Raw genomic sequence first — 72,089 nt, forward strand, 5'->3', positions numbered from 1 at the left:
ACATTTGTTGTATCTCCATCTCAGGGCTTCACTCACTGTGAAACACATGTTCAGGAGATCATTACCGCCAATGCACCAAAGCTCTGAAACGAATGAATTGAATTCTGCAGCAGCAGAGGCAAGCCATAGTTTTATTGAGATAATCTGCTCTGCGTTGCAAAGCCAGGGGCAGAAACTCACACCATTTCACCACAGGAAACATGGGATGAAAGACAGATCCATAAAACAATAAATACCCCTCATTACAGAAGGCCCTCAGACCAGAAAAATCAATTAGAGTTTTATGTAGGGATAAAACGGGAACTGGCCTATTTGCATTTAAACAAACACTAATGCAAAATTGTGTTAAGTTTAATCCAATCTCACTCAATCACACACACACCTATCACCCACAACACATTCCATAGTTACACTTTTGAATATTGAGTCCACTATCTCAAAGGTCCAAACCAATCATGGTTCATAGCAGCACAGAAACAGCCAGTCACTGAGGCTACTTGACTTTCCTACAACAGCTGGTCACGTTCTCAGGCCTCACTGCTGTCTTTGACAAATAAGATTTTCCTATCTGTGCTGGAATTGGGTTTCAACAAGGCAATGTCTTCAATCCTTCATCATTTGTTGCTTATGACAAATGATGTGGAAAGGAAGACCCAGCACAGCCTCCTTCCTTTCCTTCCTGCACACCAGATCTCTTGGTGATCTAATGCTGTCACATGCTTTTCCATACCACCCATATGTTGATGACACTCTGCAGTTTTCTCTGAGACTTAGATGGCATCCCAAGTTTTTGTAAAGCAAGCAGATTGATCCAAAGAAAGGATTCTTTTTTCATCAATCTCTCCATTTCAGTGGAGGAAATCTCGACTTTGTTCTCCAAAGTCGATTAGCAGCATTGATAGGTTAACTGAGTGACTGATTGGCTTCACATAAGTAGAGTGAGAGTGAGTGTCTTGGCAGGACCAGTAGAGTGAGAATAAACTCTTTCAGTCCTTTGCACACTGTGAATGAATGATTTAGTGTTTCACAGCAATTCAGAAAGGAACTTTTTATTTTTTCTTCACCTAATTTGGATCATCATCTTCATCTCACTGAACCAGCACGAGTTCTGAATTGTTCAGGAGATAGTTCAAGAGCGTCTGTTGGCACTGAGGATATTGACCTTTGTTCACTCTATGAACACTGCCCCCAATGTTGTTCATCTGTTGAGCCACCAACTGGTAAACCAAAATATATTTATATATATATTGATCAGAAAGAAAAGCAAAAGAAAATGAGGAGGAAGGGAGCAGAAAAAAAGCTAGACCGTTAATAGATGGTGTGCAGGAGAGAGGCTGACAGGATGAGAGTTGAAGAGAAGAAATGGGTGAAGAGTGCCTTCTGTCTTTTACAGTTGCCATGGACACCAAGAAAGCTGACTTACTGCTGTGTGAACATTTTTTTTTGAATGGAAAACACACACATACGCACAATGACAGCACATTACTGCCATCATAGGTATCATCATCTACTTGTCTCTCCACTTGCAACACTCCAACCTCTTTAACTGTTCAAAGGAGACCGATGTGTTTTACATAAATCGCATGCTAACCACATTCAAATGTTCAGCTGGGTGGAGGTAAAGTCTTTTTGGATGCCTGCTAGGCTCTCATTATTACAAGGTAGGAGAATACAACACAGCATTTGTAAAACAGCAGAGCAAGGAGATAAACGCACACAGGGCACAGCTCATTAGAAGTTGTGTTTATCTTTGATGGGAGATGACTGCTGGGCTCTTTGTTCTTGGTAGCACAAGAATGAAAATCACCAGCACAGCAAGCCCATTTATCTGTCATCTCTTTCTCTTAGTATCTCTTGTTCTGTTTGTCCCTTCTGAAGTATATATATTGATAAAAAGTATTTACATGAGGAAATTCTGTTACACTGTGCCCTCCTTTGGCATCCTCTTTGAACTTACTTTTTTACCCCAGTAACCTCATTAATGATTTCTATACATCCCCATTACATCAAAGGAATGTTTTATATCTTACAAGAGATTATTTCTCAGTTATATAGTTTAGCCTACAGCATGTCTTTATATGATGCATGCCACAAACTGGTTTCACTTATGGTGTGATACACACACTCAGGCTATTACTTTTTCCACTCAAGTGTAATGATACACCCTGAAACCACATAGAATCTATGGCATAATTACTGGGCTTGTCAGTCACTGAAATGAACTCAGTAAAGGTGAAATTGACTGTGTTCTTTCAGAAAGACTACTTAATAAAAGGAATAACAGCACAACAACGCACACTCTTTGAAATATTGACATTGATTGTCCCAAGAGAAATATAGGGAGCCGTTGATTATAATTATGCCCTGAGCTACTCCACAAACGATTAGGAACAATATAAAAATAAAGACAGGAAGATAGCTAAATAAACACCCTCTCTCTGCGTGCATGGGCGTGCTCCTGATTTCTAATTAGTTCAGTGCTCAGTGGCGAAAGAAATCATGGATGTCACTGCAGATGAATCCATAGCTGCGGCTAATGTCTTGGCAGGACCACGACGTAAAGAGCTCACAGAAAAATAAATAAATAAATAAATAAATAAATAAATAAATAAATCTCTCAGCTGGGGATTGACACTGCTCTGGTTTTAATGGTGCAGCTCCTTTTAAGTTAATTTACACTAAACTTACATATGTAACATTGTATGAGAGTACTGTTGTAAAGAAAAAAAGAAGAAGCAGAAAAGAAACTGATTTCACACAACGGAAAAAAAAAAATGCTATCCTCTGATTGGCCACGTGCAGGCACGTAAAACCACACCAGTTCGCCTCATCAGATCGGCCTCTGCCACAGGGAGCACTGCTGTCACAGTTATTTCTCCATATAGTAAAACGCTGCTCAACTTTTCCTGAGCTTGTTGCCGCTTGAAGGCGTAAAGACATTAGACGACACCCACCTGGTGCAAACATTCACTGTAGCGAGAGTCCGGCTCTAAAGCGCGCGAGCGCGCACACATCTCAGCACCTTGGACAGCGCGCGGCGCCGCAGTGGCGATGCGTGGATTCAACCGGTGGCTTTCAACCGGAGCAGCAGTGTGATGTGGACCGTTTGACTGAACGTTGAATCGTGAAAACTCTTTGTTTTCCGCATGTGGGGAAGGCAGCTTGCTTTCTGGATAACTTGGACTAGTGTTTTTTCGTTCTTACCAACACAGAGCGTCTCCGACGATTCCATCGTGCGGGTAGGCGTGTCGCTGGATCAGTGGTTGACTCTAGAAACCGTGCTGAGCAGCGTGGAATAGGTGACTGTCAGGCGGGCGGAGCGGTGTGGTGGTGCCTAAGAGACCCTCCATTTATAAGGATGCTGGTGGGAAATGCCTGGAGACAGAGATGACGAGATTTGTCAAAAGGCACTTGAACTCCTGTCAGACCTTTGTTCGAAGGGGGAAGTGCAGAACGAGAACTGCCTGGATTTTATCTACTATTTCCGAGACCTTGCCAGGCCACGCTATACGGATTCAGGTGAGGTGATCATTTGCACGCTTGATCCAAGGGTCGCATTGGATTTGAACTGAAGTGAACGCGCATGTGACTTTTTTTTTTTCATTGAACATCCTGCGCCTAAAACTCAATGGGTGTTCTGAGCTGTTGGTTTGAGCGCTTTCACAAACTGTCATTTTTTTTCTCCTGAAAATTCGATCTGAACCACCCCCCCTCACAGTAATTAGCTCACTAATTATCCTGTTTAATTATGTAATATTTCATGCAGCGGAAATGTACTTATTCGGCGACAGCCTGTTCTTTTTACTGACAGACAAATTCACTGTCTTGACATTTTAAATTCTATATCCGCGATCTGCAAGATTCAGAATGTCTGGTTTTAATCCAGTTCATCATTGACACCCGTGCACAGATGCCAGCAGTGATATCGTGTAGTCAGAGAATGACACATCATATAAAACTGGATGTGTCGGCTGTTCTTCCCTTCCCATAAGTTGCTCCTGTACCTGCGCTCGCCGGTAACAGTTACTATCGTGGCACACTTACTGCATTCTACTTCTTTGAAAGTTTACCCTAAAGCCTGCGCAGGTTGCATGAAACATCTACTAAATGCATGTACTAAACTTTATAAACATAACTGTATTGCAGAAAATTACCTATTTTTAAGATACCATTCGGTCAACATGTGAAGAATTAATGTCACGACAGTCACTTTTAATCAGCACTACCACGGAGGCTTAGCATCTTCATCTGAATGGCGTGTGTGTGAGTGAGTGAATGAGTGAGCGTGTGTGTGTGTGTGTGTGTGTGTGTGTGTGTGTCTGTGTGTGAGTGCATGCGTGCGTGTGTGCGCGCACGGGCACCAGAGAAAAAGCGAGGCAGATGATTTGAAGGATCGAGAAAGCAGGGTAACTGCAATCCTCCACATACCTACTCAATTCACTCTCCTTCCATTAGTTTGCATTACTGTTAATAATCGGTATTCACCACATGAAAGCCCTTTGTAAATTGCCACTCCTTCGCTCTACAACATTTTATTTCCTCGTGATTTCCTCTGTTCCCTAATCTCGCAGCTCTCTCCTCTCTCGCTCATCCATCATATAGGACCATCACGTCTTGTCTTTTCCATTGCACTTTGTCAGTCTCAAAAGTGGAATTGCTTCTGTGCAGCAGTGAGGAGTGCTATCAGTGTGGCTTGCCTGTAAGGTGTAATTTCAATTGTAGCTCACATGTAGGCTATCGCCCAGCCTTATGGCTACACCCATGACAGAATGACAAAGGAAGAAGATAAAAGTGAGAGAGAGCAGGTCCAACACCATGTGACCATGAGTTCATGATGGGCTGGGTTGGATTCAGTGTCTTTCTTAAGGGCACAGCTCATGAACATTTATGTGTTTTTCACAGGCATGCTGGACATAAAACCTAAAGTCCACATGGAAACTGAGCCCATACTGTTGAAAGTTATTTTTAATGGAGATATATTTGTAAGCATCTTCTCAGATATGTCTGTCAGATGAAAAATAATCAGTCATCATTTAAGTCAAGTAACTGCAACACAGTGTAAAGATGAATCATTATATTCCTCCCTTCTTCACATGGTGATCAAACTCAATGTGTCTGTATAACCTTTAAAGGAATGGCTCTTAATGAGAGTCAGATGAGACAATCAATGCCTCTCTTACTTCTGTCTGTTAAGTATAAGGCCACGGCCAGTTAGCAGCCAGTTAACAGTGGGGAGCGGCTAGCCTGGCTCTGTCCAAGGTGAGAAAATGATAAGTCGTGGTTTTACTGGGGGTAATGTGCTGGACTATTTCTTGGCCAGACTTTCTGGAATCTGTGCATTTTGCCTGGCAACCTCACAGTGACAACAAGACTCCTGGAAGTCACTGCTCCCTGCCAAGATTTATGCTGCATTCATGTTATACTGGCATCCCTGTAATTACCAATTTCCGAGCTGTAAATGGCAGGCAGTGCAACATCCAAGTCGTAATTACGACTTGGTAACTGATTTTTCTGACAGCTCCATTATTCCCAACTTAACACTTAATAACATGGAACTGCCTGAAAACCAAGCAAACATGGATTCCTTACATCAGTCAGAATCTGACGTCCAAGATAATTAAAACCACATTAAAGGACTATGCTATATTGTCACTGTGCGGTATTTTGAATCCTCACACAACCAACTCTGAGGGGGGTATCGATTGTCTCATCTAAGCCTTGGCAAGAAAGCGAATAGGTGTATTTCCCTAAATGTGGAATTGTACTTTGAAGGGTGTGCAGCATGTGCACAACATTTAATAGTGGTTCCTAAAGCAGGAACCAGGTCAATGCATCCCGTGAGGATAGAAACCAGCAGGCCCCTGAGGACCACCAATCAGAACCATCATGAGTAACATACTAATTGTATGAATACAGTTCACACTTGCAGAGGTAGATTTAAGGCGAATAACAATATCTCAGTAGGTAGAAGTTCCATGTATCGCTTTTTCAGAACCTGCTTGCCTCCTACACTACTGCACCTTTGAAGGTCCTGTGCTCTAAATTTGGTCCAGCCTATTTGTTGTGATGCAGTCTCTGAATCCTTCCAGATGTCTATAGATTCCTCTCCACCAGGCAGCACTCACGCGGCCTGCCAAGCTGAGTGTGGGCTCAGTGTCCTCAGATGGCGAGTCCCTCAATTTCTTCACATTATTCTCCCAAATCACACATACACTGGTACTCACAGAATCGGAGCGCGGAAAGGACAGTTTGTCTGAGTTACTGGTCTTATGACAGCGCCCACACACACACACACACACACACACACACACACACACACACAGAGAGAGAGAGAGAGAGAGAGAGAGAGAGAGAGAGAGAGAGAGAGAGAGAGAGAGAGAGAGAGAGAGAGAGAGAGAGAGCCAGTCCAGTATTAGACAGCACTGCTGGATTTGGAGGATGGATTACTTTACTTATATAATGATAAGCATGTTAATGGCCAAACTAAAAAAAAAAAGCCTAACAAAGTTTTACAGCATTCCCTAGTAAATGTTTCAGTTTTTAGATTTTAGTTACTCTTATAAACATGTGTTTTTTCTCTTGATGAGAAATCCTGTGTCCTTCATATCAATTAGCAGTGAAGTATCATCAAAGACTCTGCCACTGATATTGCACACAGCTCAGGAATGTTTTAAAAATGTGTAAATACTAAACTTCAATAATAAAACAAATAATAACAAAGATGAAATAATTAAATGCGATTATTAGAGGAAATTATTCATTTCACTTCACTAATTCATCTTGCACTATACTACTGTCACCTGTAACCCAGGACGGGAATATTGTGCAGCTTTATTTTACTCATAATTCAAGTAAGTAAAATAATGTCACACATTTTGAATCTGACAAGCAAAAACAATGCAACAGTGAGATCATCACATCAAACTGTTTCTACTTACTACTTGTTATTATATACACCATATCACTGTTACAAATTAATGTACCCTTATATACAATATTTTTGGTCCAGTAAATTAAAATTACTGTCCAAATACAAAATATTGGCCACTGCTACTGCATCTTTTGAAGTCACTGGTTGTTTCCCTTATTTGTCCAAGCTCTTCATAAAGTCAGTGAGTCACTGAAAAGCTACATGGCAAGTTTGTCACCTCATTCAAAAAAAACATTATTGTTATTATCTATAAAAATAATTCTCTGTTCTGGTAATCATGAGGAGAATATTTACTTGTTATGATGCTCATTATGATCATTATGATTATTATCTTTTTTTTTTAACCATATCAGCATCCATTTCTTTTGAAATTGTAGAGTTTTCTTTCAAGCTAATAAAGCAACACGCTGTGCTAAACAATGACAGGACAGTCACTCAGGAAAAGCTGAAACTGAAATGGCATCATTTTACTCATTACTACAATTAAAGTAATTACATTAATTATTTTTCTTTGGATTTTTTTTTAAATCCACATAAATCTTGTCAGCACCTAAACCAGCTACAATATCACTGCAGTCAGACAGAACAAGGCACAGCCAAAAAGTTGACATGATCAGAGGGATACATCAGACTGATACTGTTAAAAACACTGTGCAGAAGCCTGGACTTTGTCAAAAAGTAGATTTACCTCAAAGACTAAAGATATTTCAAAACAAAGTGAAAGTACACATTACAGCAGCTGGATGGAAGTTAATTAACATAATATTAGACACAGAAAAGTAAGCAGAGGAGTGTAGTGCAATATACAGAATCATTAACTAACATGTACCATAATAAAAGAGGTGGTTCAGTAGATGCATAATCCATCACTGAGCAGGTTTTTCTAGAAATAAAATAGGATAATCTTCACCTACATTGTCTGTCCTCCCACTTTCAAACCATCTTCTCCAACAACAGTCGTTGCTGGGCAACAGTTCACAGCACATGCATATTAACATTATAGTAAAACACTTTCTCAATTTCCCCAGATTAGGCAAATTTTTAATTTGGATTTGTTAGTGTTAGTTGGCACCATAGGAAAATATACAATCAATATACAATCAATATGTAACACAAGTGACAGCATTTTCATGAAAGGTAAATTATGTGATTATAGAATATTGTATCGAATATGAATTTGCGAGGTAGTGGAAATCGGGCTATTAACGGAATACCCCTCCCTCATCCCTCCCTTTACAAGTGTGCATGAGAACGTACGGTGGCCTTAAGGTGATGGAAAAATGCTAAAGGTCCTCTCTAGAGCCAGTGTTTGGCTTGCCCTTTCTGGGCCTCTGTAGAACATGGTGGGCTCCTTGGAAGAGGACCTGCTGACTTTGCAGATATGAAAGGCTCATCCTAAGCTAACAAAAAAACAATTTTTAGTTTCAGAGGGTTATACACTAATGAAAACATAATCATGAATATTACATTCCATTTTTGCCAACAGATTCCCCTAAATCCTGTACACTAGTTCTTTACTTTACCATCATAAATAAGTCTGATGTAAAAAAACAAAATAAAGTGGTAAAAGACAGTGAGAGGATTGATAGGATATGAAGTCTGTCTTCAAACAGTACTCGCATGCCCTTGTGCACATTAAAAATAAAATGAGTTAATGGCCATTGTGATTATTCCTCACTCCTCCTGCCCATACTAATTGTGATGTAATTGCAACTCTGCTCTCCTCCTCCATAAAAACTGAATTACATAGTTCAGACAAAGCTAATATGATGCTTCACTGATCTGAGTTAGCCACATCGAGTGGTTAATTTCCAAAGTCGCAGTCTTTTTAGAACAAAATTCCCTCTTAAGATGTTGACATTCTGACCCATAGGGACTCAGTAGTCATTACTATATTATTACATGAGTACTCAATACTCATGGGTTGGACCCTCATTTGATCTTAACTACACACTTGTAAAATTTTGTGACTGCATCTTGGACAGTTGTGACGGTATTGTGGTGACAAAATCTGTCCACAGACAAAGTACTCAAAACCACCACTGTGGTAGTTCTCACTACAGTAGGTATCTCCAGGAGCACAACTTTCCTTCTGGTAATAAAACATAATATGCACTAAATGAAGCCACGACTCTCAGGATGCATCAGCTGCTCTCTTTAATAACGTGTCATGCACTGAAAATAGGAGTGCATAACAATACATGCACCCTTTGCTCCTGATGGCAACCAAATGGCTTGGTGTGGCCCTTTAAAGTTCATAACAATATTTGTAATGCTGGTTATTATTCTACCACATTATCATTATCTGCCAATGGCTAAGCAACTGTTTGTTGTAGTTTTGCCTCCCGTGGATGTATGTGAAAGGTACTGCTCACGGTTAGATTTAATTAAGATGCAGTGGTAAGACACCAAATTACTCATGTGCAGACTTTGTTTTGGCAAAGATAACAGTCATTTTGTGAACTGAATTCATGTCTGCTGTTATCTTGTTGTTTGAGTGATTTCATTAATCATCACTTGATCATTTTTTGCCTTACTAAAAACTCAAGCATGCTTACCAGCACAGAGAGCGAAGAGGCGCACCATATAGCGGGGTGTATGCCTTTGATAATTACATAATTTCACATAGTGAGAGATAGTCCTAAAAACTAATCTCACACATGTGCTCCATCCTTATTATAATGTGACCTACTATATGCTAACTTAACCTCTACTGAACAGCTCTATTAGATGATGTTAGTAGTTCATGAAAAGACTGTTCAGAATCATCTCAGAATCATCCTTATGCAATTTTTCACAGCAGAACACAGTGAATATGACTTGAAATTATATTATTACACTAATTAGAAAACAATTTCTTTGATTTCACATCACGAATCCTGTACAGGTTCTTGTTTTATCTGTCCACCACCGATGCCAGATCAGTGTGCACAAAGAAGGCATGTGGCTTTAAAGGTATAAATGACACTTGGTTTATGCTCAAACACTGACACAGAAAGCTTTTAATTTAATTATTAGTACCTTTAATTTACTGTTTCTACATAAAATGGACAGAATATAGCAGCAATATGTTTTACACATCACAGCCCGTCCCAAATCAATTTGGATTTCTTTTCATGCAGTTTTATGTCAGTCAATACACAGGAGGTATTATAGGGAGTTGCACCTGTCTGGGTCCTAACTGTCCTCAAACACAAGTAACATCACTTTTGTCAAATGTGCCAGCAAGTTTGTGGCAAAAGGAAAGGCTTGTCACTTTGGTACTTTCCTACACACAGCTCTGTGTGTTGACACTGTTGACAGTGCAAAGGCAGGAGAAAAGAAAAGAAAAAAAAAAGTCAGGAGAAAAGAATAAAATGTTTGACTAGTCGAAAAGTTCACAAAACTCATGCTATGACTGCATCGTGTCATAGACTGAACATCAGCACTGCTGAGTTGCAGCAGTTTCTTTGATTTACCTTTCAAAAATGAATGTTTTTGGGGAAAGTCACCCACTTCCTGAGACCAGAGATGATTCAGAAAGCCCTTGATGACTCTGTTGGTCCACACCTCACCTCCCTCCCCATGGTGACTCGGACACCCTGTGCTGCTGAAAACAAATGCACTGCATGAGTATTCAGAGTCGTGCTTTGAAACCATAAACTCTTACTTGGTGTGATACTGCTATAAAACTTTTATACTCCCACAGCCACTGTTTCTGCTCTTGCCTACAAGTACATTAACATAAATTTATGTTGTGCATAAAATTTACCATAGAATTTTTACTGGGAAATATCTGGCTAAACTACTTCTACAGAGGACTTTGTGGTTGGGTTTTATAACATGTTTAAATAATAATCTTAATTTTACCAAATTGGTGTCTTTACACAGACACCTTCCATTTATTGGTTTACACATTGCAGAAGAGGTAAAGCAGACCTGCAGAGCTAAAATCAGCTCTTACCAGATTGGACAAAAAAGGCAGTCAAGTTTTGTTTTTGTGAATCGATTTCTAAATCTGACAGCTTTAAAGGTTACTCCAACATGAATTTCTCTGTTTTGAACTGGTTTGGTGTTAATGATCATCTAGCTTTGCCTTTCTACTGGGCAAATGAGAATAACTGGTTTTTAACTGTCAGTGTTGATGTTGATTTGCTGGCCATTTTTTACTGTGTTCATTTATTTACACAATAATACAGTTGCAACCACAGACTTGTGTTTTATTTAGGTTTCTGTTTTTAAGTCTATGTTGCAACCAAAGACTTATATGTTATTACATGTTTCTGTAATTTCTTTATTATTTTTTTAGCAAATTGTTATGTGTATGTAACCCTGTTTATGGTGGTGATACCTGTCTTGGCCAAGACACTCTTGGTAAAGAGATTTTTGATCTCAATGAAACTTTTCCTGATTAGATAAAGGTTAAATTAAAAATGAAATAAGGAAATTAAAAAAATCTAAACAAATAAAATTATATATTGTAACCTCAGTTTACTTTAATTCCCCCTAGGATCCCCAAAGCTGTTAGAATAACAGCTCAAGCCCTCGACGGTATTTCAGCATTACAATGTGTGGATATGAATAAGAATTTAATGCTGCTTTTGTTTTAACACACTATTACTCTGCTGTTATCAGCAAAGGACTGAAAATTACAGCATGGGGCACGCTCCACATGGGGGGAGGGGGGGGGGGGGGGGGTGGGGCAGATATGAGGCTTCAGAGGATAATTAAATAAATGTACTTAATCCTAATTAATCTTCTCTGTAACAATAGAAAAGAGGAAAACCCCACAGTAAGCTAACTCCACAGTAATAACATATCAGGTTTTTTTGTTAGGTAGTGCAAAGAAGCATGATTTGTCCAAACACACTCATCTAATGTGACATCATAGCTGAATGAAAAACCTGCCTAACATATCACATGAATGGTATTTTAATAACACTATGATTAATTAAGGGTTTCAAACTACTTAGAATGTAAACGTTGCTAATGATGGTAAATGGTAATTGGGTTAATGGTAAAGCTTTGCAACAAAAAAGAAAACAAACTGAATTCACTGTCAGATCCTTATTTCCTGTGTCTGTTGTCACCTTCTCAGACATATCAGTGAGTCTGCTGTCACTGGTAGTGACTGCCTGTGGCTTGGCCCTGTTTGGGGTCTCCCTCTTTGTCTCCTGGAAACTCTGCTGGATACCATGGAGGGAGCGTGGGCTCTCCCCCACCACCAAGGAGGCCCATGGGCACCTCAACCCCACCATGAGCCCTCTGCCCTCGCAGCCCGCACCCAGACAGCCAGTTTACACAGCCGTGGACCCCCCGACGCACAACCGCCGTGAATCCTCACACTGCTCCATTGCCAGAGAGCCCACTCCTGTGGCATCTGTTGTGTCAGTGGAAGCTCCTGTGACTCCCGTATCACCACCACCTGTGGTCATGGCCACGCCTGAGGCAGCTATGAAGATAAGTCACACATCTCCAGACATCCCGCTGGATGCCCAGAGTAAAAGCCGGGAAAATGGGGTTCACACCACCCCACGTATGCAGAGACAGACCACTGAACCCCCACCGTCTGGTCGCTCAATGTCTGAAATTGGGTCAGTATAAGATTTTTGATTTTTTTGCCCTAGGCAGAATTATTCAGAAACTTGTAACACTTCTTACTAAAAACTTGCTTCCATCCAACTCTTATATTCATTTGTGTTTGAACTGATCTGGATTCTTCTGCATAGCTCTCAACACTTATGTCAGACCAAAACATCAATATTACATGACTCTGTAAAACCTTTTCTGCCTGGCTTCATACAGGGCACCTTACTTTCTCTACTGGCAGTGTTCACACTGGGTTTAAATTGTGAAGTGCAGAATGGTCTACATGTCTTTTCTGATTCAAGCTGTTGATGTTGTATGATGATGTTTCTTATTGATTTCCTCTGCCTACAGACAAGGGTCCATTCGCAGACATATGAACCTATCTAACCCAGACTTCAACGTGGCCCAGTTCCAAAGGCAGGACTCCCTCACTGGAATGGGGCTGGGCCTCGGCCGTCTCAAACCAGAGCTCTACAAACAGCGCTCCCTTGAGGGAGACGAAGGCAGTCGCAGAGGAGGAGGCTGTGGACGCCTCCACTTCATCCTCAAATTTGACTGCGACCTGGAACAGCTAATAGTGAAGATACACAAAGCAGAGGACCTCCCTGCTAAGGACTTCTCGGGTACCTCTGACCCTTATGTTAAAATCTACCTGCTGCCTGATCGAAAGACCAAGCACCAGACCAAGGTGCATCGCAAGACGCTGAACCCTGTGTTTGATGAGGTCTTCCTGTTTCCTGTGGCGTACTCTGAGCTTCCCACACGTAAGCTGCACTTCAGTGTCTATGACTTCGACCGCTTTTCACGTCATGACATTATTGGCCAAGTGGTTGTGGACAACTTCCTGGATCTGGCAGATTTCCCCAGGGAGACAAAACTCTGCCGGGACATCCAGTATGTCTCCTCGGTGAGTCAGCACTCCTGTTCAAAATGATAGATGTGCTGCACTATATATTTTTGAATTATTGCCACAAAAGGCAGGAGGTGTTTTATTACATCTGACAGATTTATCACAACTTCACTGAGGGCGACATATCTGGTCCTCATTTGAGCCCTTCATTTCAGCAGTGTCTCACATTGACAGCATAAAGTATAAAACAAATGTGTCTGTGATTTTAAAACACACTAAGCTATCACCTCTGAACAAACAAGACAAAAATTAGTTGGTAGGTAAGGTTAATAGGTCTCACTTTTAAAAAGACTTCTGTTGATGACTTTGCTCTGTCTGTCACTATCGTGAAATTGGGAGTCAAGAGTCAAAGTACCCCCCTGCCGTATTTTACAGACTAGCCGCCACAGACAATACTACTATATCAGACAATACTCAGGCATCTGTCTGATATATAATATTTTTGTACATTTGCTTTATTGTCTTTTCATTCTTCATGGAACAAACTGTAACAAATGTGCTCTGTAGCCAAGAAACATTGAAGGAGGAGCAGTATTTTTTTTTTAATGAAAAGGTGCAGATACCCATTTTGTTTGAGATTGCTGTTTATTACTATCCACATTACAGACACTCAACACAGGTGTAGGACACAGAGACATTTTCATTAAGAAACATATTTACTGCCTATATCACTACTTATCTAAATTCAAATCCTTCTGCTGTGACCACACATTTTTCAAAGATGTGTGAAATCCATGGTGAGTCTGCCCAAGGTCAATGGGATTTAAAGCCCACACAGTGTGTGTGTGTGTGTGTGTGTGTGTGTGTGTGTGTGTGTGTGTGTGTGTGTGTGTGTGTGTGTGTGTGTGTGTGTGTGTGTGTGTGTGTGTTCTTGTACATCTGTCATTGTGAGGACCAGTTTGAGTTTTACTCCCAGGGAGTGAGGACAGTTTGGCTGGTCCTCATTGGGCTATGTATTATGACATTATCTACTTCTCACAAGCACAGAAATTTAAAAAAAAGTGTGTGTGCATGTGTGTGTGTGTGTGTGAGAGAGAGAGAGAGAGAGAGAGAGAGAGAGAGAGAGTTTTCTAACTTAAGCATGAGGGTTAGTGCCGCTATTATTAGCTTTACCAGCCCCTGCTACTTTCTGTCACTGTCCACACAACTCTGTGGAATATTTTTTTTGACTGATCCCTGTTAGTGATGCATGAAGCAGCTGAATCTGTCAGAAATATCTGACAAATCTTTTGTGTCATGGACAATGTACGCAAATATTTACGGGGTACATGGTTTCAGTGATTGTTTCATTGACAGGCATCCCAGTGTGTGAGCTTAAACAGCTGTAATGTGCAATTGATCCCGTTCTTCCAGGCATGCTTAAGTGGCATTAATAAGACTCCTTGCTATTGATTGATACCGACAATTCCTTTCATCCCAGGCAGGTCAGTGAAGCAAGATCAATGAGGCAGAGCTGTTTAAAGGAAAGCTATGTTTTTTTTAATGGGCTAAATTATCACAGCTGAAGTAACATGATAATATTTTACTTAAAATAGGTGCAGTGGTGGCAACAATCAGCATCAGTAAGTAGTGTTGGATGTTCACAATGCACAGCCTGGATCATATTTTACCTTTGTTTTCTCTTTCAAATAAGTTTGACTAACAAGTGGAGTCAGTTTATAACCTGCTCAAGTTTGTTTCCCTGTTGAACCTATTTTTTAGCAATCTTGCAGCTTTCAGAAGCAATAGAATATTATCATAACCAATACAACTAATATCTGAAGCCACACAACCCAAGTGGACAACGCTTCAACAAATCTTTGCTAATTACTGAACTATAATAGCAATTACCTAGCACACTTTAGCAAAAACATTGAGTCAGTTTTACAGTGTAGAGAGCAACATGGGAGCTGAGCAGCTGTATGTGTGTTGTGTCTATGTGCGTCTGTCTCTTGTGTATCTAATAAGCAAAGCATCCTCTGTTCATGTCCAGGCTTGTCTCCTTTTCCATGCAGCATATGCAAATTACTAGTATGCACTGCAGTCATTTCAGTTTAATGAGCTTTGTACCTTCGTAACCTGAGTTTGTGTTCCTCACTGATTCCCTTGACAATCCAGGCTAAATATAGTCACCATAGTAATTTGATCTATGTAATTTACTCAGACAAAAAAAGAAAAAAAAAACTGTTAAAACCTTGATACTTGTTAACATATTTTTCTGCTTTGCTCTCTCGCATAAGACAGCTTTATCATTTAATTTTCATAGTCATTTTCATGGTCATTTGTGCTTTCATTCAGAATAACTGCTCCACTGTGTATCTTTTTTTTTGTATGAATGTTGGTGTACCTGCCAGATGGTAGTCTTGCTTTACAAGAGCAAAAATATATCTGAAGAGCAACTGCTGAACATGTTTTGATATTAGTAAATTTCTGTCAAAGTCATATAATCACCTAGAACAAGAAGAAAAAAACCTTCAGGTTAAGGAAACTGAACATTGTTGCCATATATATTATTTATATATATTTTAAAAATCACTGACATGCTGAGAATTTCTCCCGAATCAAGGAGTTTTTTGAAGGTTACATGCAACAAAAGATCAGCCTGAATCAGCATTTCAGTCACATTCACATTCAATCAGTCACATTATTATTATACTGGCAACTGAGTTGCTGTGCACAACCTGATACTTGCAATTCACTGCAATTTTAATGCAATGAAGCATTTTAAAACTAGTTTTGGTTATGCAGTTTCACGATCACTATTACATGTCGTTAAAACTTCATTACCCCTAACAAATGTAGCAAAATTCCTTACTGATAAAATGTATTGTACTTGACTACACACACCTTTCATTACAATAAAGGTGGCTACTTTGCCTTAGGTCAAACTCATGTCTCTGCCCAATTGTAAGGGGAGCACTCCTGCCAGGCCCAGAAAAAAATAACATCTAGGGAAGCCAAGCAATAGGAGGCAGCTGCAGATAATGGCAGATGCCTGACAAGCAGCAAAGCAATACAGGAGTGGTCTTTCAGTCAGCTAGTTATGAGGAAGCAGGCAGCGAAGTAGAAACAGTCCACATTTTGGGATCCTTGGCAATATTAGAAAGCTATATCAGGACTGATTTTATTTGAACAATGTTCAACATACTGTAAGGCTGGTATGCAGTTGTATTTTTCTTAATTTTGCTTGATTAAGGCTGCTGCATTTGACCATATAATCTACACTCCATGGTAAAGGAATGGTAAACATTTTTTCTCCCTTACTGATCTTACCCTGTTTTCTATTGGAATGTGGACATCTGATGTTTTTAATTCTGTTTTTCAAACCCATGTGACTTGGGTGTGGAACTCAAGTTCATAACATGGTGTGTGTCTGTCTATTCTATAGGCTACTGATAGCCACAGATATCAACTTGCCAACCAGTGGTTTAATGCATCAAAGTCTCACATACAGTATGCTGGAGAGCATTAACAGCTTCCTACTCATGGCCTCTAAAAATACTGGCAGCCAGAAGCTTTCTGCTTCTCTCTGTCTGTCTCTGTCTTTCTGTCTCTCACATATACACTATATGTACCTGCTTTAGCCAGCTGCTATATTTGTGCAACCTGTGAATGGTGAAAGCAAAGGAAAGTTGCATGGATCCCTCCAACAGTCTTTAGAAGATAGTTACTGCGCTGAAATAAACGTGGGTTTTTGGTCAACCAGGCCAAGATCGTCCCTTTCGTCAGTACTATGTACAGCCATCATAACCCCACTTGGCATCCGCAGCTGTGTCCCACTTTCATGATACATACAAATTCTAACTGGGTTTTGAGAACGTACAAGTGACAAAAGTAAGTAGCATCTTCAAAGATGTTTGCATGCAAAGTATATTCACTTGTGAATACTTGTGGTGTTGATGGACTCTGATGTTTTACAATACAGTGCACACAGGTAATGGAGGAGGGATTCACATCCAGAAGAAAAGCAGTTTTGACATAGTGCCATGAAGATCCTAGAAAACAAAGAACATTCCTCAACTCAAATGAGCTCAGCTCAGCTTCATTTATACGGGCCTTTGAACACAACACAGTTGACAAAGTAAATTAAAAATTAAAGTAAATAAAACTCTATAAAACTATTACCATACGCAAATAAAGCTGATTAATTTCTTGCACACTAACTGCAGAAACAGTACACTGTACACAACTGTATAGTGTTATACGTTGTGTTACAGTGTAGTATGTCACTATAAAAGCATTCTGGTTCTCAGAGGCCTCAGTCTCTAATGAGCCCTGTAAGTGCTCGGGGGCAAAGTACACCAACTTAACACCAACTTGACAGAGTAATAGACACATGAATGGTCACGCGTGACAGCTTAAATACTGTATCATTGACCTTTCACACAGCAAACCCAGCAACAACACTCCCCCTACATTAGGAGGGTGATACCCACAGTCGCCTATGGTCATGCCTCACTGCAAGTAAGTCATGATCCTGACCTGCGCTGCGTGCAGTTAGTGCCAAGGCCAGCAGAATGGCTGAGAAAGTACATGCATATTTCAGTGTGTTTCTCTGCAGCTAGAGTGACCATGCCATCACAGGGATGTACGCTGGCACTGGCACTTGTCTTAAAAGCTTAAGGCTTTCCATTTAACAGAACCGGCATTGCTTTTAAATGCTGACAATGGCCAAGACTTTAACGAAAAGTCACAGCAATTTAGAAATGTGTCATAAACATCGAGGCAGCGCTTATATAAGGTTACCTTGTGAACGGAATGGTCTATCTAGCTCTTAATAGAGAGAAATAAAAGAGAAATGAACAGCTAGTGAGGGAGGAGGAGAGGCTCATAAAATGTCAGTCAGATAGTTGCTCTATCAGTGCACCAAATAGAGACTTGAGGGAAATATTGATATTGACAAAAGTATTGATATTGTTGTGTAAATTTTCAACTTCTGTTTGTTTTGTGAGGCAGTGCTGACACTTGTGCCCTGAATCATTGATTGTTAATCAATGTTACCCAGTTAGAACAGAATAGTATGTGACAGGTGGTGATGGGGATCAGAGATTCACAGTATCTGGAGTGCTCCATTCTCACACTGTTCAGTTTCTTTTTTTTTTTTTCAGTTTCACACTACTCAGTACACAACACACACACACACACACACACACACACAACCAGCACTCACGGACTCTTACACTTGCACAAATGCTTGTTCTCAGACGTTGGCACACATTCCACACATAGACGTATCCTCATAAATGAGCTAACCATCTCTGGACACCAGTGCAGAGGAAGGGCACTTTGTAACCAGTGCAGCAGAGCCCATTTGTCACAATCACTGTAAAGATTCATTTACTTAATTGGTAAAAATGACATGATTATCATTAAGTCATGATTGCCAGTGGGATTGACCATATGGGTTGTTTCATTGCCAGATTTGGCTTGTTTTTCTCTGCAGTAGAAGCAGATTGTAAATTAACGGAAAAGAATATGTTATTTTTATGATTTTGAAAATGGATTGCAATGACAATACAAACAAAAGCAGTCCATTGTATTACTATTTAATGTGGCTTATTTTTTATTTCATTTTGTTTATCAGTTTGATCAATGGTTTTGGCTTTTAATGTTCTAGGATTAACCACAAGTAAAGTACGTGTCACTTGTGAATAATGGGATGCAGCCGATTATTATTATCTGTATTATTATTATTATCGTAGACTTGCAGTGCAGTGTAACATTCAACCTGCAGGTAATAAATGCCATTTGTTGCCTTAGAGGGACTCTGGAGCACATGAAACACAGTGCTAATCTCTCTCTTCCCACCTGTATCTTGAGTGTGCACAAAGACCATGGACCATGAAGCATGTAAAGCCCTCGGGTTCCTTCTAGGATGTGAAATGCATTTTCTGGAGGGGTTGTCAGTTAATCCATCATGCAAATTAAAATGCCCTATACCATAGCTTTGTTGAATACTTGACTTTGATTGTAACAAAAGACCCATATCAAGATACAAGGCAATTTAGGTCTCAGGGAGGGAAATCTTGAACTCTTTATTTTCTCTCTCTCTCTCTCTCTCTCTTTCTTTCTCTCAGTCTCTCTCTCAGTATCTCCCAAACTCTCCCTCTCTCTCTGCCTGGCTTTCACCCCCACACACACACACACGTTTACGGATAGAGATCACAGAAGAGGACATTGATGCTTAGCAATTCAGACAAATGGTAGAAAAGACTGACTTGCTTTTAAAAGTGAGAAAGAAAAAAATGTGTGTAAGTGAAAGAAGTACATACAATTTTGTAATCCAGATCTATTTTCAGAATGAAATTATAATTCAATGTCTTCAGAAACAAAAGACTTTTATGTTGATATACATGTGCAGGGTTTTTTTTTTTTAACAATATGAGTCTCATGTCAACCTACTTTCATCTGCCAGTACTTTGGAGAAAGTAGATCTCATTATCTTAGTCACAATTAATGGAGCAGCCTCTTGAAATCAATGCGATACCACAGATTCTGAGTTCTCAGGTTTTATATTCATGCTGATTAGACTGAGTTTCTGTTTACAAATTATTACAGTGAAAGTTAACAGCAATCATCCTCACATATCAGCAAGAGACTCTACTGTAGGAGTTGTTGTCTTCACCAGACACGTTTGTGTACTTTCCTGGTTCTCACTTCTTTAGTGGAGTTATTTTAAGAACAAGTGATAAGTGAGCTTCTGCCTTTCTGCAGTTGAAGAGAAATCTCTCTGTTGGGTGAAATGTGGGAGGCTTTTATTTGAGCCATGTGACAGGGGAGAGTATTCCTTAACAGAAACACGTTTCAGCTCAAACCAAATGTCTGGTGGCCATGGCATTGTTCCTCACCTTCAGCTAATGTGCTGCAATGAAAAGCAGCAGTACTAGAAATAATTGCATTATCGTTATTATTATTTAAAGAGTGACCACTTGTATGACAAAAACTAGTAATATATCATAAAGATAAAGCCTGTGGTAGAGTAAATGTGTTTTTTGTTGTCTTTCAGGATAATGTGGACCTTGGGGATCTGATGTTTTCGCTCTGTTACTTGCCAACTGCAGGCAGATTGACTATTACCATGATAAAGGCTCGTAATCTCAAGGCCATGGATATCACTGGTGCATCTGGTAATTAAAAACTGATACTGTCTACAACTACAGGGTCTCGCTGGTATCCTGAATGAATGTCTTAGCGTTCTGTTTCTCTCACTCTCACAGACCCATACGTGAAAGTTTCACTAATGTGTGATGGTCGCAGGCTGAAGAAGAGGAAGACATCGACGAAGAGGAACACTTTGAATCCAGTCTATAATGAGGCCATTGTCTTTGATGTCCCTCCAGAAAACATAGAGCAGATCAGCCTTTTGATTGCAGTGATGGACTACGACCGGTTAGGAACTTTTACATATTCATTCACATAAGTCATACAGTATTTTGCAGTGCTTGCAAAAATAATTTTTTAATTTATACATGCTGCAGGACAAAAAGGATGAAATATTTTCAAAGAGCTTTGTGATGATTCCATAAACTCTGACTGAAGCTCTTTCTGTCACACAACTAGTCTGACAGCTTCAGTTTTTTTTTCTTCACACTCAAGATGTAACGTAACATTATTTTTGGAATACAGGGTTGGTGGTGATCATGTTTTTTTCTCTCTCTCTCTCCCTCCTGCACCTACAGCGTAGGCCATAATGAGGTCATTGGTGTGTGTCGAGTCGGCAACGATGCAGACAACCTCGGACGAGACCATTGGAGCGAAATGCTGACATATCCCCGAAAACCTGTCGCCCACTGGCATCCTCTTGTTGAGGTGAGGTGATGTTAGTGTAACGTGTGCGACATATGTTTCTATGCATGTACGTACAAATGACCAGATTTTGAACATGTACACATTTTATTATTTGCTCTGGGTAATTTGCAGCAAACACTGTCAAAAGAGACAGTTGCAGGTTTCAGTCCTCAGGCAGAAACAGGCTGAATCTAATGGTGCAAACTTGGGTAGTTGGTTGTAATGTGCTACCATCACAACCCCCAGACTTTTAAAAGTCTAAAGTAATGAACCATTTCAGTCAGGAAAGAAGGGCTGCACAATTCTGATATCATTTTATTTTATTTTAGCTTTTATAGGCAGGGTTTGTTAGAAATAGCCAATGCATGTAAAATGTCCATTTCTAGAAGGATATAAAGCTTCATTTAGCTTTGTGGTGAATATAGGTAATTCCAGAAGGGCTATTAAGGGGATTCAGTGAAGGAAATGAAATACAATTTATACAATGTGTAATAATGTGCCACCAGCAGTTTAAGTATATTGAACTGCAGCATTTGACAGTAAAGGGAAAAGGAGATTACTGGATGCAAATAAACTGATTCCTGACAAACAAACTGAGATGAAAAATAAGTATGAGCCACAAAAGGATTTTATAGCAAAAAAGAGGACTGATAGAAGAAAAAAGAACTGATGAATAAGTAATAAAGCCCAGTCATTAAGTCACAGTGGCTTCGTAAGTGTTCACTGATAGAGTAATATATTGTTACAATAAGGCTGTGAGAAAGATTTTTTGCTTAGCAGTAATGGGAATATTCTTGTGCGCTACCGAACATTGAAGTTAAAAAAAAAAAAAAATGCCATGGCAATATCCAAAAGTCCTCTAAGTTGTCATCACAATCAAAACAATAAATGTACAGTTAAGGTTATGGAACAGTCATGGGTAAAAGAAAACACTGACCATTGGGTTCACACAGGAAACAAAGAGCTGTCTCTCAGGTGAAAGTCCAGTGTTTTGCCGACTCATACATCCACTCCAATGCTGGAATTATCACTCTTTACACTACGTCACCTGAGTTACTCCTTTTCTCTTGATATAATTACTATAGCTGCTAGAGGTCACCTGACAATAAAACGTAATTGCTGGTTCTAATAAGGTGCTTGCACAGGGCTTTTTTTTCATAGGAGGACAATTTTAATGCACAGCACATAGTGCAAAATTAGCTTTTTGGAGACTAAAAAGCCAGTTTTACGGTAACTTACTGGTATGACAGGTCCCTATACAGGACAGGCCCCTTATCTTTGACAGTGTACCACTTCACTCATCTTTATTCTTTATCACCTTTCACTTTTTAGACAGTGCAGTGGGAAACAAGTGAGGTAGACAAAGTAGACAATGCTCTGATGAGATTCAGCCCCAGGCATGTTAGGGTGCATGTGGTTCCAGACGAAAACCAACTCAGCTCTGTGTGGGCTGGTCATGTTTGTAACATGTGGTAAATAAAATAAATACAATTAGCCAACTATGTAACCTTGGAAAAACTTTAGATTTATTGTGAAATGCAGAAAATAGAGAGTGGATGAGGCACAGAGCTCGACAAGCTATAGAACTGATATTCTGACAACCGAGAAGTCACGCTGAGAATTGAAGGATGATATCTCTGACCTGTGCACTCAGCCTGGAAAAATGGCTTTATTGTGTGTATTTGTGTGCACATCAAAGGTATGTGCCTGCAAAATACAAAGAGACAGTGGGAGTTGGAGAAAACTGGAAACGGAGCTTGTTACGTTTCTTCCGGGGTTATTAGAGTATGTAGTACTTTCAAATCTTCATTGGAAACTCAAGAAACCACATTTATTATTTACTTTCTCCCCAATAATTTCAGTCAAACTTTTTCACTCTTCACAAGCCCTTCATCCTCATGCTACTTCCCAAACTGCAAAGTACTGTAGTCCTAATGTGCCGATAGGTTTGAAATGCAGATATATTTACATGTCTGTTTGCCAAGTAAGCCACTTTGTCTGTAAAAGCTTTTATCCTTCTGCTTGCGATTGGAAAACAAAACGGTCACAGCAGTGCAATCTATTCCAATAATTTTGAGAGAACACATAAACAAAACTGACTTCACAATAATCAAAACTAAAATGGGAGACATTCACTGTCTGTTTTACTGCCCAATTCATAACTCTGTAGGTGGTTCGTACATTTGTTTGAAGATTCCAAGATGAAAAGCTGTGATTTAAAAAAAATGGCTCTGGTTTTATTTAATGTGACATCTGTTAATATTACTGTGTGAGAAGAGACTTTTAGTGCATGCGTGGTACGACTCCACAATCATTATATTATTTCTGCTTTATTCTCTTTTTTTTTTGCAGTACCAGGGGACCACAGGCAGTAGCCAGGGAGGATCCTGTAATTCTCTGAAGACGCCTCCCTCTCCGTAGCCTTGAGGAACAATTCACACTAGAACACCAATCAACCTGAAGCCTCGGCTGTACCTTTGGACAGTGGTGCTGCTCAGTGCTGCACATATATGGCACTAAAAGAAGAACGCAGACATCCATAAACTACTATGGAAAAGAGAGACAAACTGTCTTGAGTTCTGTTCAGTTGGAACCGTTGCATGTTGAATGACCGCAAAGATGGATGTTTTCTTTTCTATAATGTTCCATGAGAAAAACAACAGGCATATGCAGACATTTTAAGTCTGTGCTATTCCTGGGTTTATACAGTAGTTACTGTTTTTTTACATAGTCTTGTTATTTGTTTTAATGAGGTGAGTCTGTATTTGCACAAATGTACTTAAAACCAGTTGAACTGCCATACTGTGTTTTTAATTCGGTGGTGAATTGGTGCATGAGGTCGTGGTTTGATGGGATATCTTCTCCTCGTTTATTTGTTTCCGTTTCTGTTTTGGGAATACAGTGTGCTGTTCTGTCAGTTGATGTGCAGTGACCATTAATTTCTAGGCAAAGTATCTGTAAGTAAAACATGTTAAATGTTATCAATAAATATTATTCCGTTAAAAAAAAAAAAGACTGTTGGTAATCTTTGCCTGTTACAGGCCTGTTTTGGTCATTAATTATTTGTTTGTTTCACTTCATCTCAGGAAATAAAGGAAAAACACACAGCTCTACACAGTGGACAAAAAGAACATCTGTAAAACAATCAAATTGAAAGTCAGAAAACAATTATGTTGTAAGAAAGCTATCATTTATTTTGTAGCATTTGTCAGTTCTATTACTGTTTAAGATTAGTGTATCAGAAGTACTATCCACATAAATGCAGCCAAGTGGATTTCTGAATCAGGCAAGAAAAGGCTGCTGGTGTAAGCAGATTATAAATCCCTGTAGGCACAGCTCTGAAATGAACCTTTGCCAAATTAGAAACTACTATAAAGCAGTTTAGCAAAAAAAAAGAAAAAAAAAACAACCTTGGATTTACATTATCACAGCACACATTTGCAGTGGTTCCTCTTGCGGTGAGCAGTCAGTTTAATTTTAGACTTTGCACAGGATTGGAAGCTGTCAAATGTGTTGCTCATTATTTGGCAGGTTGTTGGTGAGCGGCAAACTGTGGGATTCAGAATGACCCTTCAGACCCATGGAGGAGCACAGCGTGTGCACATAAACAGGAAGTGACTGTGAGTTTGATATAATCTTTCTGCATCCTGGAATCTGTCTGACTCACTGTGTGGATTTGCTCACCTGGTATTTCATTATCCTGTTTTAATATTTTCCCTCTTTTTCTTCCATGTGGAACAGTTCACTTCCCCTCATGCTCCTCTCTCATTTAATTTGCTTAAATCACTTACAGCCAGCACTTATCTCTACTGTGCCTGTGCTGATGTTACATTTAGGCATCTGAGGTTTCCTTTGCCACGCGTGCTGGTGAGAGGAAAGCCCTGGCAATGAGTGGAAGTTACAATAAATTTTTCTAAGTGCACTAAAATTTCTTTCATTTATTATTACATGCAGACACTGTATCCTTCAGGCTACATACAATGTGGTGTATGCAGTTTTAATGGAGAATTCAAGGCTGCAGTAAGCACAATCCTCAAAGCAATTGCATTTTCAAAACAGCCAGTAGCAAAACACATTAAACTGTAGACCATTTGCCATTTACACTGCCTTTTCATCAAAACATTGCAGCCATATAAACAAATATGTTCTATGCTTTCAAACTGTGGTAGACAGTGTGCATGTAGGTCAAAGTCAGTTCTTGTAAGAACAGGATTTTCTCCTTTGTTACTGCTTTGTATTGTTGCACTAACACAGAATTTCACACCCAAAGGGCAGCGTATTAAAATACTGTAGGGGTAAGAGATCAAACTTTCTTTGAAATTTTTGTAAGAGAAGCCGTACTGAATTAAGGCATTGAGGGACGAGGGGCAAATACACAATGGAGCCAGACTACTGACTGCTAAGTTAATTAATCGGAAGCCAGTATGGTGGCCAGAAATTGGGGATCTGTGGTCTCTTCTCTTCACACCTCTAAAAAGCTGAGCTGCTCAGTTTTGTGCTAACAGATGTGTACGTTGTGAGTAATGTCAGAGTAGATGCCAACTGCAGTCCAAACACTGAGAAAGGAAGGCATTATTTATTTCATATATTAAAAATCAAATGCCCAGATTATGAGTGTATGGTTTCATGTTTTGGACACACACACACACACACACACACACACACACACACACACACACACACACACACACACACACACACACACACACACACACACACACATATATATCTGCTGTTAAAATCTGTAACGCCACAATCAACACAACTGACAACGACGTGATGCTATTCCTCACTGACATTTCCAAAGACACCGTGGTTGCATTCCAGATGTTTGACAAACAATGTATGCCACATTACAGAAACAAGACAAACAAAAAGCTATTTCCTTTTCCCAGTTTAAATGTCTGCCTGTCCACTGAACCGTTCTATCTGTCACTCTCAAAGATGAGTTATCTCACCCAGGATTCCATGAGGGCTGGTTTTTATGGATGGTTTGATGTTTTGGTGCCAATGATGAATAATGCAGCTCTCCTTAGAGTGAGTGTCAAGGGTGCCCTAGTGCTTTCAACAGCTAGCCTTCAGTTGCTGCCATCTGGTTAATAACCATGACCTTGTCCACTCACTCTGCCCCTGATTATAACTCACCCTGAGTGTATATCATGATAGAATATCATCTAAACGGGAGAAAAAGAGAGGATGGGTGTGGGTTGTCATTTCAGAGACAGAGGTGTGTGGGTAGCTTGTTAAGGTCTCGTTAGTGGGTGCTGTATGTAACACATTTCTGGTAGGCTGTACGACTAATCTAGCCAGACTGAGGGTCAGAAGGAAGGGACAGCACACTTTTCTCGAATCATCTTACTTGGTGATATAATTATCTGTCTGACATTTACTATACATAGGCAAGCAGTATGATGATTGAGAAGTCAGTGCTGTTTCTTATGTGCAACAACTCTAAGCAGTTGTGTATTCTCATTTAAATTTGTGTGGTTAATGCAGCTAGAAGATAGAGGTATCATTCACACAGACATTTATGATGCTCTGCATCAAAAGCCTTATGATTGGAGACCACAGGACAACAGGTGAGGAAGATATGGTCCTTTCCACAGAGAATGAGCAAAGTCAGTCTTTTGGAATAATGTTTTTTTTAACAACAGGTCATGGTTTTACAGGGGTTGGACCATTTTTGAATTATTTTTTGGAATTTCATAATTGCATTTATTATAAAACAAGGTGGAGGGACACAATAAAGATACCCAGCTGGACTCGAACTGGGTATATAACATTTCATGTTTGGCATCTCAACCCCTAAACTACAGGGATGCACCTGTAAATTTAACCAATACCGGTCACAGAGGACATTACAACCGTCACATTGGACTCACAGATTTTGATTCAGTTAGGTTTTCCAAGGTGGGGGATTTTGACCAGGGATTCATGGCTGACTGTTTGATTATCACTGATTCCAACTGTCCTTTAAATCTCACCAAAACCTTTCTTTAATGTGACCGACCACTTCATCTGGTGGTCAGTCTTACATTCCTTTTTACTCTTACTTGTGACTCCCTCCCATTGAAGCAGATTCTCCACCTTTCCCTGAATTTTTAAATCTGCCTTTATTTAGGTGAGAACAACGGACTTTTAGGTGCAGATTCACATCCAAGCTACTGTATGTTAGACTCCTCTGCAAGCTGCTCCAGGGCACAAGGCTCTTAAAGCAAACAACATAAATATTTCTGAGCTGCAACAACCTTGTGCCTCTGTGTCTTCTGTGCCTACTGCTAATGTAGAGACTGAACCCACACTTTTAATGGAACTAACTGCTTCTGTTAGTCCTGTGTATCATAGACTACAAAAACAGGGAGAATGCATGAATAAAATAGTGTCTTATAAATAAAACAAATATATTACAGAATTTAATTGCCTCCCTTCATTGAATTATGCAGAATTCCAAGATGGAACATAATGTTTCATCTATCAGCTTTTTTCAAAACCTGTGAAATAGACAAGATGTTTTGTGCATACATAAGAAATCAAAATGAGACTGAGAGAGCAGAGGTTCAAGGTCAATTTTCTTCAATGATGTGATTAACTGTTAATTGCGAATAACATCTGTAATAGAGGTGAAAGCACATCACAATCTGAGCTGCATGCCAGGGTGGCCTTTTCTACTTGCTCTCTTACATTTTGATGAGGTTTTAAGTGTCTCGTTATTCACACTTACAGTGTTTACCATTTCCATTCTGTGTTGTGGTATGCTAGTCTAATTATGCCAGTGTCTAATTACTGTTGTGAAAGGAGACTGTGGACACATATAATATTTAAACTGCCTGAGTTTATAAGCATCCATAAAGAATATGTAACATTTTCGGTCTGTGTGCACACAGTTTTCTTTAAAGTCTGAGTTGAAAATCAACTAAAACTGAATAACCTGCAGAAATATATTTTGTAGGGAGTGTGAACGCCATGCAAAAGAGGGGTGTATTGCTCCAGATGTGTTGCCCCTCAGGCTGCATATTTCAGTATCCTGCATGCATGTATGATAAACTGGAGCACACGTGAGCTCTACAAGGCCATTTGTGGTTGACTGTTCACGAGATAATGCTAATGCTCAAACTCCTTCACATGATTGCAGGGTCAATTCCCTTCTATGTAAATTGTAAAGCTGTCTTGCTGTACTGGTTGTGACTCAGTCAAGCCATCTTTCATTGTTAGAAAACTGTTGGAAGAGTAATCAGTTGTTGGATCCCCTAAATTTAAACATGAACATGACATTGTGGATTGTGGACTGAATTGTGCACCCTCTGAACACAGAAAGACAGGGTCTATGTGAGAACAAATTATTATTTAACAATGAGTAAAAAAAAAAAACCTCAAGTACACTTTGACTATTTAATTCACTAGAAACCATCTTGTGATGAACCAGACGTTCACACCCATGACTACTCAGTGGCCTTTACTACATTATAGCATGACTACTCAGCACTAATGGGTCCCCCCATACCCATCTTCGAACTCCGCCTTTCTTTGATCTCATCTACACACCTGTAAAGTTTCATGAGTGTATGTTGCACGGTTGTAACGTTGTGGTTTTTTTATACAGTCGTGGTTGTGACGTAATTGTGGTAAAAAGAGACATGCACACCTGCCAAAGTGATCAAACTCGCCTCTGTGGCAGTCTGTGTCTCCAGGAGCACATTTTACCATCGTGACAAACACAAGCTGAAAACAAGGTGAAAAAGGTGAAAACAATACCAGCCACACTTTTGCAGCAGTTAATCTCTGCCTATGGTCTACTATATACCACTGCCACTGAACAGTCTCATTTAATGATAGCAGAAGATTAAATTACTTCTAGGGTCTTCTATGGGTCTTTGATTTCTATATTTTGTTTGTGCATGTTTTTTGATGTTAAGAAAATGTCCAGTGGGCTGAATCTCACATTAAAATTCCATATGCTGTTTTTCTGTATCAAGGCCATCAATACATGAAAACTTCAATTTGAAAAACATCACTGTTTAATCACAGTTTCTTACCCTAATCCTTCTATTATGAGAGGTTTTTTTGCCTTCATTGGACAATTATTAGTGAAGAGGTGGACAGGAAACATGTGGGGGAGAGAGAGAACGGGTACGACATGTAATAAAGATCCATGGCCAGATTCCAACCATGGCTGTTGCAGTTATGTGCCATGTGCTGTAACCATTCGTCCACCAGAGCGCTCCCCTAATACTGTCACTTAATTACATCTGGATTACTGCTTAGTAATTCACTTGGAGAGAGAAAAAAGAAATAAGGGAACAGAAAAACTACGAACAAAACCAAAAAATAGAAAAGGGAGACTGGGCTGACTAAGAGAGAATGTCTGGATGTCATGCTCAGAATGAGCTGTCTCTTCCATTTTCTAGTGTCTTGCAGTGATGTTGGTCTTGTGTGAGTGTGACAGATATGAAGAAGGAACCGTGTACAGTGTAACCTTTTGTTCTGTGCATTTCCCCTCACCCTTGGTGCAATAATTGCTCCAAACAGCCAAGACAGGATCTGCTCAGAGCAGTCCTTAAACTGACCATGCCTTGGTAGCTCATCTTCAAGACAATCGATTCTCTGCTCTGAAGAAACTGCATTAGCCTGAAGATACTGGAGAGACCAAAGTCAGTGTCTCTCATTTGGTCCATGTCAAGTCCACAAAATACAGTAAACATACATTGTCTGTTATTATAATACACTTATCCTAAAGTTGGCTAAATAATGAGAATTGATATCATCTCATTTTAAATTACATTCTATTCCATATAAATCTTGATGCTAGTGTCACAACACTAAGAAATTACAGCCTTTACACTTTACACTATGAGGGCGAGAGAGAAATAAGTTACTGTAGTAAATCAAGCATAGAGCCTGATATCAAGTCAGTCAAACATTCAAAATTCATATTATTCTTATATTTCCAAAAACTAATAAACACACCTGACCACCCTGCTTCAGGTATCTCTCTCTTTCTGGCATGCACTGGCACACAACTGCAGATTTAATTGTTTTTGCTTTATTGGCAGGACATAAACACATTTGAGTTGCCAAAGCACATCAAAAAACTAACAGATAAAGGAAAAGGAAAGATAATTTTACCAACTATGAAATCTGACTGTATAAAAATACACTACATAATGAAAGGCATGTTTTGAAAGATGAAGAGTAACACTACAATATATGTTGAGTTTACATGTTGTGTCATTAGGGTATTTGTATAAAAGCATTTATATGTCAGAAACTGTGGCAATTCTATTGTTTCTGTTATATATCTCTATGTCTTATACACATACTGAAGAAATGACAGAAGAGATGAAAAAAGTAAAAATAAAAAAAAAAAGCTCTCACGTATTTTGTCTCGTGTTATGGCAGGATAAGAATTATTTCAAAGCTCTCCAAGTCATACTTTTATCCTCCATCAATAGAAAACAAAGCTTTTCATTATTTGGCAAGGTCATGAAGCTTTTTTAAACCTTTGAAACCATTTATTTTTAAGTCTCTGTATTCACAGCAGGCTCATGAGGAACGTCTGTCTCATAATCCTGGCAATAGGTACAAATATGTTTCCTGGTGTATGTGATTTTAAACACCTATTTTTCTAGTCTTTATTCTCTCTTTATTGCTGTCCTGTCTCTGGATTTCGATGGGGGTACTTCTAATGAGTCAGGGAAGCGACCAGAGTTTGTTCAGCTTTACAAACCATAAGGCATAGCCATGACCTCCTCGCCTCTAACATCTGTATGTGCTCTGGGAATTCAGAGACTAAGCAGCACTGCAGTGTTAATAAAAATAAAACAGTTTGATGTGCTTTCACATGGCGTGGCTGGACAGATTGATATTGTAGGTGGGGAAATCAATAGACACTAAATATATATGACATAAATACTACATGTACACACTATGTTTGAAAAATATATGGGTACAGTATATTATTAATAGTAGCTGTTCTTTACTTGATACATGCATATTCTCAATAAAGATCTGAAAAGATAAAACTTTCATTCAGTATCTCGAGAAAGGAGAACATGAATGTGCTTTTGCAGGCTTTCAGAAGGAATAGCAAATAATTTCTATTCTTACATTTTCTCCCCATTTGAAATATGGACCCTGATGGCAGCAGTTGTTAAACTGTCTAACATTTATATAGATACTGGAAACCTACTGTACATTTCCCAAACCATATTATTAATGGTTTCAGCAGCATAGTTATGTTTTATTTTTTTTTAACAGTGAACATACCGTATGAACTCTGTATGAAAACATGTTATTTTTTTCTTGACTAGTGATGCACCCTGTTGGCCACACTGAATATAACATTTGTGAACTGAAACAAATTATGAAAGGTAAGGTAATAAATCAAAGGTAATCAAGTTGTTGAACCACTTAAACCAGTCAAATAAATTACTCAATAAGAAGCTACAGCTGATCACATATACTCTTAATAGCAATTGTATAGTTATCTTCCAAAAGAGAATGGATGAACAGATGCAAAAGTAATAAATGGCTGGTTCATGTTTTCAGCGAAAACAAACAAATGAATAAGCTGCATCTCTTCCACTCTGATTTAGTTTAACAGTATAGATTAATTTTCCGTTTGCATTTGGCCTTTCATTTATTTTTTAGGGCTCACAGTAAAATATGTAGAAATGTAGAAATTATTTATTAGTACTTTTAGTGTTAGAATAAAGTTTCTGTATAGAGGTTAGAATGGTATAACATAGAAGGAGCTTCAAACCTAAACTGTAACCTCATGCCATTTCTTATCAGATCACATGCAGCATGAGCATTCATTTTCAGTTTGCTGAACTCACTGTGGAAAGAGCAGTAATAAAACATGGTAGCATACAAAATGTCAACATATCCTAAGTTACTGCTGTGTGTCAGGGCTGTAGTTATGTTATGCAAGTCAAAGCACTAACTCTAATACCAATATCAATAAATGAAATATTACCGTACTCCTAGCTCTTGCGGGTGCGACTGCTCAGTCAGCTGCTGCTTTTTCCAGCTTCACTATGCTTTGCTTATCATTATGAAGTGTGTTCTCTGTTATCAGTGTCAATCAAAATCTGGTTACTCTAGTCCTATGTGCTGATGTGACCTCAGTGGCTCCACTGAAGCTTTGTTTTTTTACATCACCTGTGCAAAAAAAAAAAAAAGTGTTTTTTTTTTTTTTTTTTTACATCAAGTTCTAAATTCATTCACAAATGTGGCTGGTGTGGAAGTTAAGTATATACAAACAATGAAAACTTAAGAAAACAAAGAAACAAACTATTCTAAATATGAGCTTTAGCCTCATGTGGATAACAGCACTGACAATGGGTAAGGCTCTGACCACAAAATGAGAGGAGAGTTTAAACCCAAAAACCACATTCAGGAGGTTATTTACTTGGAAGTCACTCACATTTCAGGACAGCTGTTGCAGCTTTGCTGCAAAAGGATCTAAGTGCGACTAGGAAGGGGAGTAGTCTGCGACATTCTGTCTTTCTGTTCAAGATCTCTCGCTCTCTCTCATTCCACCAACTAACTCTCTGTCTTCTACATACCAGTGATTGAGAATCTATTAGTGCTAGTGTTGCCATGGCGTCAAATGCCAGCCACATGTTGGAGGCTGCCTTGGAGCAAATGGACGACATTATTGCTGGTAAGAGTTTCTGTTTCATTATCAAAAGTTAAATAGACTGCCCAGTTTTGTAATTGCAGGCCTCCATAAAACCGGCACTGCCCACATGAATTCACTTTGGGGCATAGTAGGCTATGTGTATGTCTATGTATGTCTATGTGTATATGATTCAGTTGGAGAGGTTTTACTAAAATAGAAGTAAGCAGGTTTTTGATTAGAAGCATATTTTGAAGTCACTTGTGCATTATTGTGCTTTGGTTGTCTCCTGCAGTGTGCCCGTTGCATAAAGCCCAAGTTACTTTGCAGTGTCTTCCCTTCTGTATTTTCTAGCTGAGGTGATACATTTTAGTCAGTGCTGTTTGTCACAACCACAGCAGTGTTTTTGCTCAGGGTCAGAAGGGACAGTTCTATTCATAGAGGTGACAGTCCAACCATTAGGACACTTTACTGAGAAACTACACCACAGGCAACAGCTAATAATCACATGCTGTAAGTGAAAGTAGATATGATTCACATTACAAGACATATGCATTTGTCCACATTGAGTCCAGACTGCCTTACTGTACCTTTGATTTAACTTCAGATAGCACATATGAAAAGTACTTTCTGCAACTTAGACATGATGATTACAGTAGCCTACAAGCTGAACCTCTAATTTGTGGATTTCAGAAGCCACAGTGTACAGCACACGGCTATTTGATGCTATTTACATCCAGTAAGCCACACTGGAGCACAACAGTGCCCTCAAGAGGTAATTTCAGGAACTATTTATTATTCTGCTGCCTGCCAGTCACATCTTGATCAGTTGTGTTCTCAATACTGATGATGCCCAAAAGTTAGGAGGGTAGAATAACAAAGTCATCTGAGATACTTTTCTGTTGTGGAGTATTTTTGATTTCCTGTTATTGTTTCCTTAAGGTAAAATTGGTGAAGGGCTATTCAGTGCTCTTATGCAATTAGATGGCCAGGATTACCAGTCCTCAGAGTGCACCCAACAGCAGACCCTTCCCCCACCCATGGACCCCGCCCTCAAGACTCTTCAGCTGACTGAAGCCCTCAGGGCAGCTCTGGAGGGAAAGGGGAGTGAGGAAGAACAGGACTCTCTCAGGAGACAAGTCTCCACTGATACAGCAAATGTTATACTAAAATGGCTGGAGAGAGATGAGGTGAGTACTGCTTCACTGACATCTGAAGGCCTTCAACACTCAGACAGGGTTGGATGACAGACCATAACAGCATTATATAATGCTGGAAATATCCAAAACCCAATACATGAGAAAGGGCTCTGTTAGTTACCTCTATAGTCTACTGCAGTGTACCACTTCAGAGTCCATGGGTTTTATTCTTTGCGTGATACAGTGGTCTTTGAACCTGGCCATCAACATCTGGAGGGCTTTTTCCTGTCTGCTAAAAAGTAGTGAGCAGGAAACTGGATCTATTGCAAACTGCACCGGTAATGAGATCCAGAGCTCCTGTTTAAAGTACAAGCAGTTGCACCCCCTTTATACTGTCCTGTTCTTTCTTATTTCCTTTGTTTTATCATCCTTGCATTACTCCTGTTTACTGTTTCCTGCAACAGTTTTGTGTTTGTCTAATCCAGATTACCCACCACCAGAATTGACCCTCTTCCACTCTGCTTTTTCTTGTATTTGGTATCGTCAATGTTACACTCACATTCCCTCAATCTCCCCCACTGCCTCCTCCTCCCAGTCTCCGTCGTCTTTACTGACTTCTTGCTCGGCACCACATCTGACAAGCATGTGCTGCAGAAAGTTTCCTCTCCCCTGTGCCCCTTTAGGAAGCCCCGCAAAATCAGCTTGACTGAGAGGTACTTCAGACAGCGCAAGAGCACGGGCTAGAAAACAGAGAAAGGTAGAGGAGAAAGATAGGGGAAAACAGAAAAAGATGAATGACCATGAGGTGAAGCAAAAATGCAAAGATGTGGTAAATATTGAAGCAGTGTGAGCTTGCTTGAGAGAGAAAGCAGGAGAAAGAAAAAAAGGGGGAGTTGGAGAGAGGTAGAAAAAAAGTGAAGAGAAGAAAGAAAGGGAGTACAGCCAACTGGCATAGTTGAGTAATTCGGCTCAGCTCTAAAAGTCTCAGGCGGCCCAGACTCCAAACCACACGGACCAAGGTCCTCTCTGCATGCTCTACAACTGCAATATGGTGGGTCTGTAAAAGGAGGACAGTTGAATTCAGGGAGATAGAGAGTGAGGCACAGTTAAGAACCACTGTTTTGATTTCTTGTGGAGTTTGGTCTCTGTAGAGCCTCCTTGGTGCTTTATTGCATGGGCTAAATTCTGTTGGTATTTGACGTTGAAAGCCAGACCTACAGTACAATGGGCCTGCAGAATGGAGTATGATATTGATTTCTACAAACATTTCACCTGGCTCAGAAAGGTAAGACCCTCTCCACTTGCATGTCTCCTCTTCATACCTTCATACTGCACCATAATTGCACAAAAGATTGTGTTTGTTCATTGTGCTCCTGCAGTGTTGCTGCTTTTACAGTGTAATTACAGTTGCCATGGTAGATAATTTGGGAGGACGTGTTTTGTTTGTGAGTTGAAGAGGTGTGCTGCAGAATCTGCAACACATGCACTCTGATATACAAGCCCCGTGTGGACTGGAAAAGTAAATTTAACAGAATAAGGTAATTAAATGTATTTATTAAGATTCTATCAAAGTCTCAAAGGCAAAACTTCCCAGTTTGACTGAACAAAGCTTTGTTAACTTGGAGTTAATTATGTATTAAAACAAAAATGAAATATTTTGACATGATAGCTGAAATATGTTTGTATCAGTATAGGAACTTAATCTTTAGTCTGACCGTTGCATTGGGTTAAATGGTTTACTGGTGGTGACACGTGGGGGAATTGTTGACAGTACAAGTCTGACAAACTGGTCATAAGGTTAAATTGTTTGAGGAGAATGATAAATGGATACACATGTCAGCTGAGATCATTTCCTGCCACTTGAACCTATGGGGAGTCTTTGGACAGCACATACCATCTTACTGCCATTAAGAAGCCATTAGGCCTAACTGCCTCCATTAGGTTTTAATTCTTACCCACTCTGATCTACAGAGGAAGCTTCTTCATGCACATACTTGACAGTCATTGTCATAACAATGATTTAAATTTGTATCAATGACAAGTTAGCTATTAGCTAATAATCTACAAGGGAAAAACTTTGTGTAGTTTTCTCTACACCATACACATGACAAATCTTCATGATATTGTTTGGAAATACACTGTATCTTTGCTTAGATCTTAAAAAGGAAGAAAGTACAGTAATTCAATAGGTATTTATTTATAAAATACTTTTAAACACGAATACATGAGGTGTACGAGAATTACAGACACAAAAATGTGATAACACATTAAGAAAAATAGAAACACCTGTACTATGTTGTACAAAAGCCATGTAGCTTCTCTTTCATCATCTCAGGTTATCAACATCAAAAACTGGAGTTTTAAGAAGTTTGTTAATCTGAGTTAAAATCTCTCTAACAGTGTCAACAATAATTTCAAACTTGAAGTTTCCTCCATGAATGTTTTTTTTTTTAATTGAGCTTAATTAAAATGAAACTCCAGATATTGGAGTTTGATTCAGTGTAACTGTGGAAGATCACTGTGAGTGCTGCTCTCTAGAGCTAGACCAGGAGAGTAGTAACATTACTGTAGTTGAAGTCATGAAGCACTTTGGCAAATCGTTCTCCATAAAAGCAGTAAGTGAAGGTAATGGTTAAAAAAAGAAAAAAAAAAAAAAAGAAAAACTTGCTTGAAACAATTAAGCACGAGAATTATGTGAACTCTTCCACTAAGCCAAGACTTGTTATTGCCAAATACTGAACTAAGAAAAATATCAAGTAGATTGGAGGAGGAACTTTTGTAGGAAACAAATGCTACTGATCACCAAATGTTAAAAAAAGTATATATCTGAAATAACACTTAATTTTGGCAAATAGGATTTAGTCAAACATAGTGTTAAAACATGGCTTATGTGTTTTTAAAATCTGATGCAAAGAGTCTATTAAAGGCTTAAATGTATTTTACTAGAGCTGGCTAGTTCAGGATGATGGACGATGGGCTACATAATGTTTCCATGATTGTGGTTGAATGCCTGGATTTCTGAGAAATTTGAGCTCATTTGGTTGCACTTTACTTCCCTTTCATGCTGATGGCTCTGAAATATTCCTGACTACAAAGACAGCTCTGAGCTCAGACTTCACCCAACATTTTTTCCCCACTAATCAGCCAGTATAAAATGTTGTACACAACTTTTAATACTGGATTAGGACCTGTAAACCTCTTACACACTGACACAAAAGGAAGTGTGAGACTGAGTGGTAAGTTGTGTGTGTGTGTGTGTGTGTGTGTGTGTGTGTGTGTGTGTGTGTGTGTGTGTGTGTGTGTGTGTACGGTCTGAGTCTAAGGCTGCAACCTCACTGAAGGAAACCAAATTCGACCCACTGGGCAACTGTTCTGTATTAGCTGTGTACTTACTGAACTTAATAGCTGACCTTTATTCTGAAGGTAAACCTCCATTCAAACGGCAACAGTGAGTCCTACCAGGAGCGGTTATCACGTCTGGAGGGAGACAAAGAGTCATTAATTCTGCAGGTGAGATAAGTCACTCCTCTGGTCGTACTTTACTTTTGTTGAAAACAAAACCATATTATCTCTGTTTTTTTGTATAAGATTTATATGACCTTTAAAAAAGCTGTTGTGGTGGTAAAACATTAAGCCCAAAGCATGCCTGCACTTCCATTTAATAAAGGTGAATTAATTCCATTGGATGTGAGTCAAGCTCAAATAAAAGAGGACATATGACACCATGCTGCTAGAGGGAACTGATTCTAAACAGTGCCCATATCACATTCCAGTGTTAGAGGAAAGAGACCAGGAAAGGAAGGTGACAGGGCAAAGGTAGGTCAGAGTATTGTGTTATAAATATTGCGTAATGTGTGTTTCTTTTCCACTGAACAGGTGAAGCAACAGTTATAAAGTGGGTTTGGTGCTGTTACAACACTAGAATGTCTTGTTTTGTGTGATGTGTTTATCTACGTATATACATGTCTAGGTGTGTGTGGCTCTCAGGACCGCTGAACAAGTGCTTATCTCAGACAGGTTCAGGCTAGCAGCACTATGAGCTGTAGTATGTAGGTGTGGGTAAGAGCAGGTGCCTTGTTTGTTTCTTTAGGCCTCAGATAAAATCATTCTTTGCAAAATCCGCTCTAGTTGGCTCGTTGGGTTTGCTGTTTTAGCATGTGATTAGTTATTATGTGGCCTTGATAGTTTCTCTGCAGATTTAAAATTAACCTGCATTTTGCTGACATGGCTGCAGCCAACGAAGTGTCGCAACCACCTACTGAGGCACAAAGGATCACTCATTTCTTTTCAAAGGAAATGTGTGCACTGTTTGGTCTGGCGCAGACATAGAAATTTCAACAAAAATGAGTACCAGAGTACCAGTGATTAAGTGAAAAATAGCTGATATTCATGAATGTGTACTGTGAGAAACTCTGTGGCAATAGAGAAAATCTGAGGGCTAAAGAATTTTACTAGACCTAGGCTGCAATTATGGGATAAAATGTGAGATAAAATGTGAAACCAAGTAATGATTAAACAGTTTTATTGCCCAGTTTTATGTAAAAATAAATTTCTCATCTCTACCATCATTCTGTCCCCACACAAATATGCACAGGTGAGTGTGCTGACAGACCAGGTGGAAGCTCAGGGGGTGAAGATCAGCGATCTAGAGAGTTCTCTGGTGGAGCATCAGCACAAACTCAACTCCACAGAGGAGATGCTACAGCAGGTACACAACTTTACTGACCTCGCTGACTTGAGTCATAACATCTTACGTTGGACTTTCTCAGTACCAAATGCTTGATGTATTACTGGACCAAAGTCAGGAAACTCTGACTCTTACCAGGAGACGTCCAGGGCTTTTATATCAATATTGTTCTTCCAGTTAATGAGATGTGACAGGGCCCCATCTATCTTTTAAATGTGACTCTTCTGCAGAGCCAATCTTTTTTCATAAGCTGCAGTATGTAACTCGGGATGAGTTCTGCTTCCTGGGAAGAAATTCCTTGCTAAGATTCCAGTCTATCTGGCTGCACATAACCTTGACAACCGAAATATTTAGGACGCTCAGACTCATTCCAGGACAGTGTCTCAGAGTGTATGCTTGGTTTATGCAGGGCCAGACTGGTCTGTCTGGGCAGGTGATTACAGAATTAGCCACACCCACAATCTGTAACCACCATGACTGAGTCCCTGCATGCTCACACACACACACGTGCAGAGAGAGAGAGAGAGAGAGAGAGAGGACAACAGAGGGAAGGAGAGAGGGACAAACGAGGAAGGGAGGAACAACTGAAAAAGGTGGAGAGATGGGAGGGAGGAAGAATAGGGGTGGTGCTCCTTTAAGAGAAGTTAAAAGTGTATGTCTACAACTTTCAGTTGTTTGCTTTTGGCTTCAAATCTACAACAGAGACTTTGCTGGACAGCACGAAGGACACTGAGTGGAACGGATGTATGAAACTTTAATCTGCTGAAACTCCAAGACACCTGAAACCGTTGCATCCATGAGGGAAATACACTTACGCTTCCTTTACTTAAGGAAAGCACTGGAGTAAGATGAACCAGGTACTACACTGAATAAATGTATGTCATTCTTATAATGCTGCTCCTGTGAAATAGGCTGTTCCAGCCTTTTCTGACTAAAGTGCACAAGTGCCAGGAATATGTTTTTTAGCTGTCTGATGAGCTGTGAACTTTATGCTCAGTGTCTACTTCTACGTGCAATGTTGTATGTGTGCAGTGTATCAACGGGCAGGCAAGGCTGGTTTCTTGGAGACATGGTCATTATGAGGCTTTGGACCTGAGCCGTAAATCTCTTCCTGGTGACAAAGCTCTAATATTTTCCATGTGCACACGAGCAGAAGCCCAGATTTTTTCCAAAGCCAGAGTTTTAAATGGACGTATCCATATGTACTGTTTGCCTGCCTCAGATGCACATTTCTGGACTTTAAGTGATTTAGCACCTGCCTGACATCAACCAAATTAGTAATACATCTGCCAGCATAGCCTGGTTTAACTCTCAAGACTGACAGCTATTGAAGCGAGATGGTCACAGAGCTGTGTAGCAGAACCATAGTCTCCCTCAGCACCAGGTTTGATTGGCAAAGGTTCACACACTGACAGGAAAATGCACCTGTCACAGTTATTTTAATGTTCTTTCTATGAATGTTTGGTATGCTTTTGGTACCTCTCTCCCTCTCTCTCACTCTTTCTCCCCCCTCTGCTGTGTACTTTGAGTGAGCTGTGAAATAGGCATTATAAATAGTGGTCATGGGTTGTGTATATTTAGCCACTCAAACAGCGTCTGAAACCAGTGGGTTTGTCTGAGGGGACTGTCATTACAGAACTGGTAGCTTGCTGTGCCTCATACTTAATGTTGCCTTTGTTCAGTAAGTACTGAGTTCTGTGTATCATTGAAGGGATAATGTGTTTATGTATGCTTTTATTTACCTATATGTCTGTTTGTGTTGCTTCATGCTCTTGCTGTATGTTGTTGATGACAGGAACTCCTACATAGGACGTCACTGGAGAACCAGAAGCTGAGTCTTATGGGGGAGGTGTCCTACCTGAAACTAAAGCTGGCAGACATGGAGGGAAAACAGGGCCATGGGGCTGAAAGGCAGCACAAAGCCGAGGTAGGGATTTTTACAGAGCAGAATATGACAAGTCTTTGTGGTCAGAAAGTTTTTATTTATAGTTTCTAGGTTTGGTTGTTTTGTTTGTCAGAACTTATTTAAATGGGTATCCATCAAAACAAGGTTGCTTTGTTGGCTTTTACCACTTCATATTCTTGTTTATTTTTTTTTTGTTTTATGTGAACGTGACAGGCTCACAATCTGTGAAGCATTTGTTTCACTGAGGACTACTTGCAATGAAAAATTAGTTTAGCTAAAATCCTCAGGAACATTTCAGTTGTGCTTCAGTCCTTGGAAATTTGAACCTAACTCTGCCAGGAATGACGAGGGTACACACAAAAATCTGCCTTGTGTTCTGATGGATCTAACCTTGAAGTCAGCTGCTGATTTTATGGAAGACCATAAACACTTTCTGGATGGATGTAGGGGAACATTCACCAAAATCCTGGCTTGGCTGTTCCTGGGCAAAGACTACAGGAAAAAAAAGTCTCCAAGGGGTTTAAATTTTTTGTCAGTTTAAACTGAATCATGTATTTGCTTAAGACTGATGTGTTGGGTTACCAGCAGACATCCTGGGCATTTAGTGACCATATGAACTGGAGAAAGGGAAAGCAGGAAAAGCTGCAATATCTCTAGACAGGATACTGTAATGTATGTAGTTACCGTCAAAACACAGCCGGTCAAAGAGCCTTTGTGTCCTCAGGTTAAGAGAGTTCAGGCATAGCGGAGTTGGCATGATGGATGGTGGGCCAAATATGAGTGTGTGTAGGCTTCAGCCCAGAGAATTTTATTCTTGGTGGTGGGTAAAGGTTGCGTTGGCCATTCTGAAAAAAAAGGACTCCCTTCCTAACTAAAGCCACATTTCCAGAAGCATTTGACATTTATACAGCAAAAGAAAAAGAAAATTAACTTCATTTGAATATGTTTGAACATTTATGGGGATTTGATTTGTATTTCTAAGCAGGAAGAAATAGCATAGGTGTTTTAGTAGACAGCAGTTTTTCAGCACTTTTCAATTCTGCTTATACTATGTATACAAACCCAACTTTCCCTAGAACAGCTCCTTGAACTTAAGGAGAATAGGAAAAATCTGCTTTCAACACTTTACTGGCCTCTCACGTGCTTTCTCTACTACACAAACATGGCCACACATGTGCATGTTTGCACTCACACACACACGCATACAACATGTGCAAGCCTCCTCGCTGTGAAGCCAGTAAGCCCATAGTTAAATTTAGCCATGGAGGCACTTCATATCATCTGTCATATCCGCTGTGCTGGACCCCAAGTGAGACTTCCTCTGTCCAGAGTCCGAGCATAACTTGGCTGTTATTTACAATGCAAACTACCCATTTGATAAACAGGACATGCATGTTATGGTCAAAGTAAAAGGCTAGTTGAGGTTCATGATTAAATACAAAACAGTATGTGTTTCTAGACTAGATGAGACTAACTGGCCAGTTAGTGTGTGTTTCTAGCACAGGTTTACTGTCATATTTACATTTTCTCAGAATGCAGAATATCAGAATAACTAGACACGAAGTAGAGGAAAACACTGAATTGAAAGGTCATTTCTGTAATGCTGTATTCGCACACAAACACAGACATATATACTTTCTCTACAGTGCTACCTCTTCACTTTCTAAACAGTTCTCTCAATTCTTTCTCCCCCACTGCATCTTTCAGACTGTAGTGAATTTCATTAGTGAGCTGCAAGAGCAGATGTGTAGGTTTCAGAAGGAGATCAATAGCAAGATCCAGGAGAAAAAGGCTTTGGAGACCCCAGCTGACAGCAGCTCCTCTGTGGCATGCCGCACTGAGTCCAGTGAGGGCAAGGGCTCAAATCCCGGGCCGTCCTGTGACAGAACCTCAGGGGTGATCCACAAACTAGAAGAGGCTCAAGTTGGGCCTGATGGGATCACACACAGCATGGAAGCCGGTAGCTCAGATGGAGAGCAGCAGCACCAGTGTGGAGGAGAAAGCGTAGGCATAGCCTGCTTGCATGACTTGTAATGCCGCGTACAGCATGGGTTGTCTCACTTTGCCGTGTGTCATCCTTTGGTTCACAAGAAAACGAAACACAGATTCACCAGATATCCTCAGCAGTGCTCCCTGTCACTGTGCAGCTTGGTCAATTTGTTTGGTAAAACGGCAGAGTTAATCATATCTATCTGTTATGCATCTGTGTGTGACACAACTAATACCTGTAGGTACATTTCATGTAATTTGAGTGTAATTTGTGTGCTATGAAAGAACAATGTGAAGACTTACTAACATCACCTGGTTATTTAATCCTGGAGTGATGTATTTATTTATTTTTTTATGTGTGCATGTATGTATTTTTAATGCTTGCAGCTGAAATTAACAGGCACGTTTTCTCTCACATGTTCTGTTTCAGGGTTTACTTAGGGAGCTCAGGATTCTGAAGGACAAAGTGGAGCACCTGGAGGATCAGAAGTTACAGTATGAGAAGAAACTCAAAGCAACAAAGGTAAAAAAGAAAGTTCTGATTTTCCTGGTGTCTAGACTTTGAAATACACCGCTAATGTCCAAATTCCACTGCTAACTGTCCACTCAACTTTCCTAAACGCTGTCCAATCCGATGTTCCAGCCAGTTAAGTGAGTCATTTTCTTTTGCACACGCTCACTCATTCATGGACACCTATGTTTTCTTAAGAAGTCTGAGAGCAATTTTACCTTCTATTTTAATGTACTGTAGAAATAAAGTTAATAATGGCTTAGTTCTTTTTTAATGTCCTACTTGTATACTTTGGCATGATCCCATGGCATTTACTTCTTAGACTTTCTAGAGTCTCTTGTCCTCTTTTAGGATAAAATCATTAGCTCTCCCATTATTTCATCAACTCTCTTTATTAGTCTTTCTTGAGCTTTTCCTTCCGGTACAATAGCTTCCTATGTATTAGATTGTATTGTATTAATATATTATATTATATTTAATTTTGCAGTTATTAATCTACCATTTGAAAAGACACATCTGCTGATTCACTTTTAACACAGTAATTACTATGGGTGTTACCTTGTCAACCTACAGTCACAACATGATTGACTTCAGGGTTAAAAGTGAAGATTTTTTTTTTAATGTAGAAAGTATCCACCAGAAGATCCAACTGGTTTGTTATTGTAAATACTGCATTACTCAAAGTCATATCACCATTCTTTAGTTTTGGTTTTTAGAAGTTCATTACCAGTAAATATCCAGTTGGCATCTTTCCATCAAATAGATGAAGAAATGCTACAGTTCACAGAAGTATCTTCCTCCAGATTGGTAGACAAATATTCTTTAAATCAAGTTAAAAAAAATCTTAATGCACACATGAATAATTGGCTAGAGATGTTATGTTAAAAATTGAGCTATATAAAAATGCTTTTATGTGTGAGTGAGTGAGTGAGTGAGTGAGTTACTCTACCTTCTTCAACAAATGAGTTGGAAGTAATGTTTTGATAAAGTAAAAAAGGGTATGACGTGGCACATGTTTATTTTTCTTCCTCTGTCCTCTACATAGTCAGATCACACTGGTAAATAGATCAGCCTGAACTTTATTACCATCTGTTTTTTCCTTAAACTCTGTAACTTACTTTAAAACAAGCTATAAACTTTATAAAGTGGCCTAATATTTTGGTTCTCTAAAATTCAGAGAAACATTTATGTGCTTTGTTGTGGGTGTTTTATATATAGATAATGGTGTATCTTACACAGTTTAGGTTTCAAGTGAGGACATGCGCTGGCATTTTAAATTAAGATGCATGTACATGTCTTGTTTTTGTGATTGTGAAATTGCTTTTAGCTGTGCATGTTTAAACAGACGTGTGTCGGCACATACAGTAGACTTGTGCAGAGTTGCAGGTCCCCTCTGCTAAGTTTCCTCACTGTGTGGCACCCGCAGGCAGAGATCAGCAGCCTTCAGCAGCTTCTGCTCAGTAAGAATGCTGAGATCGAGAGCTTACACACTCAGCTGCTGGCCAGACCCTCTCTATCCACCGAGAGCTCAGAGAGAGGTAAGCAAAGCACCCGGCTTCAATCCCTCGATCAACCTGCCAACAACAGCCTCTCACTCTCAGAGTTACCCAGCCTGACGGGTGACACAGTTTATGACTCCTATTTGCATTCATTAACTTGTAGTAACAGCTGTGGGAAAACTGTGTCTCGGCCCTTAACAGTCTGTCTCATCATGGGTCTCTGTCTCTCTCTCTCTCAGAGGAGATGTACAGGAAGAGGCTAAACGCCAAATGTAAGCCAGTATTTAATGAAAACTGTTTTAAACCCATGGGCCATGTCTACTTTTGATTTTTCATTTATTTCCTCTCTCCAGACATGCCTCTTTATTCTATTATCTTTTGTTTTCTTCTGCTCTTAGGGGCAAATTTGACAATCACCACCTGATTTCCAAAATTACTTGATGCACTCTCTCTCTTCCCTTTGGCTTCTTTGTTGTCTTTGTGGATTCCTGAAAGCATAATCTCTTGTTTGTTCTTAATTTTGTCTGTCAAGGATAGATGAACAGTACTCTGGGTTACTTGTTTAGTATAATCACTGTCACTCACCAGCAATGCTGCCTGTATGCCTGCAACTGTTATAAAGGAAGTATCCATGGACAAATATATATATATGAATATATAAATACATGATTTAGATGGCACTCTAGTGAGAAATAAATTTACAACATGTTAGCATGTATTTTTTGCCTTTCCTTTCTTTCTAAATAAGCATATGCAGTTCAACATGTCTAAACAAAATGATCATTTATATGACATTAGCAGTTGCCTATTAATAATCAGCACGGGGTTCTCTTTATAGATCAGGAACTGCAGAGGCTTAAGAGTGGAATGAAATCACTGGTTGCTGCCAATGATGAAAAGGTAAGTTACCAAGAATCTGGAAACCTCTCCTTTCTCTTTCTGGTCAGTACAGCTGTTTGTCATTAAGCAGTATAGAGCAGCATGTGTGTTGTTTCCTATAGTGTAAAGCATCTTACTGGCACGTACATAGCAATGCTATCATCACTGCTGTTTGGAAGGTCAGAAGGTAACTGTTTTTAGATGTTGTCATTTCTTAGAGGCGCCACCCTGCAACCATTTATAGTACAGAGGGGCTTTTGTATTCTCCCTCCCAGAGAATCTTGGACTTTAAAGACTTACAGACACAGCCCTACATGTGGCACACTAGTGAAGACACACACGTACACACACCCCAAGGCGAGCCATTTCAGGCAAAGCCACACTTAAGTAGGCCTCGATCTGCCAAGCCTAATTTTGGAGTGCGCTGCATTAAGAGAACCATGGCAAAACCAGAACATGGGCACCACTTCAAAAAACACACACTCCTCGCAGCTGGTTACCACAACTAAGATTTCCAGCCAGGCCTGTGTCAATCCCCTCCCAATCCACTACTTTGATGTAAAGGCCATATGGTGAAAGAGGGAGGTCTGTGTGGCATATCGGTCAGTAACAGAGAGAAGAGTCTGTATGTGTTTTCTAACCTTAGATAAACATCTTAATTGGGTTTCATTGACCTTGAACCTCCCCGACTCTGCTTTCTGTAGGACCGACGTATTGAAGAGCTCACTCTGCTCCTGAATCAGTGCAGGCAATTCAGAGAGGTCATTCACACGACAAGGCAAGGTAATCACCTTATTCACTCCTTCATCCTTCCCTCGACATGTTTCTATTATCTTAGCAACAACATTTGAGCTAAATAAAAGCCACCACACTTCTTTCTTTAACAGAAATATGTGCCGCTGCTTGAGCTGAAGAAAAAAATATTGCTTCTCTTTGTTACTGTAGCTCCACCTGCTGTTCATTCATTGCCAAATGGTAGGACTCCTTCAAGCAGCAGTGAGGAAGAAGAGCAGGGGTTGATGAAGAACACTGACTCTGCCAGCGCAAAATCTGAGGATGTAAAGTCTGAAGTGGGTAGAAACAAGCTTAACAGGTCTCGGACTAATTTGAGGTTGCTGTTTGTGTGAACACGACTTTGAATATCATTTTAGTTTCTCTAACTTTACTTTTTACCCATCACAGGTTTCCACAAACAGTTCTTCCTCCCAGCAAACATCGCTTTTATCAATCCAGAAGGACAGTGATTCTAGGTAGTGAAACATCTGTTCATCGATTGATGACTCCAATACCTATTAGTTGGATTTTACTGAAATTATTGTGCTTTTATCTTCTTAGAACAGAACCACAGACTCTATCAAGTAGCATGAATGACTTAACAAATGGACCTTCACAAAAGGTACTTTTTAATCATCACACAAATCTGATATGCTAACAATCTGCCATTTATCTTTGAACATGTCATAAAACCTGAATGCTTCCCTTGTTATTTTTCATGAAAGCTACTGTACTGTACTTTTACATGCAGGCTGTGTGACATAATTCATAATTTAATCATTTGTATGACCTCTATAATACATATAACTACAGTAGTTTGTTGATTCTGCTATTTCCTTGTCTTTTTTTATTTATATGTGTGGTTCATCCAGAGTGGTCTGGGTGACACCAGAAGTCAGACACTGCCTGTGAATTCCTCTCTGTCAGAGCAAAACGGGATCGAAGGCAGCAGCAGTGAAATCCAGAGCCAAAGATCTCCAGATGGGAGTGAAGATGGAGACTCCAGCCAAAGTAAATCCAGACTTATTAACTCAGGCTATGTTATTTATGATATGATTGATCGTGCATAGTAATAATCCCCAGTATAGGATCAGACTTCCTATTTCTGTGGAATCGTTGCGAGGGCAGTAATTCCCATAAGGCAAAGGCACTATTCATATTTGAAGCAAACCACCCTCCTTTGACCAAACGGCCATTACACCTTTGATCACAACTAATTGCAGAGTCTCCTGACAGAGCAGATGGATCATGGGATAAACTTTCTCACCAAACACACCCTCTCTCTTGCTCGGATTGACCACATTCATCCCAGCTCCACCCTTCCTCAGCCTCACTGACCAGTTTCATCTTGAGCCCCACCCTGATTTCTCTTTGCCAAGTTCTGCTGTTGAGCAGAGACTGACTGCAAACTATATCATAAAGATCACACCTTGTAAAATTTAGCTTAAATCCCTTCTTTTTCATGGGACATTAACTGATGAATTACTCGTTGAACTCAATGGTCTGTAACCTGTGCTCTCTTTCCTGAATAGAGCAGTGTGAAAAAAGGCACACAACCAAACATGTGGCACGTAAATCTTGATGTTCTGTTTAGCTTTTGGCTTCTTTTTACTCAGTCATCAAGATTGTGCCTCCAACAGTTCACAACTACAGCAAACTACAAATTTCGACAGATCAGATCTTTTCAGAGAGGTTGTTACTGAAATGCTTATTTGGCAAGATGGCAGTGGGGCTCTGCGAGCTCAAATTATTATGAGTAAACTGCATTTTTAACTAATCAAATGCATCTATAAAAGACTGCAAAATCTTAGTAACCCTCTACAGTACACAATTTGCATCAAATTTACCTAATTTGTACGTAGTGGTATTGCACTAACTGTGTTTTCCTTTTCAAGGAAAGTTGGAGAAAGCTGATGACAGCACGTCAAGCGATAATTCCCCTGTTCATTCTGGGGCAAATACACAACCTGGCCAACGAGCTGTGGGCTCACCAGAATACATGAAGAATAACAGGAGCTTCAAGAGACTCTGGGGAAAGTGAGTTTGGTATTAATTAATTTGGTAATAATTATATCAACACAGACTATCAGTAGAAGAAAAATAAAGCCAACACACTCACTTTAACTGGCAGTTTAAATAATGTGTATCAGTTTAAACAACATATAGAGTATAAAGTATAACATTAAATTGTGTATAAACAACATATTTTGTATGGGTTTATGTGACATATTAGTTGGTGGCTTATGTGAACGTATTTGGTGCATGGAAATAATAATGTATTGTACAAATGGGGATTAAAAAAAGCAGTTTAAAATTAATCTAATAAAACAGCAAAAATTATTGAGTTGAATAAAGAATTTCTATTTGTTTTTTGTTTTTAAATCTTATTATGTATTTATTATCCAAAAAAATGGAAAATAAAGGTGAACTATTACTGAAAGTGTTAGATCTGTTTTTCGGTTATGGTACTCTGAGAGTGAAAGTGGCTCCAAAGAGTTTATCCGCATCCATACAGACTTCGAAGAACCCAGTCTGGAGGGCTCCAGGCAGCAGATCCAGATGGCGGTCAGTTTAGAAGAGGGGGATTGCGTGCTACAGCAGGACCCAGACTGACCAGGACCCCTGAATCATATGACCCTGCACGGTAAAGCTCTGTGTGCCTCTACCTGGCTTAGAAGCACAGTACTCTTCAGAACTAGAAGGTTTTGTATCAGTGAGGTCACCCTTATACTTCGCTTCTTTAAAATGGTTTAGTTCTCTCATCTCATCGCCACCTCCATCTTTTTCTACATGGTCAAAATGAGAAGTAGCTATGGATGCATGGTGTGCTTTGTGTATTTTACTGTGAGTATTTTAAAAGATTATCATTATGAATAACTTAACCAGTTTTGTGTCTGATTTGTTCTCTTTTCTCTGTCAGTGATATGAATATTCCATTCAGCCAGTGGACCAAGGAGCAGGTGTGTGGCTGGCTAGAGGACTATGGACTGGGCCAGTATGTCAGTCTCACCAGACAGTGGGTTGAAAATGGACAGACACTGCTGTCGGCTACACCTCAAGACTTTGAGAAGGTCAGAGAATAAAACTAAACACTTCCGAAATATCCTAAATGTATAACTAAAAATTGTAAATCAAAATTATTGATATATATAAATTCTATAGGTCAGATACACATAAAAAGTCTGTCAGGGTAAATATAATTGCATGGTGTGTGAGTAAACCACCAATTATTTACCCCAATGTTCAGTTTTATTGTGACAAACAGACTTTTTTGACCTCAGGAGATGGGTATGAAGAATCCACTGCACAGGAAGAAGCTGCAGCTGGCTCTGAGGGCATTCACCACTAAAGTTATAGAGAAATCGTCAGACCTGGACCACATCTGGGTCACCCGTAAGACTCTTTCTACATGGAATATTTTTAACTTCTCAGCCTATGTGTTCTCATTTGAATCAGACTTCCACACAGAGTGGGAATTCTCATGTCACAAACCAAACAAAGAAACGTAGTGTGTGAGATGGAAATGTGTTAGAAAAAAATGCAAATGTAGGCAACATTCAAAGCCAGGAACTGTTTCTTAACTGAGTTGTTACAGGGATCATGTTTTGGCATCTGACGGATGATGAAGCTTGTATCACCATTAAAATGTTCAGGAAGTGAAGTAAATTAATGTCTGCTTTTCATCCATTTAGGCTGGTTGGATGATATTGGTTTGCCTCAGTATAAAGACCAGTTCCATGAGGCTCGAGTGGATGGTCGAATGATACAATACCTCACAGTGGTAAGACTTAACCTTGCATGTACCATAACTTTTTCTGTTAAGGTGGAAGTCTTAAAATACATTTATTTCAATTTCAGAAAAGATTTAATAACATTAAATAATGTTATGAATTTGTAAGTTCACTGATGTTCTTTTGCTGTTCACCCAGAATGACCTCTTGACTCTAAAGGTCACCAGCCAGCTTCATCATCTCAGTATTAAATGTGCCATTCATGTCCTTCATGCCAACAAGTTCAACCCCTACTGCCTTCGACGTAGGCCAGGGGAAGAGGTAAGCCAAGATGGAAAGGAGTAGGTGGAAGCTGAAACTGTGGCCTGTGTCAGGGTGTGTTCTGTGGTATGTAGCTGTGTATGCTACACCAATGCTACATCCTGTGTGTAAATTTGAAATGTTAACACTCAAAGTTGAGAGAATGTTACATGTTACAGACATTCATACACAAGGACATTTTTATGAGAAGTGTGTTACTGAGATACTGCTCTTAGATGGTCAACAGATGTAATTACATCAGTTGCCCACAAGATGGGGCAGACTTCAAATGCTTCCAAAAACAGAGCATTTTTCACATAAAGCATCCAAAGTCCTGGTGCTGTTAAAACTTCATTCTGTCCACTTCTAGATTAAGATTAAGGAGAGTCAAACTGTAGGAGTCAGATGGATTGGGGTATAATAGTAATAAGTTACTAAGTCAAATAATATTTTGATTTTCAACTGCAGAAACAGCCCTCTCCCTCAGAGGTGGTGCAGTGGTCTAACCATCGCGTGATGGAGTGGCTAAGAGCGGTGGATCTAGCTGAGTATGCTCCTAATCTACGGGGCAGTGGCGTCCATGGTGGGCTTATTGTAAGTATTGTAAATTCTGAACTTCAGTCCAAGTTTATCAGAGCATACTAGCATTACATGGTAACAATACACGCCTGGAGACCTAAACTTGTTGCTGTTTGCTGTTAACATCCTCTTATATAGATCCTGGAGCCTCGCTTCAGCTCAGAGACCTTGGCTCTGCTGTTAAATATTCCTCCTCAGAAGACTTTGCTCCGTCGCCACCTTGCCACTGCCTTCTCTGCCCTGGTGGGGCCTCAAGCCACGCAGGAGAAGCGAGAGTATGGCAATGCCACAGGTCACGTTCCTCTCACTACTACTGCTAAAGTGAAGGTAAGAACAAATCTAAGAATCAAAATGTTCTGTGGTTATTACAGCACAAAATTAAAATGATTTATTAATGGTTTGGATTTTTTTTGTGTGTTTTCAGCCAAAGAAGCTGGGCTTCACCCAATTCAGTCACCTGAGAAAGAGAAAACCTGATGAATCTGCAGACTATATCTGCCCAATAGACAGTGGGGCGCTGACAGTGAATGGGGTTTCCCGATTGCCCTCTGCAGCACTCAGGGGCCTCAGCCCCAGCTTGGACAGACAGGCTGAGAGACGGGAACAGCTTGGGATAAAAGCTGAGGCTAATGGCCTAAAACAATAATTTAAAAGCTACCATAAAGACACCACACTCAAGTGACTTTTGTGAATCAGTGGAAATTCTAACGCAGAAATGCATCGAAGATGCATCGATGTGGTGGTTTGCTGGATGAGCTGCAAAGATGCTGTGTTTAGCAGGTGATGTTATTGTTGTTGATGTATTTTTAACCACATATCGCTTATACAATGTTCACCTAAAATGGAAATGAATGATGACATTGTGTGAAATGTTTTTATGAAAGCTGCTCTCTGCATTCCTTATACAGTCAGATTCCAAAGCTTATACTTTAGCTTTAAAACAATACATTTTACTGACCATTTTGTATCTAAACATTTGTAGATTTAGTTTGGATGTTGATGACCTTTTCTTTTTATGTATCTGGATTCACTCTCCAGTATAATAATTGACACCAGTTACTTTGAGCATTGATGTTTCTCATGCAGTTTCTTTATGAGTGACGAAAAAAAAAAGAAAATGAAATAATTTTGATTCTTGATGGTACATTAATGGTAGTCTTCTGCACCTTCAAATGAGGCTTGTTGGAATAGTTTATGATTCTCCTATCCAAAAGCTGCCTTGTTTCATAAGATCATTGTGAATTTGCAGTAATATAATAAACGTCAGGTCAACATTTGGCCTTGTTGGATTTTTTTTTTTTTTTACAAGAAACGGTAAAAATCAACAACGATTTGAGCAATTGGACAATGTTTAACTTTTAACTAAATTACAGAATTGTATACATGAATAAAAGTATGAGAGTAATATATGTTTTTAAGTTACCTTTTTGAGATCTTTTTACTTAAAGAAAATTATTATTAATAAAGTATGGTTCATTATAGCCAGGGAGCAAATTTCGTGTGGTCCAAGGACTTTTAATATTTTAAGCATGGCATCACTTCCTCAGGATGGAGCTTAGGATCTCAAATTGGTAGTTGATCCAAGACTGCCCACTACTGGTCAAAAATTAAAAATGTAAGAACACATCTAGAAGTTTGGTCTCTTGAAGGAGCCTGAAAATCTGCTTTAATGCTGCTGACAAGACTGATACAGACTGATCCTAAAAATGGAGGTGAATATTAACAGCTTTGGTTTAAGTTTGGCTTGTTTTCACAGAGCTTGTGTGTAGTAATGAAGAAAATGTGATACATTGCCAGCCTCTCTAAAACATGATTTGGGTTTAGTAGCTTTGTCTGCCTATATAGAGTTAGTCAGTTATTATCCAGTGAGTGTTGCTGACCCCAGAAGAATATGCTGTGATTTGATTCAAAGGGATGTAGGACAATATACAGCTTCAAATTTAAACTATTTTCAATTATTTCTGACTATCTCAGAAAAAACAATCTTCATAGACCATTTTGGAAAGTAAATATTACGTCTATGCATCTTAAATAAAAGACACAAATAGTGTCAGGGAAACAATTGTAACAATATCACTAGTCAGCTATAGCTAAGGGCCATGTTGTGCTGTATTGCATTCTTGGTCTTCAGAATAAATAGTTTTCTTTATGAGCAAATCAAACCACATAAAGGACCTCTGGATTGAACTGAACTCTTTAACCTCTAGCTTATTCTTTTGACTGGAGCGAAGGGAGAGCTCTGAATGGACATTTTTAGCAGGGTAAAGCGGTGTTGAAATGGCATCTATTAAGATACTGTAGCTCAAAGGCTACATAAAATTTAGGAGACATTTATGCCTTTATTAGGGCTACATATGCCCATGGCTTGCTATTTGCATGCTTTTATCTAAAGTCCATTTCATCTAATACCACCGTATTTTAATTGCTATGCAGTTACTGTGTTTGCCAAATGAGATAGAACCGGTAATGGTACAAATATTCCATTTTACACAGACTAAGTGCTTTAATGAAACAGAGTCTCAATAAATGACACTGTGTGTGTGTGTGTTTTTTTTTTTTTCCATCTGTGGCAGTCCTAGTGCCCAGTGAATCAACTAGGATTCTGCTGGCGTGCCTGTGTGGCAGACAGGGCAGCAGTCAGCTCCCCTCTGAACCCTCCTGCAGAAGCACACAGCCTCAATTAGACCAAACACAATAATTAGGGAATCTTTTACCTCTGCATATCATTAGGTCCCTAACGGAGAACATCCTGATCAATGATTACAAATGACAGGTTCATAAATAAATTAGTCCTGCTGATAAGTGTGTAACAGCACTCAATTGATCACTGTTAAATGGAAACTAGAGGGATGCAGGGGTGAGGATTGGGCTGGTGCATTTTGCAAATTTTTGCATTTTGTTGTGAATACAAAGAGGGTGGTTTTACCACAAGTATTAGTGTTTTATCAATTACAAATAAATATCTGATATATATGATAAAAGGCAGCACACAGACTAAACAAATGTAGAAAAAAAAACAAAGTTTTGTAAAGCTTTTTGTAAGTCCTCATCTAAAACCAGCAGATGTCAGTGTTGCCTTTGGATGTGTCATGTGCCACAAAGACTGTCAGCGTTGAACCTTCACAGTTGACTCATTGAGGTGTACCGCTCCATGTTTAAATAGAAAAAAAAGCTTGTTTGTATTTCATGCATTATTGTTTAATTTTCCTTCTCTGTACTGTCAGTGTTTGCCAGTCAGGGGTATGATTGCCATTTGGTGGCACTGCTTTTGCCATTAGTTGGCTTTAAAAGAGTGTGGCCTGTTGGACTGCATTGCCACATTTGTAATTACTCTTTAAGCCAGACAGATTGGAACATGGATGTCATGCCAGCACAAAGGACATGAGAGGATGTCCCATCATTAATCATATCTTGGGCTCAGCCTGATAAAGTTCCAAATTAGAGTTTGGAGTTTGTGCATTGGCCAGGTGGTTGATGGACAGTCCAGGATTAGAAATAAAATCAAATTATATTAGATTTGATGTTAGCTACAGACAGACATGCATTATAGCATTGTGAAGAGTAAACACAGCTTTAACATGGCTGTACAATTTAAACACAGGGCAAGTGTATTTGAATTCCTTTCTATTTTATACTGCTTCCTCCATTCTCTTGCGTGTGTGTATTCGGGTGGGTTATTTGTGTGTATGCATGTATGTGTTAAGAGAGGATGGCATTGTTTATAATAGTGCATCTTAGCTAATTTCAGTAATGTGATCCAGCCTCCACTAGCTGACAGTTTAATAGCTATTATTTGTGTCACCCTCTCTCATAACACTTTAGCAGTAAATTGCTATGTGCAGGAGACTGTGGTATGACTGACATCTTACCTTGCAATATGATATCTATTGTTTTAATTAAGTGAAAGCAATTGTGACATTTATTGGTTTCATAGTTACTTGTTAATGGCAGTATAAGAAAAAAAATGGAAGTAAATTATCATGGTTTACATTACATAAATAATTTGCAAACCCTTTGCTAATGATTACACATTATTCCCCCACTGTGACTGTCAATTCATTTGAATACATCACAAATAAAAACACTGTGTTGGTGATGCAACGTAAACCCCCTCTTGGAAATGCCTTCTCTCTTTTCTCTCTGTCTCATCTTTTTCTGTGTGTGTGTGTGTGTGTGTGTGTGTGTGTGTGTATGTGTGTGTGTGTGTGTGTGTGTGTGTGTGTGTGTGTGTGTGTGTGTGTGTGTGTGTGTGTGTGTGTGTGCGTGTGTGTGCATGAAAAATGTTTATTTATACTGTATAACTTTTGTTGTGAAAATTTCCATTAAAATTATAGAGGCAGACTTGAATTCTGTTACCAAGGCTCTCCTGTTTAAAGTAATGCCAGTAGCCTGTGTGTTAGCGCTTTAAGTCATCACCCTGTCTGTTTGATCTATGGACTTGCTCAGATGTCTTTAGTGGAGCGTAATCATGTTTTTATATGATGTCACTGGTCGTTCCTGTCATTAACTTGCCACCAGCTTGCCAGTTTGGGGAACATATTCGATGTTAGGGTGGTGCATGTGTTACATACTCCCCATCCAGCCACTAAAACTGTATCTGTCTCCAGCACACCAGTTTGTTCTGACAGGCCTGCCACAATGATGACTGCATCACCCAGATGCGGCAGAGCAGCTTGCAAGCCAACCCTGACACGCCGTCAAAAAGAGCAGCCAGCCGTCTGCATGAGCATTCTTGTGCCCCATCAAACCTCAGAGCCCATCTCATCCTGTACAGTCTGCCACCATCAACCAGGCTGTTTCTCTCTGTTTGCTTTCCATTCTGAGTACATTACAGGCTTATTTGGCATTGATGCTGTTGTCTTTTTCATTGCCTGAAAAATGTGGTCAATCATTGAGAGACAGGAGAGAGATCAGTTACTATAGGACAATTAAAGAGACACTTAAAGAGTCTTCCAACCCTCGAAAGATTTAGCATGATATCACTTCTTTGATCATTTAGTCTGCATTGCATTTGGAGATTTGCTTTAGGATGAGATTATACACTTGCTTAAAAAATTTAACGTAAAAATCTACATTAAAGCTATAATAAAAATAAAAATAATAACCTTTCATTATCAAGCCATGACTTATTCTGAATAAATACAAAGGAAAATGATTATTACTACTATATATACTATTCAATTATGTCAGGGTGGTGCAAAATATTTCACAAAATATTGTGCACGTTAGCAAATAGCAATATGTCTTATTGAATACACTAACCTAAAAATCCAGCAAATCCTCCACAAAAACAACAGAAAATGTCACTTGTCCATTCACGCCCTCTGAAACAATACATAAAGGCATTTCTGATGTGATGAAACAACGCTGACTGTTGGTTGAAAAAGGGAAACAAACTGCAGCCTCCAGTGTTAAAATCCCCCTTTGCTCCTGTCACAATCATTACGGCCCCTAGAAGGCTTTGGAACTTGGAACAAAGGGAGGACAGCCTCTAAAAGTCTAGTGGAACTTCAAGAGAATGATTAGTTTTAGCCATTACCATAAACCAGTTGAACCACCTTCAAACTTTACTATTACTCTGCTGAACCTGAGAGGACAATGTGACAAACACAAAGGTCAACCGTAAGGGTCACGTGACACTGCTGGGATATGATCAGAGAAGCAAAATTTGGTGGTCGGAGACATACACACAGACTGACAGAGAGAGCAAAATGACAAATTCTATCACAGCCAAGTAAAAGGACCCAGAAAACAGAAGTGTAATCAGCTGATAAAATGGGAGTTACAACTGTCCACCTCAATGTCTGAATGGCTGTTCTGGCTGCCAAAACTATCATAAAAGTGCTGAAACTAAAAAGAGTTCCCATGTCAGACGAATGGAAGCAGTTTCCTTACCCCAGGCCATCATCATGGGTGATCAAGACTGACATGCATCACCACAGGCTTTCACGTCCAATGAGAACACCTGTCTGACTCTCTGGGTGAAACTGGACAGAGGAATGCCATTGCAAATAACATTTCACATGTGCCACACTGCCTCAGAATACATGGCGGCATTGTGCACCATAGAGGGGCATAGATATGGAAAATAATTCTGGAGAATGAATATTTTTGTTGAGTGTTATTCCCAAAACTTATTTGGGAATCACTCACGAGGTGTTGATTGCTAAAATCTAGTGACATGATTAATGCATGTATTTATATATACACTGTACTGTATGCCCTGCATTTTCAACCTTCAGTTGTAGGACCTGTTCCACTGCAGGCTAACCACACTTACCAGAAGTAATTGGCTCCCATTGTTTTCAAACATCGATTGAAAAGCAGCTTGCAGAAGAGATACTTTTTCCTTGGTTGTTCAAAACAACATACCATTATAATACTGCAATAAAGATAGCATCATAAAGAGTAGTTAGTTTTAACAGGTCAATGCATGAATCTGAAGCCGACCACAATCATAGACGGCATAACTATTTGAGAACAGTGACTTCTGGGTCGTATGCAAAGTAAGCAGTTCTGAAATACCACAAGTGCAAGTGCCGCTAATACGGAGGCCCCTGGAGTTAATGGGGTGTACTTTTCTTTGAAAGTGTAAAATATGGGTAAAAAAATTTAGTTTTTCAAAACATGGCACATGTGAGGCTGCACTTAAGGTAGGCAAAGTGTTCCTTTGAGTTCAAGTGCTCACATCAGCATGCTAAGATGCTCACTATGACAATGCTAGCGTGTTGGCATGCAAACATTGGCTAATTAGCACTAAACACAAAATACAGCTGAGGCTTTTATCATACAATTTTGACCGTATTTGGTTCTAAACCAGAGTATTAGATAGAAGGAAATTTTGACCTGAACAGGCTTTTAGCATTTGACTTCTGAAAGGGACATGCTGATGAATCTAAGAATGGATCACTAACACATCCTGTTTACAAACTTCACAAGCCTCCAGCAAACGGGCTGTTACATGAAATGAGAGCACCTCATTTGAGCAATATTGTATAAAGAAATATGCACAAAAAAACAAACCCCAACAGCCATGCTTGATGAAATTACAGACAAAAATGGTCTCTGATGAATTGGCACTTAATTACTGCTTGATTAGCATAATTATGCATGTTAATAGCATCTCAAATGAATTGCAGTTGTCAGGGGGGAGGAAGCATCTGTAGTGGTGGCAGCCTGATACATATTTTCTCCTATCCAACAGCGTTGTCTAACTCTTCCCCTTAAGTGTTCACCATTAATCACTACACACTCCTTTTCCTTTGGAGTGAAATTTGGCATTTTGGGATAATTGGGCTATTATGGTGTGCTTGTCACATCTGTAATAGCGGGCTAACGAGCCCCCTCGTGTGCTAGCATTCAGAGATGATGGCAGAGCATGGGCACTGAGTGGCATGGCAGGTAAAGATATGGCCCAGTCATACTGAGACATATGATCCTATTATTTTAGCTATTACTGTATATCATCACCCTAACATCCCAAATACAGGCTAGATTAACACTACCACTCTGACGTGAACTGATACAGACTGATGTGTGGGTGTATATGACATGTCGGATTTTATTGTCCACAGAATAAACACAGGCCATACATTTTTTCCAGTCGAATATACAAGACTCTATTGTATAAAGATTTAAATTCACCCCAATTTCCACCCCCCCACACATATCGGCAAGGCTTCCACAGGAATCTGACACCAACACCAACACAGTTAGCCATGTGCTGTACTTCAGTCATGTCCTTCACTAGATAGGAAAAAAGCTTGTTCTTGTAAAAGTAAGCACACAGAGAGAGACGTTCCTTTTAAACAAAAGTATCCAGTATTTAGGGTTGAGTTTACTGTATTGTACTGTGGCTATAGCGACAATATACTATACCATCATCTAAAAACAGCAGGTTGCTGCAGCCCGACAGACTTTTCTTGTCTAAATAACCTTTATGCAGTGAATTTGAATCCTTTATCCTACAAGAATCAATGGTGTGATGGATTACATTGATATCCCTCTCTGTGGCTTGCATCACAGATTCTAGAGATGGCACAACTAATTTCATGGTAAACATTTCCTCCCACCGCCACTTCATCTGGCTCCTTATTATTGGCAGACATGGAGAAGAGTGGAGGGAGACAGGGGAGAGAAGGGGGAGTCTCAAGGTTGCAGGTGGCAGCCAGGAGCACTTATGGATTGAGGCAAAGGGCACAGTCTGAGATGAGCTCTGACTGCCTCATTGGGAATTCTCCTCAGGAGTGTATCGCATTTGTAATCATCTCTAATCGCTTTTTATTTGAAATTGTGTCACAGGTAACAGTCTGCTGTAAGTGAACTGCAAGAGCATAAGATACTGAAAATTGTTAAATTGAAATCAAAAAGCTGAATAGCTTCTATCAATCAGTGTCACACTTTAAGATTATTTAGACATTTTGTTCCCTGTAAATTGACACAACTATCCAAAAAAGCACATTTTGAATTAAAACATAGACATGGCCAGGCCTTAGGTGGGTGTAATTTGTGTGTATAATTGGCCTAGCCATTGGCCTGTGTGGCAGGGAATGCTATATTGGATATTAACTCACTGATGCCTGGTGGTCTGTCATTCCCACAGACAGCCTCTTAATGCCCTAATGGCTCATTTACATTATTGATGAGCCAACCCTGTGTCACCTCAAACACAGACTATTTAAAGGAAATAATTTTATGCAAACTATGTATTGATGCACTAATGATCAATTGGCCCTTGTTTTGTGTGTTAATAATATGCAACTGTTGCAGTGTGATGTACATCCTCAATTAGAGTGTTACTCTGAGTGCTGGCTGGCTCAAACAAGTGGTGTGACTGCATCATCTGTTCTGCGGACTGGTGGCAGAACCAAAGAAGGCTCTTGGATGAAAGGGGCGTTGTCTGCAGCTCATAACTTTAGTCTGGTCATTTTGACTAAAGTGGATGAATGTGACGTACGCCCTCTTTCTTCCTCTTTTCTAGGAAATTATTACAGACAGAGCAGAGGAATAAAGGCCTGCTCCTGCAGAAGATTCTTGAGTCTTCTTAAATCCATCCAGCCATCCATTCCCTCTTGGTTCAACAACCTATGTAGTGTAATGCATTTCAGCTACATCCTCCATAGATTCTTTAATAAATCATTTAACTCATCAGATAATGTGGTTATTTACTAGACAAGAAGGGACTGAGTTACAACTCGATCCACCTGATCTACCTTCAAATTTGCAGGTGCCAGGAGGACAGAGTATGGACCTGGTCTCTTACTCCTTCTAACTATCTAACTTTGTTCTTGATATTTTCGTGGTCACAGTGCAGTTTCATTCTTAATTACAATACTACATGGTTGAAGAAGTTAATTACATTACATAATATAAACTTTGTTTATTGGTAATTAATTTCCTTGTTGGTTTAGGATTTACATGATAAGATAAAATCTATGACAGTTATGATGACACAAGGTATTACAGTTATCACCACTTCTTAATGAACAGAATTTTTACTCTACATTTTCATTTCCTCTGCAGATGTATCTTTCCTCAGGAGTCAAAACCAGGTGACATTTCATTATGCTTACTCATTCTTACTTAAAGTAATTTTAGATATCTTCAAAAAAGGTCAAAGAAGATAAATTTAAGGATCTGATTGTTCAACTGTCTCAACTGCCCTCTTGGGACATCTCTTTTCTCCAAAATACAATAATCAATATTGTGATCAATTACATTTGTTGTTCGCACAGTGATGTAAATAGGGTCTGCCAGGGCTGTTATTGTGTCCCTGACAAATCGGGGACATTGTTTGCATGCAGGGAGAATGCCTGTCTCCCATAGAATAGCACACAGCACAGAGTGACACAGAGGATTTGTCTTTCTGATTGATTGGTGTCATGCTTAAATGCTCATCAATCTCTTGATTTCTAAGAGCCATTCCTGAAAGAATCAACCCCGCACAGACCCACTGTTTGGAGCAACAAGGTAGTGCTGTTAACTTCAACAGCAGCTACTTTTCCAGAGGGTCTGTGGCAGAAAGATTGATTATTATTCCCCATATGGACTGTGAGGAGACGCTGGGGACATACTTGTCTGTGTATCATCATTTATATCTATGACCTACAAGGTATATGGATGTCACCACTTCCCAGTCAATCAAAGATAGATGACCAATATAAATCATTTAAGACTCTGAATACACCTACACAGCTCACAGTTCCTCAGCCCATAATAGATTCTTTCCTTTTGTCTAGAAAAGTTCTAGTATGTATATGTAACACATCTTTCACTCCTTATTCTCCTGAGGGTATGCACACATGAACATGTATAAAGTACTGAAATTGTTAACGTGGTTAATTAATGTCCCTCTCAGAGGTCAGCCCCAAATGCCCCTTTCTTTCACAGACAAGACATCTATGGCAGTCCCTGCCTCTCTAAATTAAGAAGCCCATAAAACAGCTCCACTTACTGGGTCTCAATCATAGGGTGAGGACCCATCACCACCCCTTAGGGCCCCCACGTAGCCCACTGAGCCCCTTTTAAAATGAATTACCACCGTCTTCACTAGCGCCCACAGATCCCAGTCAGATTCATGGCCCAGTATAAAATGTCCCTCTTCACTTTTGGCCCTTTCACATATATCAGCCAGGAGGCCCATCGTTTATCAGGCCCAATGCTAGTATTAAGTATGCTGACTGCTACCATTAGGATAACATATAATAATGCAAAAGGGTTTAAGGAGGGGATCTCTGGGTCTCAGAAGCAGCTGTCACGGTCACAGATGAGGTCACAGACTTGAGGTAAATTTGTTAGGGATCCTATCAGAATTTACCTGAACCGCTATCTGGTGTTGGTATAATAAATATATAAATATAAACTGTAGTGTCAGAAATACAGAGCACACAAGCCAGCACAGCCATTAATTTATTTAGAGATTATTCATATTTAAACTGCATGTATGTAGCACTTTTATACAAAAACCAACTGACCCTATAGCATCCCAGTTTCACATATGCAGTTATCAGTTAGCTTGTGCATCTTTCTAACAAGCTTTGAGCAGGGTCAGATGGAAGAGTTCACAAAGACCAGGGTAAGAACAAAATGAGGAGTCCGGAGTTTAAAATAACAACTGGGAAAGGAAGACCTTGGGCTGAGAGGGAGTTGTGGATTACATGAAATGGAAATCAGTGGCATGGGCCTTTCAAGATGTGATATCAACATGAGTCCAGCTGAAGCAAAGAAAAGTGACTATGTCCCAGATGACAAAGTGTCACTCACACACAGTGAAAGAAAGTCCTCCTCTATTCAGAGCAGCGACCTCTCCAATGCCTGTCTACCAATCAAAGAGCTTTTCTTAGGTGTGAGACAGCTGGTGTCACAACTGAAGACCTGTGTTACTGCACTGGTCACCTTTGGAAGGAATCTATTGCTGAAAATAGTGTTTAACTACCAACTTTTACTTTTTGAAGAGAAAATCTTTGAACATTGCAACCCAGTGTGTTTATGTGGAGTGTGAAGTATTTTATATATTTAATTTCTTTGTCTTTTCTGATCAGCTATCTTGGTTTGGTACCCACTACTATTTTATTTATATCCTGTATTTGAGACAAAATCACAAGAGCTGTGGGTGGGTGCCTGGCAACTGGGCCACAAAGAACTCTAATGAACAAATTACTATGATTCCACTATAACTTGGCCAATAATTACTACATTACAAAACCAGAAGCCAAGGCTGGTTTCTAAAAGGCCAACACACATGAAAAACAATGCATTTCCACCACGTGTGTAAGAGTGTGAATGTGTGTGTTTGTTGAAATTGTTCTTTTTGTCCGCTGTTGTGGAACAAAGCCGCATCCTTTACCTAACTTTGAACACGTTGCAAGAAAAAAAAAAACAATTACGGAAGGAGAAGGAAACAATAGTGTCCATAATGTTTTGATATGCACAGAGATGGTGTAGATATTCTGATGGCTCGGATGCAAACAGTGGCCAAGCACTTTGCCTGCCTGGCCGATGGCAGAAGAGAAAAGAGGCTCCATATAAATGGGAAATTAGTGGGGAGCATCGTCAAAAGTAATTAACTCCCCTCCTCCCCACTGTCCATTAGTCCTGACATGATGACACAGGAGGAAAAAAACATCCATGTCAACTCTGGCAGCCGCCTGCACTGATCAGATAAACATTTTTTTGTTTTGTTTTGACGCCTGATTACAAAATGATTAGCCAGCGTGCCTGTCTCCTCCTTACCCTTCACCTCCCCTGTGGCTTGATTGACAGACGAGGTGATATGCTGTTGGGTCTGTGCAAGCTGTCTACCACCCTTACTGCCACACACACTCACATACACACACACATCCTTGTTTAACTACATTGGTGGGGACCTATCACTGACATAATGCATTTCCTAGCCCCTTACCCTAACCTTAAAGATCACAAGTGAACGCCAAGTGAACCAACCTCATCCTTTACCCTAACCTAAATCTAATTCTAACCTGAACCCTAAAACTATGTCTTAACCTTTAAACAACCATTTAAACTCATGGTGTGCGCCATTTTGGTTCTCACGAAACTGTCAGACTGGGCTCCAGGCTTTCGCACCTCATGGGTATAGTAAAACAAGCCTCCCAACAATCAAATACTTCATCTTTGGTAGTTAAAATGACTTTGGGCCTCTCGCAGTTATATCTGTATTAACACGTACAATGTAACAGAAAAGGGAATAGACTGTTCTGATGTTCTTTAACCCTGTGAGCCCGTACGTATCATATATGATACCCACATTTCTGGGACTCATTGCATCACCATCAAGCATAAACTTTGCATTTAACCCTTTTAGATGAACTCTTATGCTCGTATACTGACTCCTGGTGGACCCCCCTCACTTTTCCAAATGTTTTGACATGTGTGATACAAACAAAAAATATAATTAGAATTTATTTTTTTAATTATTTTTTTTTTACATTTTGTCAAAGGGACAAATAAAGAGTTCATATTTGAAAAATTAGAATTTTCTGACCATTCTTTCATAGTTCAGGTCTCACAGGGTTAAAGAGTTACCATTCTCTTATCATTGGAAAATTTTATTAAATAAAAATACATTCCAAAGAACTGTGTACAATAATTCACCCACTGAGTTGCTTATATTTGTGCAAGTCCTGTTCTCTTTATACTAAAACCAGTTGTAACTAGTAACAATGACTTTTATACACCCACTCAGTCATTTTACAGGGAGAATCTATTCATAGTTTTGCTGTTACAGCTACAATGAATGCCACTTAGTTTACTACAACAGAGGTACCTAACTGAATCTGCTGTGATTGAATGACTTGAAAAATGGCCTATACAAGAACTTTACTTTACTATACTGTATCCATGGTGTTTTCAGTATAATTATGTGCAGCAAATTCAGAAGCATGCAGCTTCTGATTTGAATGAGAAATAGCAAAAGTGTAAGGTAAATTTAAATACATTTCAGTACACTACTTTTGAATATACTTATCTTAAGTAAGTACTAAGAATACTTTTACAAAATATCATTGAGGATCCTTTTTTCCCTTTGGGTGTTTACCAGGTTAACCATACTGTCATATCCTTGTGGTTGATCATTTACCAGTAAACTCATGCTTGACACCAGCTTTACACAGCTTTAGATAAGGCACGGACAGATTCTTGGTAATGGTATCACAGAGTACAGTCACACTCGTGTATACTATTGTGGTCCTGTAAATTTTATCAGTGCATAAGAGTTGTGTTTAGTCACCCTTGCTTAAATTAGACTGGTTATAATTATTTTTGAACTGCTTTACTATCCAGTGGCTGAGGAGAAGCAGAGTTAAAGAAAGTATTTGATTTTGATCACTGATGAAATAATGGATGATGACCATGTGATTACTTGTGTAGATAAGAGCGGATAGAGCACAGATAGATGCCCTTGTGTTTGTTTCAGTAGCAGGAGGAATGTTCATTGATCACCCATGAGGCTGTAGGAGCTCATATTTTGATAAGGATGTGATAAAAGCATGATAAGGACAATATCTTAAATCTTTGGCTGTATTGATTTACTGCTGGTGTGCGTACAAATGACATACCACCACCTTCTTCCTTCCTAAACCATTTCTTGGATAGAGTCAAAGGAGACTGAGTCCGATAATAGAAAAGATAAAATTATGATTTCTTCTTTATTCACTGTAATTACCAATGAAATATGTTAAATTTCTTGTGTCTGCATACACTGTCTGGGTAGACTGTATGTAGAACATCTATCTTTATACACAGCAATTCTGAGACACATTCTGCTGCACCTGTAGCTGTTATCTGCACTAAATCTACAATCCAAAATCAGACAGACCTTCCCCCTAAACAAGAAAAAGAAACATGACATGCTATTGACAATATGTTTTTTTTTTCCTTTGGCAGTTCTACATAATTTTAAATATTTGTAGTCAACAGCTTAATAGACTGTCAATGTATTTTCATTCTTTTGAACGGCTAAAGAAGTAAAGCATTTTGTGGTCAGAATAAAAAATGTTTTATGTTTGTATTTTTCCTTATTGTTTTCTGTATTCTCTCCATCTGCAGTGTGATATCAGCAAACTTTATATCAAATGTTCCTCAAAGTTTCAGACCAATTTACTTTTCATCATACACCTATTATGTGTGTCTTATTGTAAAACAAAACTAGTTGTTAAACTATAAAGTCACATTAACTACTGCCTGTTCTTGCAATGCTATAAATCTCTATCTTCATTTTCCCCCAATTTGAGTAATAAACGACAATGTCTCAACTTTGGACCTAATTTGCTGAAACTGTATCCTCTTGGAGTACTGCCAAGATTATTGACAGGATAGTATTATGGTTCCATAATAGAAACCCATTGCTGTAAAGTCATTATATTCATAAATTACATAGGCACTTTAAACTGGCCCACATGAAAATTGCTGCAGCTTGAATAAATACGCACCTTTCTTTGCATGAATTTTCCAACAAATTTAATCTAAAATAGAAAAGAAGTAAATAGAAAAGAAGACTAAAAGCAGTTAAAATGTCACACTGTAAGTGTTTAGTAAACAATGTTCAAGAGAAAGTAGATGGATGGTATAAATACAGTATCACACGTTTAACAGTGCTAAACTCAGACAATGGGATTCCAAGTTTTGTCTAAATCAATCAAGCTTGACAAGTGTCTCTCTTGCCCAGAAACAACAGAAAGGACTTTGGTTTCCTTTCCCTAAACATCATCACCCAGCCATCTTCCTTCAGTAACTGTTGTGCAATCAAACAGATGTTTATGCTGCTTACGCCCTAACCTGCAACAGAATCATGTGCTCCCGCACATGGTGCTGTGCCTTGGCCTTTGATCTCAGGGTGGCTCTGGAACAGCAGTCACATTTTAAAGCATGCTCTTGGTCCTGCTAAAAAATAATTAACCCAGTCACTGCAGAAAAAAAAAGACAGGCTGAATGAACAAACTGCCCATAAATGCTCAGTTGAAAAGCAATGTGGTTTATTCTGAATAAACTAATAGCATGCAGATGCGGGTAATTATATGTGGTGATGGAAAGTGTTATTTACTCAGGTAATATTCAAAACTACATGGATGGGCTCCATGGATTTCTAAGTTACAACTAATTTTATGAATTCCATTCACTGAAAATATGAAAACATTTTGCTGTCATTCTTAAGTGAAATTGCACATGAACCCCTGTAATCACTTAAAACTAACTTTAGCTGGCTACCTATTATGGGTGCACATGTTACTGTATTCATCTGTTGTGGCACGGATGACATTGACCCCTGGTGAGTGCTGATATTGTGCAGAACAAGTTAGGACATGTTTATGGTAGTGGTTAAAAAAAAAAAAAGAAATAGAATTAAATATATATTCCTACACAATTTATGAGGGTTCTCCTTCAGAGACTTGGTGAAATCTTCAATATTCATGTTGAAATGTGATGAAGTCATAGCTTGGTTCAAGACCTTCCATTATGCTACAACAGAGACTGGATGCTTGGCTGATTATAAATCACCTTGGAAACACACAGTGATGCAAAATCCATAATGTGAACATCATGCTTAGAACCATATTTAAGCATTCAGGAGCACTGCTACAATTGCCTGTTAGCATGCATTTTGCATTTATTTACCAATTAAAAATGCATTTGGTATGGATTTGAAAGTACTATGCAAAGGTGCATTGCTCCTGTAAACAGATTATGGTCCTGGGGGACAGTGTGGTATTGAATGACTAAATAGGCCTACTATGATTTATGATAATGCATAAGAGAAACAGGGTTCCTACCCTCAGTCCCTTAACTCCAAGTGGGGATTGGAATATTAGCATATTGCTAGTACTATTACATTTCTTCAGTTCACATTAAACATGACTTATCTGTATCATCTCATTTTAGCTCATTTTTAAGTGAAATTATTTGAATCATTTTGCTTGTTCTGTACAATATGGTAGTGGTAGTAGATTAAGTAAAATCTTCTGAAACTGATGTAGTGAAGAGGAACTCATAGCCTATTCAATGAGAGTGTACTTGCTGTCTCTCTCTCACACACACACACTCACACACACACACACGCACACACACACATACACACACACACACACACACACAACCAAAATAGTGCAAGTTTTTCTTTTCTTTAAAGGAATATGAGAATCAAGCTCAGCCTGGACTCTGATCTCCCAGCTTTGGCGTACACACCATCAGCAGGGGTTACACAGCCCATGTTAAACAGTGAATGGATGGATGGGAGTGCTCCATGAGTGGGAGAGAGGTGTTCGTTAAGGCCTCTTTCATTTCAGTTGACGGGTTGAATGCTCCTCAGAGCGAAGGGAGATTTGGGGCATCACTATATGTGACAGAAGAGATTACAGAGGTAATCCTGCCTGCTCACCAGGGAATCATCTAGTCTTCAACTTACTCTTATTAACTGGTTCGCACTCACAGTCGGTGTAATTAACCAATCTCTTAATTTACACCTATTTGATTTAGTTTCTGTATTCAGCAGAGCAATTGGACTAAATATCTTTTATTCCGTGGCTCAGCTATGTTTCTTTCTAAGGCCCAGCTATTATCCTTTTAGCTGCGGGTTTGCAAGACTTTAGAATTAGTAGTCATGTAGTTTTGTATTACAATAGGCCTTTCCAGCAGTACACCTAATTACAAGGGTTCCTGGCTGAATCAAGGGTTTTTTACCCCATAGACTTGTCAGGGAGTGTTATAGCGAAACCTGAGCCAAACTGTTACAATGAGACTTTCATAGACTAAATCAGGTTTGAGGACATTTTCACATTCTGTGGATTGATTTTTTTTTTCATCCATTTCGGCCTTCCATCCACAAAAAAAGGCTTTTCTAAGCATATACATTTCAAAGTACTGGCTCCATGTTCTACTGTGGGTGGGAAATGACTGGGAATTGACATGATATCATTCAAAACACACAGACTGTCAATAATAATTCTAAATTATAGTAAATGTATGAGATTTACACCTAACCAATCTCTCAGTGGCCTTTCATACAATACCATAGCTTCAGTGTCTACATACCATCTACAGGAAGACAGGAACACTCTATCATCTCATGATTGTAACAGGGGTGTTTCCTCTTGCTGGTCCTGCTTTGAACCTTTGAAATGTAATTAGATTTTATCAGTCAGTAAAAAACCTTCTTGTCCGGGTCAACTGTGCGTGTCATGTGATTACAACATTGTACTCTGATAAGGAAGGTATTTCAGTATGAATGAACATGTGGCCTGTGGCCTTGTATGATTCTTTCATGATGAGTCTCATTATGTACTGCTGTGAGCTGTTGAACAGACAAGCTGTTTCAAATAACCTCAAAGGTGCTAATAATTATACTTTAATACAATAAAAACAATCATTATAATTTAAACAAACTTCAAATTAATATTTTATTAACTTGGTGCTGCATAACTGCATAAGCTAACCCTATGTTCCTGCTATCATGTCAATAGGTCCATGTCATGAAGCATAGCCCCATCATTTAGGTCAATTCATTGTTGTCACTAGCAAGACATTTTCTTTTGGTTCTACCTTGTGGTCTTTCACTGTATTTCATGAAATTTTTAATGACCATATACTTTTGTTCAAACATAGTAAGAGAGCATTGTCTTTGACAAAGGATTTTGGGTCACAACTTTTTTTGCAAGTCACCTGTGGTCACAGATGAGGGTTGACCAGATGATCAGCAAAGCCAGCACCGTGGGCTTGACTAAATAAAGCCTTTACAGGGTTACTTGCATGTGAAATTTCTCTTTGTACGTGTGCATGGACTCACAGACACAAATACTGTACATTGAGAAATACAAGTGAGAGAGTCAAGCTAAAACAGGAGAATTATGGATCTATGGTCTGGTGTTGACAGGAGCAATATCCATCAGGCAGAGCTGAAGCCGCCCTGCTGTCATTCTGTGATTGGATTAGACTTGGTCTGGCATGGCTGCCAACTACAAGAGAACCCCAGGTGCTTCCTGTTGCCTAGCCTTGGAGGCCTTTGACAGTTTACCCAAGTTCAAAATTGCCCCAAGATACTCTCAGCTGCATATAGGTTTGAAGGAAAATGTATAGACTTTTAAGGGCAGCTTCACGGTTAAAAAAACACACACACAATGTTCGCTTGTGAATGTTTCATCATTTCAATATGTTTTTCTAAAAATTATAAAGTGAAACCAATCTTAAAGAGATAATAATCTGTTTTCCTCTTTGCCAGCACCAAACACCCATAGTAGGCTAATATACATCCACACAGGGACATTGCTAAATTAATAACATTGCGATTATTCTGTACGTGATATTGATTGTCGACACAGAAATAAATGTTTTCCAGCTAAAGTGAATGTAAATTGGAGATGAGACTGGTAACTACTCTGCCTGCCTCCTAGTGTAGAGTGAATGGATGGAGACTCAGAGGTTTTTATGTTGTAATAACCATATTCACCAAAATCAATAGCACAGGAGAGAAGGCAATAATGCAAGCTAACTGAAGGAAATGAAATCAGACACAGCAAGAGAGGACAGAAGTAAATAAGGTGATTTGTATTGAAGAGTAGGCTTTTCATTAAGCACAGATCCTGTGAGTGTTGGCCTGCATCATTTAATCATTTAATTCTGGGATTTTTTTTTTTTTTTTTTGTGTAAGCCCCAATAATAAATCAAAATATTCTGTATCAGCACTATTCCATGACGGCTATTGTCCTCAACAAAATAAGAAAGTCATCAAGTATTTAGCTGTGCTGTTTTACATCCAAAGTAATCTTTATACAATCACACTCTAGTAAATGAGATCTCAAGTACAAGTGTGCATGCAGTGGCATGTTTGCTCTTACATGTAGCCCTTTTTCTCAAGTTTCACCCATTACTTCAATTTCTTTACTCTGTTCATCAACATTATTGCCCCCTTTTCAGTTCTTAATTAAAGCACACTACTCCACCCCACTTTCCACCCCAGTTCTGAGACCCCTGTGCAGTAGGATTATGGGATTACACCAGTAGGGTCCATGCCTGAGAAAGCCCTCTGTAGCAACCAACGTACAGCTAGGAGCCCCGTAGCACAAAGGAATTCTGGGTGGAATTCTTCAGGAGGACTAACGGAGCCGTGGCCTTTGTAAGCAGCACAGCAGGTCTCTGCCGGCATCCGACTGCATGTTTCCATACTGAACTACAGCAAAAGAGAACAAAAATGATTATCCATGTATTCACTGAATTGGAATTCCATTAAGTCGGAATGCCGAAATTGCGCCTGAAGAGGTGTATGTGTGGGGAGGGTTTTGGAGTTGCTGTTTGCCCCCTTAAGTGTGGCAGAATTAATAAGACTATTACCTCAACAATTACCGCTCTGTGCAGCATCCAGGATTCATTTCTGTGGAAATTCGATGCCACTAATTAAAACTGTTGCCATCGCTCTGGCGTGAGAGTGATTGTCTCAGAAGATACATTCCCCACCGAATTACAAAGGCAATTTTATGAGTTGGAAAACTGAGAGCAATTATTTTAACAAGCATAAAGCATTTTCTATCGAGCAGCAGTCCCGGCTGATCTAATATTAGTACTCGTACTATAAGCAGAAAAATAAAGAGTGAAGCCAGCACCAGAAGAAAATGAGGCTCCTTCCTCAGAAGGCTGTAAACCAGGGAGGTGTCGACCTCCTGCTGCTACTCTCTGTGTGGTCACAGACTGTCTGGCCATGGCCAATGTAGCAACCATTTTTACAGGATGCACACACACACACACACACACACACACATACACACACACACACACACACACACACACACACACACACACACACACACACACACACACATATAAGCACACAATATATCTTGCAAAGCATACACATAATAGACAGAAAGACACCGCTTGAGTGGGTGTATGTGTATAAAACTAAGGTTTTATGTGGACTACATGATGCATCTCTCAACAGAAATTGCAGTATCATAATGACTCACTTACTCAAAACAAAAAAAATAAAATAAATAAAGACTGGATTCTTCCTCCTTACACGTACGTTTTGTTTGCACAAATGTGGTTTGGAAAAAGTTTGCCATTACATTTAAAACTGTGAGACCACTGGCCGTTTTCTGTTACAGATGAACAGTGGTGGCCTTAAACTTTGTGAAACAGATTTTGCATCATCATGTTCTAATGTGGACTCTGGGCATGAAACATGAGTCGGGAGGAAGCATTTGAATTAACCCCAAAACCCCATTTTACCCAAATGCAAAAAACGTTTTCAACTAAACTACAGCCTGAACTACACCCCTAAACTTTTCTATATATACAGTTTCATGTTTCGTGATGTTGCTTACCTCTTTGCAAAACAGTCTAGGAAAAATGGCCTTAATCCACTTTGTGGTAGCAGAATATAATACCTACATGATTTATGTCCACAGCATAAAACAATGTCTGATTTAGAACTAAATTTGTGCTCATTTCATGAAATTTAATAAGACCACGTTAGATACACAAAGGTTAAAGACATAGACTGGATTTTTGAATGCTTACTTTATATGCTTGTGTGCGCACTGTATGTGTGTGTGTGTGGGTGTGTGTCTGTGTGTGTGTTTTCATGTGTCTCTCTACATCAGTAATTGCCCTGGCATTAACAACGAATGCTATAAATCCCAGCTGCAATTAAATATGTTTTGACACATGGGATCTACCCAAACTTATCATTACTGATGTGCAAATTACACATATACCTCTGACATGCGCCCCCAATTAGTCACTTTGTACTCTTAATTAAGCAGCATTAATCTTGTGTGTATGTAGAAGCTGTGAGCTGA

The 72,089-nt window shown here is 39.3% G+C and overlaps 2 protein-coding genes across 10 annotated transcripts; both read left to right on the plus strand.

Annotated features, from left to right (window-relative positions):
• Positions 1–3,371: 3,371 nt before the first annotated feature.
• syt9a (synaptotagmin IXa) lies at positions 3,372–21,206 on the plus strand. Its single transcript, XM_041035738.1, has 7 exons — positions 3,372–3,519; positions 12,009–12,233; positions 12,348–12,492; positions 12,851–13,406; positions 20,395–20,515; positions 20,606–20,777; positions 21,068–21,206. Exons 1-7 carry the CDS (start codon positions 3,372–3,374, stop codon positions 21,204–21,206), a joined length of 1,506 nt encoding a protein of 501 aa, XP_040891672.1.
• A 13,515-nt stretch (positions 21,207–34,721) lies between these two features.
• ppfibp2a (PPFIA binding protein 2a) lies at positions 34,722–51,936 on the plus strand. 9 transcript variants are annotated; one of them, XM_041038919.1, is made up of 23 exons: positions 34,722–35,220; positions 37,359–37,445; positions 38,530–38,643; positions 40,418–40,549; positions 42,236–42,532; positions 42,948–43,040; positions 44,455–44,566; positions 44,767–44,799; positions 45,366–45,427; positions 46,111–46,189; positions 46,352–46,476; positions 46,589–46,656; positions 46,742–46,802; positions 47,053–47,191; positions 48,076–48,217; positions 48,696–48,824; positions 49,101–49,251; positions 49,462–49,573; positions 49,873–49,961; positions 50,110–50,232; positions 50,680–50,805; positions 50,929–51,117; positions 51,215–51,936. In XM_041038919.1, exons 1-23 carry the CDS (start codon positions 35,173–35,175, stop codon positions 51,434–51,436), a joined length of 2,733 nt encoding a protein of 910 aa, XP_040894853.1. In that variant the 5' UTR covers positions 34,722–35,172; the 3' UTR covers positions 51,437–51,936. The 9 variants fall into 9 exon arrangements, with proteins under 9 accessions (XP_040894853.1, XP_040894862.1, XP_040894912.1 ...); XM_041038928.1 differs by lacking the exon at positions 44,767–44,799; XM_041038978.1 differs by lacking the exon at positions 42,236–42,532 and having other exon boundaries at positions 34,724–35,220.
• The last annotated feature ends 20,153 nt before the right edge of the window (positions 51,937–72,089 follow it).

The sequence above is a fragment of the Toxotes jaculatrix genome, chromosome 1 (genome assembly GCF_017976425.1).
Source record: "Toxotes jaculatrix isolate fToxJac2 chromosome 1, fToxJac2.pri, whole genome shotgun sequence".
Lineage (NCBI taxonomy): Eukaryota > Metazoa > Chordata > Actinopteri > Toxotidae > Toxotes > Toxotes jaculatrix.

Coding starts and splice junctions, on each gene's coding strand:
- ppfibp2a (XM_041038919.1), top strand. CDS start 35,173: ATGGAGTATGATATTGATTTCTACAAACATTTCACCTGGCTCAGAAAG. Junction 38,644..40,417: donor CAGAGGAGATGCTACAGCAG/GTACACAACTTT, acceptor TGTTGATGACAG/GAACTCCTACATAGGACGTC. Junction 45,428..46,110: donor TTGCTGCCAATGATGAAAAG/GTAAGTTACCAA, acceptor TGCTTTCTGTAG/GACCGACGTATTGAAGAGCT.
- syt9a (XM_041035738.1), top strand. CDS start 3,372: ATGCCTGGAGACAGAGATGACGAGATTTGTCAAAAGGCACTTGAACTC. Junction 3,520..12,008: donor GCCACGCTATACGGATTCAG/GTGAGGTGATCA, acceptor TCACCTTCTCAG/ACATATCAGTGAGTCTGCTG. Junction 20,516..20,605: donor GGATATCACTGGTGCATCTG/GTAATTAAAAAC, acceptor TCACTCTCACAG/ACCCATACGTGAAAGTTTCA.